The following is a 55,161-nucleotide window of genomic DNA, read 5'->3' as shown; positions in this document are numbered from 1 at the left end:
ACCTGTATTTAATGATTTTAAACCTATAAAGTACCCACACTGTGTAAATATCTGTGTTAAAATTTGATTTAACATTTAACCCATATATCCAAAGTGGGAGTGCTCCAATATAGATATATCGTATAACAGAAGAAAAAAAATCTGTACATTGGTTTTCTTCTCCCTAACTTACATTCCCCATCAAAAATGTTATCAAAATTAAGTACGCAGAACTTCCGAAGGAGAAGAGTCAACTGCATTTATATTATATGCCGGCGGAACAAAGCTATCCATACCCGTTATATGTTATGCACCTATCCGGATTGATTCGGGGGTCTGTTGATCGTATGTTGATTTGGTTCATAGGCATTTTCCGGTTTAAGGTTGGTTTTCCTGATTGAATTGTGTACACTAGTAATTTTGGTGCTTTATTGCTTGCTGTTCGGTCTGGGTTAAAGCCCTAAGTAAAAGACGGAACTATGAACTTATTTATCAGGTTGGGAACAACCCTTCCTCAGATAAGGCCCTATGTCATCTTACTTTTGTAGAAAAGAAAATTGAAAAAAAAAGGATTTGTAACGTGCTACTATACAAATCCTTGGAAAAGCATAGAATATTTTATTTTTTAAAAAGAGGAAAAAGACATCATATTCGAAACATTTTTTCTAAAAGAGGTACCACTTATTTTGAAAAATATCAAATTTGATATGTGTAATGGTTAAAATCGAGGAATATTACAATTTTTATGGACATGTTTTGACCATTTAATACAAGAAGGCAGATAGACATATTGTTCTTTGGGGAAATATGAGCCCTTTTGTACTTAAAATTGTTTTTACAAAAGAAAATATATTATACAAAATATTAATCCCTCATAAAAGGGATATTTTATAACATTGAGGGGGTTGTTCTTGATGATGACTTGTATGAAAAATCGTCTCATTGGCACACATACATAATATACCACATCTAATTATTCATTTATTTCTTGGTGAACAGGAAAACACTTTACATAAATTAAAGAAATGTCAGAATACAAGTAATAAAACAAATTCTAATATAGTTAAATCCTACTTTTCTGTGTTACCAAATAACATATAATTGATCGCCTTTACTTTTCAAGTTTCGCCTGAAATAAATTAAAAATTGAATATTTTTTTATGAAAATGTTCAAATCGCTCGCCCGACCCAATTTTTGAAGTCCAAAAATTCGTAGAACAAGAAATCAACTTGGTGTGACCTTACCTTTAGTTGTAACATTTGTACTTATTGTGTCTGTTTGATTCTTTTACGCATGATTATCAATATTAATATATTAAAACTGTCGTACAAGTGAGAGGTTAAGCGCTGTAAAACCAGGTTCAATCCACCATTTTCTACATTTGGAAAAGCTTGTGCCAAGTCAGGAATATGAGAGTTGTTAATTCGTTTGATGTGTTTATCATGTGATTTTGACATTTCATTACGGACTTTCCGATTGAAATTTACTCGGAGTTCAGTATTTTTGTGATTTTACTTTTTTTTTAGTAGAAACCTTACCTCTGTGCAGTCTTTTACTGTACTTACCAACAAGGTGAAAGTAAATAACGCAAAAGCTTGTAGCTTTATAATCTACATGCACATATATATTTTTTCTATTCAGTCATTGTCAGTTAATGTCAGGTTGACCAACATTTGCTGTCCTGTTAACTATTTTTGTACTGAAATTATTTCTTTTGATGTTTTAGAGTAAACTGTTGTAGATAAATTACGTTTTTTAGTGGTACTTCTTATTCGTTTTACAGTTTTTCCAGCATTTTGACTATGTCTCCGCACAATCTTATCAATCAAATAATTGCATATTTGTTAATATGATCGTTTGATGAATTCGATTAAAAATGTATTTGGTTACAACTTTACAATCTGAGTTGTGATGAGATGGGGAAAAGAGAGGAGAAAAGGTTCAAACAAAAAATTCAAACTCATAAACTGACATGGTTAAAGAAAAAAATCTAATACATGAATGATAGATGTTTAATCACGAGACAGTTCTTATAGTAATACAAAATTTCAATCCTGGTATCTATGATGATATAAAAAAGATGATGAGGTCTGATTGCCAATGATACAACTGTCCACAAGAGCAGGGATGGGGTAATTAAAAATGTAATGGTAATTAAGTGTAATGCATTACAATTTTCCATGTAATTGAATGTAATGTGTAATTGAGCATTTTTTTTAATTACATGTAATGGTAATTTAATTAATTACTTTGAAAAAAGCATGTAATGCTCAATTACTTTTGAATTACATTTGAATTACATGTACTTTTATGGTGTTACAGTTAAGGATTTGTGTTTAATAATATACAGATATAAATTGTAAAATTATATATATTTTTCAAATATTAATATCAATGCTTTTTTAATATATGAAGTCTGTAATTTATTCTAAAGTTTTTATATCATTTATTTGACCTACAGATTTTTTTTTAATAGTCTTATAATTTAAAAAATGTGATAATCATATATAAGGGTAATTCAGTTTTTAAGAAAGATCTTTAACTAAATAGATTAATAAGTAATAAACACCTTGTTTAAAATAAAATGTGTCACTGTGAAACATCTTTCTGAGACAGTTCATTTAGAATTAGAATTTTACAATCATTTTGTCGAATTAGTATACACAAAAGGATTATAGAAATAAAAATTAACAGCTGTAAAAAGAAACAGCAGTTAATCAGATTAAAATGTCCAGGGGCAATGTCACTATTGCAGATATTTTATCTAATTAGCAAAATATTGCTAATATTTAGTCATTATATACATTGTTTGTACTAAAAATTATTTTCAATATTGTAACAAGCACACTTTTTAATATTTTTAAAGTAAAATAAAAAATTTCTTTATTCATATTATGTTTAATTCAAATGAGTTCATTTCTGAGAAGTCAAAATACCCCTTGATGTATTGGCAAGTTAATAGGAACGAATTCCCTCTCCTATCAATATAATGATCTTCAAATCATAAAACTTCCATGTCCTGATCAAGCAATATCTTGCACAACATAAGCTCCTGTCGAAAGACTATTTACAATTGCTGTTTTCAGACAAGAAGGTTCAGACTAATTGACATAACATTAAAATAACTATATTAAATGATTATCAAATGCAACGCTTAAACTATGCTTACATGAATATTTTACACATGCATTATATAATGTAAAATATTGTTAAAAATATCATGATGAAATTTAATGTGTAATTTAATTAATTACTTTAGTAAAGTAATTGTAATTTAATTAATTACATTTCAAAAACTGTGTAATGTGTAATTAGTGTAATTGACCATTTTTGCAATGTTATGTGTAATTTAATTTATTACATTCCAATGTAATTGACCCCAAGTCTGCACAAGAGACCAAAATGACACAGACATTAACAACTATAGGTTACCATACGGCCTTGAACAATGCGCAAAGCCCAGACCGCATAGTCAGCTATAAAAGGCCCCGATAAAACAATGCAAACCAATATAAACGAGAAAACTAGCGGCCATACTTAAATAAAAAAAATGAAGGGAAAACAAATATGTAACACATAAACAAACGACAACCACTGAATTACAGGCTCCTGACTTGGGACAGGCATAAAATGAATAATGGGCGGGTAACACTCTGACACACAGTCATATTTGAATATGTCACGTGTGGAACTGAATGGTTTTTTTTGTTCTTTTGTTCTTAGGATCTCTACTTGCAAAAGTCACACCTACAGTCATCATAAACTAATGAGAACATTCGTCCGAAACAAATTTTATAGTTACATGTACATGTTAACACGAATTCTAAAATATGTATAACTTATGCTTCAGCATTTTCGTCGAATATATATTTTATTGTATAACTGTTTCTTAATGTTTTTCCACGCAAAATTCATAAAAAAATGTAGCTTTACAGCAGAGTTGTATTTTTATTTTTTGAATATTGGAACCCTTAGTTCAGTTTGAAAAAAAACAACAGAAAAGTATAATATGAATTATAATTCTCACCTTGAAAAACATACTGAGAAAAGTATTCACATGCAACACTGCATGTGTACATTCATATGTAGAATAAGTATGTGCATATATAAAGAAAAAAAGTATATGTATATGAAGTTAACTATGTGCAAATATATAAAAAAATGCGCATATATGTGCATATATAGAAACATATGTGCATATAAGGTAAGCGATGTGCATATGTAAAAAAAGTATGTGCATATATATATACATAAAGTCAGTTCATATAAAGTTAACTATGTTCATATACATGAAAAGTATGTGTATGTATATATAGAAAAAACATTTGCAGATATTGAAAAGTATGTGCATTCATGTATGTGCATTCATGTATATAAACATATGTTCGTAATCGGCAGCTACGGCGTTCTATTAAGTAGTTTCTTTAGCAAAACAGCGCATGTTTATAAGATCACGTTGTACAACTCGTGCGCACAAGTTAGTAACTCGTGTGCACAAATTGTGTAACTTGTGTGCACAAGTTGTGTAACTTGTGCGCGCAAGTTGGTAACTTGAGCGCACACGTTGTATTCTTTTTCGCATGGCACTCCAGGGCTTTCGCACAAACTAGAAGAATACTAGTTTTTAATGTTTGCTTATTTTTTAACGATACACTGTGTAAAGGTAGCATCAATCGATCAAATTTGATCGGGATATTCTATTATTTGTTATCAATATTTTGTAGTATGACAGATGTTTCCTGCAAGGTTCGTATAACCATTGTTAATACATACTTTCTCAAAATAGGGATATTTTCACTTTTGTCATTCACGAGTCATCATTCTTGATAAATTTCAAAATGATATTTAGAGTGGCTTTATGTAATGGGTTAACTTGAGAATGTTTGATTAAATTTTAAAAAATTCAAATGTAAACTAATTGTTTCTAAAAGTTTTTTTTTTTTATTTATAAGATACGAATAATGAAAACTTATACGTAGTTTTTTTTTTATCCTTATGTGAATGTATTTAATGTTCATACGTATTTACACATTCCTGGCTTTTCAAAAGAAAAAGATTTGAGCATTTTCTAATGAACATAGTTAGATAAGGGCATCATACGCAGAACGACGAGAAAGACAATTTCTAATAAACGCCGTACGAATACACTACTTTGTGAAAAATATACTTAATGACAAAATAGTCTTACTGTTTGTTTTGAGTATCATAAAAGAAACACCATTATCATATCTTATCAGATAAAGCCTTAAGGTGAAGTACATTCAAGAATGTGTTGTTCATCTGTGTTGATAGTTTAATTGAGATATATTGACACACAGATTAGTACGACTGGTGTCACGGTTTGTTTGCATTTAGCCATTATTAATCTAAAATTTCTGATATAACAACTAAGGAATCGAGCCTAAAAATGGACATTTTCACTCATATCATTCTTGAGTTATCGTCCGTGATAAATGGGAAAATGACAAGTTTTTTTCTTGGTTTAACTGAGAACGCATGATAACATCACTCAGTTAAAATGTTTCAATCGGTAAACTACAGTTATCTCATGTGTCTCTAATTCCAAAGGACATTTCGGTTATTAATGTGTTGATGTACGTTTTCGTTTTCGTTTCCGTTTTCATACATAATTTCATAAAAGAAATATTTTCACTTTTGTCATTCATGAGTTATCGTTCTCGATAAATTTAAAAATGGCATTTAGTGAGGAATGAGAAAGTTTGATCAAATTTTAAAAGTTTCTCAAAGCGTTCTTTTATTTATTTATATTATACGATAAATGAAAACTTAGACGTAGTTTGTTTATCCTTATTTATATGTTTTTTTATGTTCATACGTATTTATATATGCCGGGCTTTTAAAAAATAAGATTTGATCATTTCCTAATGAACATATTATGGTGAGGGCATCATACGCAGGAAATTGGTATGAGAAAGACGATTTTTAAAACACGCCGTACGAATACACTACTTTTTATTTTAGAGAATATACTTAATGACAAAACGGTCGAATTGTTTCCTTTTTAGAAATATAATGTACACACCATTGTCATATCTCATCAGATAAAGCCTTAAGTTGCAGTACATTTAATAATATGTTGTCCATCTTTGTTGATAGTTTTATTGAAATATATTGACACACAGATTAAGACACTCTACCACGTAAGGAGGACAATTCGTTAGTTTGTAAAGATCCAGTAATGGTCAATCATTTTGCCGTAAAAATATTTGTTTATATGTATTTAGTTTCAGGGTTAGCTATATTGGCAAAACTTAAACGTCACATTAGGGGAATGAATAGTATACACTGCAGATGTCGTTATTTGCTTGATTCCAATATTCGTGGAATTTATATACAACTTTGCGTAATCTGTTTGTCGATAATTTGTTCTGAAATTGTTTTTAAAGCTTTGCCAACTGTCTGTATTTGTTACATCTCACTAGTGACTATGACACTTTGGAATGTTGTTGTCAACATTAACTTTAATTTCTTGACGATTATTCATTATGGTTAATACGACTGGTCTTGGTTTGTTTCCATTCGGCCATTATTTGTCTAAAACTTCGGATATAACAATAATCAAGCTTTTAAATGGACATGTTTACTCGTATCATTCTGGAATTGTCCGTGATAAATGGGAAGAGTTTTTCCTTTGTATAACTGCGAACGCATGATCACTCAGCTAAAATATCTCTATCGTTAATGCAACAGACAATCTTTAGAAATTAAGCTATTAAAAAAATCATTTTGTTTACATATATAGCAGGGAACAATTGCCACGGGGAAGCAACTTCTTTTGACTCTAAGAAGTATTTTTCTATTTAATTTATATCGAGCAGCAATACAACTTTATATGAAATAAAAAAATGCTTACAGGTGGATAAGGCATACAAAATGTACCATTTTGAAGGCGTTGAAAAATATTTTTGTGTGAACTATAAAAACATTCTAACAGTGATGTCAAATTTTATCATTTCAAGTGTAAACTGTATAACACAATATAATACTAAACCTTAAACAAATTCAATTTTTGAATATTAGATGACAAATGCCAATGCTTAATCAGTACAAATTCTATATTTGTATAATGATACACGATAATAAAACTACATCACAGGATCAATATGAGCTATATTAGTTCAGCAGAAACGTGTATATTTGACTAGGAATTGTGTGTTTTGTGATAAAAGAATGAAACTTTGCTCCATTGTAGACTTATGTCTGAATATCAATTCACGATCTGGACACACTCTGAATCATTCAATATGTCGGTCATTTTCAAGGTGGCATCAAATTAGTCTAACTTACACAGCATTGCATAATAAAAAATAAGAACAAATATAATGAAATATAACGCCGAAGACCCATTGGTTGCCTTCGACTGTTGTCTGCTCTATGGTCGGGTTGCATCTCTTTGATACATTCCCCATTTCCATTCTCAAAATTCAAGATGTAATATTTGACTTAACAATATATTTTTTTTTAAATGGTGAACATTTTCAATTGGTCGCTAAAAAATGAAAAAAACTGAGGTTGATGTTAATAATTTATAGTGGGAGTTTTTTTTCTCATTTGCTTTTCCCCGACAAATGAGACTGTAAAAATTGGGGCCCCCTTAGTTGCTTCCCTGGGCAACTGAGGGTTGATGTAACAGGTGATTGTTAATAAAATATGTTTAATATTAAAAAAAAAAAAAAAAAAAAAAAAAAGTTTATAAAACATTTTGGAAGTTCAATTTAAAAGATATCTAAATATTTTAAAACCTTTATCTGTTTCATAAACTATCTACAAGTGTAATATATGGTTGTTAAAACTAAAAAAAAAAAGAAACTAAAAAAAAAAAAAAAAATGAGCTCGAAATACGGCTTTCCTGATACTTATTTTTTCTGTAGAATTGTACATTAAAGTAGAAACAATATTCTAATCATTGCATGTCTATGGTATACGGTTGCTGCTAACCAGAAGGCAATGGGGTTTTAAGTGAGGTGTTCATGTAAAAAATGTTGATTGCCATTTCCCAGTGCAAAAAAGGGGCGAACAATACCACAGGAAGAATATAACGCATCAATCGGAAATAAACTAACAACGACATGGCTACACAAGAAAAAAGACAAACGGACAAATAATAATATACAACATGTGCACACAACATTGTAAACTAAAGACGTAGGAACACGAACCCCATCAAACACTAGGGGTGATGTCAGGTGCTCCGGAAGGGTAAATAGATCATGCTATACAAATGAAACTCGCTGCTTATGTTATTACAAACCCGGTAAATATTCTAATTCGGTAGGTCATATTCGTGAAAGGGAAGTGGATTGTTGCTACGACACAAGGAACATATCCGATATCATCTGTTATTCAATAACGGTCAACCAATTCGTGAAGGCGACCGTAAAAGTTTAGAAGGGATGATTTCATTTTTACTATGTTGATCTCTTGATTAAGTAGCTTCAAAACAGTGTCAACTTAATTTATGTTTAAAAAAAAAAACATTTTATTTTATAAATAGATGTTTTTTATGAAAGGGAAAAACACGTAAAGAATTAAACATCCTGCTCAGACAAAAACAAATCACGGCTATTTTATGAATATAGTAAATTAAATAATAAATAGATTGGTTTACTTCATATGCTGTGAAATGAATTTACTAAGATGTAATTTAAAACAGATGCTAAATTCCTCTCTCAGATTCTACATTGTGTATTGTTTGAATAAATTATACAGACCGGTTGTATAAATGAGTTTCAGAAACAGAACATACACACTATATGTAGATCCATCAGCCTCCTTACTCTCAAAACCAGTGACAGTTGACCTTAAGATAAGTGCGTGCTATGATTCCATATCTTGTTAAATTTAAAATCGATTTATATTTTTTAGTAAATCCTTCACATTTCTTTCAATAATTGAGTCTTTATGTGACATTTAAGTTCATATGTGATCAGTCCTCTTTTGATTCAACATCTAGTCTTGCTAGTTTCAAGAGTATGTTCGATAATGTCATCAATGCTCTTCAACTTTGTATATGTTTGGCTTTCTTACTATTTTGATCTGAGCATCACTGAAGAGTCTTATGTAGATATGTAGACATAACGTGCGTCTGGCGTATCAAATTATAAGCCTGGTATCATTGATAAATATTTACACCACTGGGTCGATGCCAATTATGGTGGACGTTTCGTCCCCGAGGGTATCACTAACCAACTAGTCAGCATTTTGATGTTGACATGAATTTCAATTGTATGGTCATTTTTAAAAATTTTCTGTTCACAAAAGTGTTAATTTTTCGAAATTCTAAGGATTTTCTTATCCCAGGCATATATTACCTCAGCCGTAATTGGCACAACTTTTTGGAATTTTGAATCCTCAAAATTCTTTATCTTTGTACTTTTTGGTTTACTTACTATTTTGATCTGAGCGTCGTTGATGAGTCTTATGTAGACGAAACGCGCGTATGGTGTATCAAATTATAAGCATGTTAGCTTTGATGACTATTAAGGTAGGATCAATCCATCAAATTAAATCGGGATTTCCGACGATAATTCATTATTGATTGTTGGTAGTACGACTGGTGTTAAGGTCCGACTCAACCATTATGCATTTAAAATATATGTGATGACAAATGAGGAATCAAGCTTGAAAGAGAACATTTTCACTCTTATCATTCAGGAGATATCGTCCTTGATAAATGCGGAAATGACAATTGATCTTCCTCTAAGTTCAGTATTTTTGTGATTTTACTTTTTATGTTGGTTATTGGTACAGTTAAACAAGAACGTGTGAGTACATTACTGGTAAAAATGTCACAATCGGTAAAATTACAGACAAGTCCCTAGGCCTGTTGTTTGGTTGGTTTTTTTTTAATTCCGAAGGAAAAATCGGATATTAATTTTGTGATGTACGGCGGTCGTCTGTCAAACAGTGTCTGTCCAATACCTTTGCGATTTTTTTTACAAATTAAGCTGTGTTGTTTCCTGTGTTTACAAAACAGTCATGTTCGATTAAGTTTGTATCGTTATGTTGACATCCTTATAGAAGGAAACACATGATACTCAGATTAATTTAAGCATTACCATTTCTGAACTCTACAAACATTTATTTTGTTTTGTTTACTTGATCTTGTTTTGGGTACAGATTTGCAAATGTCATTTTACTGCAGATAAACACGGTTTGTTGTCAATCGGACAGCCTTCAGTCTATTATTTTGACATTATCTTTTTTTATAAACTTTTACAGATTTAATTTAAAGAGGATGTCCGATGTTTTTACGACAAAACAAGCCATTTTAAAGCATTAGAGAAAAATCACAGATCATATATCATAAGGAACAAATAAATCAGGTAGACATTAAAACTTAACGACATTGCATACTCCAAAAGGAGCGACATCGGGTGCGTTAGCATGTAAAGCTTTATTGTCACACAATTAAGTTCCTTAAAGGGGCACTATCTACGAGATATATCAAAAATCTAAAATAGGATTTGTATGGTTCAATCATTAATTAAAAAAGTAAAATAAAAAATAAATACTGACCTCCGAGGAAAATTCAATTGGAAAGTCCCTAATCTCATGGCAAAATCAAATGACTAAACACATCAAACGAACGGACAACAACTGTCATATTCCTGACTTGGTACAGGTATTTCCAAATATAGAAAATGGTGGATTGAACCTGGTTTTTGTTAGCGCCAAACCTCTCACTTTTACAACAGTCTCATTAAATTCCGTTATATTTACAACGATGCGTGAAAGAGATATAGTGAACTTATAACTTGCTTTAAGCATCAAGTATGGTTCAATTTTGACAAATAAGCTAAAAAACATTAAAATTAATTATTTACTTGCAACTGAATAATTCGACCTCATTAAATCCGTATGCATGTGAACTTCAATGTTACTCGTTAGCTATAGAAGGATAACGCAATAATCGTGCGTGATCAGTTTATTAAAAAGAAAAATAAAGTATGTCAACATTGAAAGTGAAACAAAGGTAAATCATTTGATTGACTGAATCGCTCGCCAAAAACTATTCTTTTAAAGGTAAAAACGATGGTTAACATCAATTTAAATCTATAATCTGATATAAAATAGACCCAGAAAAATACAATTGCGCAATTTCGCTGAATTTATTTATATCTATATTTATGTTTTATTTATATACCGTATATGGTCATTGAATGTTTTATGAGGTCATATCGATATTTAAGTAGTGTGAATTTGACTGTCCCTCTGGTATATTTCCTCCCTCTTCTAAGTAGATGGCGTCTTGACTAAAGTACACACGAAACGAAGCTATATATTTTCGAGCCAATGCTCTAAAAATTTATTATTTTAGACTTCTTATAATTTGGATAAATATTTTACATTTTTATAAATCAAATATGAGAATTTTAGTCAAATCGGTGAACATAGATTTGACAGCTAGTGCCCCTTTAAAGAGTGTGTGTCGAATTCAACGTTTTATATAGCAAAATCTATTCAAAATTAAACAAAAATAAATTGATATATTAATGATTAGATTCGTAGCTCCTAAAAGAGATTTTGTTGAATTCAAAATAACATAACTTTGCCATATACCTTCAAAAATCAGTTATGATTTTCTTTGCAATGTTTACAATTTACATGTACAATGTTACAAAGTAAATACATGTAAGTTAAGCTCTTTGAAGAGTGTTTGTCGAATTCAATTGTAATAACAATATACATAAAAAATAAAAAAAAAAATAAAAAAATATTTTACCTATGTTTAGGGGGTTAGCTAATGCCCGCCTCCGCATTCGGTATTTTCTTGACTCGTTGAAGTTAGTGGTCTGTGTGATTGTGTTGACCTTTGGTCGCGTTGTTGTTCTTATGATTCATTCCCAGACTCCATTCTCTATCAAGATCATTCTTTAACAATATAATTTTTTAACAAGATCTTTCTTTAATAAGATCGTTCTTAAATAAGGTCCTTATTTAACAAGATCATCCATTCTCTATTATATCAGCATTTATATTGAGCAGCAGTCTATTTCTTATTGAGAATGATCAAACATTTCTTCGTTTTTGGCTATATTCGCTTCTCCCATATCAAAAGGTTATATTAAAATTGCACCATGGTTTTTTTAATACATTTTGTTTTTTTTTCCCCACCTTTTATATATTGTATAATTGTTCAGTTTTCAACTTTTATATCATCATATTGCTCAGACATAGCAAGGAATGAAAACCAAATGAATGGAACTCTTACAATGATTCATCGGGAGGATTCGTTATGTGTTATACGCATCGGTCAGTTTTAGTGTTGTACGCATCGGACAGATTCGTTTATGTCGGGGTTTTATGTAAATATAATCTTGTAGCATTTGTTTAAAAGCAAAGACATTTTCCCCCCAAAACATCAATGTAACAAGCGTCTTGGGCAATCACTTAGACAATGTATCGAAAACAATATGAATGTAGATATAGGACGATGTGGTATGAGTGTCAATGAGACAAGTCTCCATCCAAATAACAATTTATAAAAGTAAACCATTATAGGTCAAAGTACCGCCTTCAACACGGCTCACATCGAACAACAAGCTATAAAGGGCCCAAAAATTACAAGTGTAATACCATTCAAACGGGAAAACCTACGGTCTAATTTATATAAAAAAAAGAGAAACGAGAAACACGTATAAATTACATAAACAAACGAAAACTAATGTACATCAGATGATGAATGTGCATGTATAATTAAAAAAAAAAAAGATAAACGGATAAACTGATTTTGTAAAAATCTTTAATTGTGGTTTTTCAGTAAAGTTACTGACGTAAACAGTCAAGTGATTGTTACCGCTTCACATACTACAAACACATGTATAATCAAACGTCTGAAGTCCGTATTATCTAAAGACTGTATCTTCCCTGAGATTAATTAACCGTTCATGTAAACAATGGTTGATGTTTGACTCGAACACCGTAATCTGTAGTGTACTTTTTACATTGAACATGATTTTTTCTTTCCCAACAGAATTTTCTATTTCTTAACTCAGTGGTGGTTATCCTTTTCTTATTTTCTTCTAAATGTCACGTTACAATCTTAAAATAGGAAAGACTGTGTACGTAAACATGAGAGTTCTTGCAGACAAAATAACTAAATTAAAAAAAATGTTATGTTGTTGATTATCATTAACTTTTTGTAATCAAAATATGCGGGGTAACATATTTTTTTATTATCCTAGATATATTGTATTACTGCATTTCGGTAAAACAAAGTGTTCAATTGTTTACCGTCATTGCAAGCTTATCTCGTGATTTGGGACCTTACTTTTATTTTTATTGATAACTTGTTATCTTCCTGAATATACAAAGACAGTTTGACACTGAACGGTCAGCAATTAGCAATCGATCAAATATAAATACCTAGAAAAAAACATTGAACGAGTAAAAAATCGTCACTTAATGACAATTACTCTTAATAGTACCAGCGTGATATTACACTTCGAATTATGAAAACTTTCTTGTTGTAGTGTATCAGGTTTATATTTCCCCGTTGGTTAAATAGCTCTTTACGTCTTAAAATCTTTATTCATTCCTTGTTTTAAATGTTATGGTTGAGCATAGCCCGAAGAAAAAAACGAAGTTAAGGACGTCAGGCGTACGAAATGTCATAAGTGCTCTTTCAATTCAATTATGTTTAAAAGTGATTGTTTTCTTAATTTCACAATTTGATTTGAGACTCTACGTCTTTAATTTTCCTCGGAGTTCAGTGTTTTTTTTTTTTATTTTACTTTTTCATCTAGAGCCATACAAATACACTTCTATATTAAAGACAAACTCAACGACAAGCATTACAACATATGTTTATCAAGTTTGGTGTTTAATATAACACTCTGCTGTCATATCGTACAAGATAAAACTCTAAAGTTAAGTACCATTTATATGGTGTTGTTAACCTGTATTGATATGTACATCAAAATATTGACATACGGATTAAGACACTTTAACAATCCAAATATATTACCTGCAGATAAAATTTGTTTTGCTTGTTGGTGTTATATTCGTCAAGGAAAAGTACAATTTTCTGATAAACATTCCCTACCTCATTTGCCACTCTGAAGTTGCTTAGAAGTGTAAAAGTCTTAGTTTAAAACCGATAAACGGTGCATGTGGTTTGGAAACTCTCCAAAAGATGTGTAACGTATTGCAAGCGTTGCAGAAATTGTCTAATAAAAGATCACAACCTTTAAACAGTGATTTTTTATGATTAAATATTTTAATGCTAAAAGATTAAGTCCGGAAAGCCCCTTTTTGGCCCCAACATATAGTATTTTTACAAATATGTGGAAATGTAAACTTTAAGTTTTTTATTGGAAAAAAAGAATACTTCTGTTCCATCATCAATGATCAATATGGGCTGTTTTTGACAATACGATGCACATGCACTAGATACTTATATCATAAATTCATGCAATATTACTAAAATCTTCACAATTAAAGCATGTGTGCTAATTTTAAGACGGTGTTTGTCTTGAATGGAAGTGGCTGCATTTGTGTTCAGTCTTAATATTTAAATATATGTTGTATTTGATTATAATACATAACATATATAAAGATTGAACACGAATGTTGATGTATTATGTTATTACTGATGCCCTTACACCCGATTCAGCTATTTTATCTACTGCTTGAAAATGTCTCCAACCAAGTACTTCCGAGAACATCAGATTTAACTTTTAACTATAATTTAGACGTTGTAAACTCTCCTTTAATATTGTCCGGAAATGCGACAAAATGTGTTTAATCTGTCGATTGCAATGTTGATGCAGAAACATTTAAAAGCAACCAACCTTCTTTTAAAGATAATTTGTCAAAAAAAATAAAATAACAAAAGATGAATTGCATAATTTAGAAGCGTTTTCCTGCCACGTTTTTTTTTTTAATATTTGGTTTTTTTTGTCTTACATTTTTATGTAGGCTAAACACCCGTCTGGCGTATTGACTTATAATCCTGATACCTTTGATAACTAATTGCACATATCTGAGTTATTTCGATGACAAAATAGTATTTTAGAAATAAGGGTTTGCACTCATACGTAATATTTTACGGAAAAGCAAGGATTTTTAACGTTAATGTGGCGATAGTAACTCTTGTTAGCCCACTATTCCACTAAAAATAATGCATGACTCACCTGCAAAATATAACGGAAATTGAAATGCGAAATAGTAGAGTCTTAGGGTTGTTACAGATCATGTAAAAGTGCACTATTATCAGGTTTCATATAAAATGTTAACACTATATTTATTATAACTCGATTGATTGGTGTATAACGTCACTTGTAGCATTAATGGCTATTTCTTTCGTATTGATGAAAGAAGATGAATAAAATCACCGACCTTCATCAAGAGCACTGCTAGTCAATTAGCTTTCAAAAAAAAGCATGCTGCTTTTTAAAAAATTGCCCTGTCTTCATAGTGATTGTCATAGTTAACATATTCTTATAATTTACAGGATCATAGTTGGAATGGTAAACCGTGTTCACATATGGTTATAAACTTGACATGTAAATATAACTGTTTGTGATGTTATATATGAATTATCTGAAGTGTTCAATTCAGAAGAATTGTGATTCTCTATGTTATACGTCAATATAAGCAGATTTAATTAGAAGTTATGAATAAATTTACCTGAATTCTTCTTATGTTTCAACCTATGTTTAAGATAATAGGGAAGGCGATAACTCAATCTAACTAATTTAAACACACACATTGTCAATATTATTCAAAAGCAAGCAGTTATTAAATCTTTGAAGACGATATGTAATCTTTTAATTTTGATGTTCGGTAAGAGTCTTATTGACAATGATCTCACTTGTATTATAGCATTAACGTTGAAGATAACAAAAAAATAGAAAAATAAAACAAGTAAGAGAAAAAAAATCTTCAGATATATACATGAATAGAAAATGAATTTGTCAAGTAAACGAAGAATTATAATTTAGCATAGTTCAACATTGGAGAAATGACTCAAATTGAACGTTAATACTGATAAGATATTCACAACATGTGTACATGTATATTGTGATTGGTGCAGTAGACTATCAATGGTATTAAACGCCCGTCGACAGGTTGAGTTACAAAAATGTGTCTAATTCTGAACCTGTTGGTTTTAATTTTCTGACTCAGGTATAGATTAAAGGAAAGTTTATAGTTTCAATATTTTTAGATTCTATATGTACTTATAGTCTCGCCACATACAAACATATAGTGAGATTAACAGAAATAAACATAAAACATTAAAACATTTGCATTGTATGCAACAATTTTAAAAAGATTTATAAGAAACTTTTAAGACACAATATATTTAGATAAACATATTTTTATTCATTTCCATTTAAAATTTACAGTGTCCATCTATACTTAATGAAAATAAGACATTTGTATTTTTTTAGCAAAGTGAAATAAAATCCTTTTTTTTCAATAAAATATCGTTAATGCTTTTGCAACTATAGCAGCAACATTATCGTTATTTAATAAAAATATAATATTTTCGCTATCTGATAATAGGTTCAAATGTTCATTAAAATGTTTAGCTTAATATATCATGATTTGTCTTAAATATGCAAATAATGGGCATTTAAAAAGGTTCATCTTCAACAGTAGAGCTACAATACATGTCATCTCGTGGACCTATTTTCCTTCATACCTTCCATTTCTTTTTTTAGTTGAGTTACCCCTAAATCTTGCAAAGCACTTCTGTTTCTTATTGTCGGAAATATTTTTAACAACAAACAGTTGTTCAACACAATATGTTTTGCCCATTTCGCAGAGTTGAATAGAAATTCCAATTGTATCTGTTCTGTCGTAGAAATGTCATCATGTTATTGTTTGTACGCAGAACATGTATCATTATATTGAATTGTGTCAGTCCAAGCCAAGAGTCACTGAACTATAAGTCACTATTATAGCAGATAAGATACAACCTTTGATGAGCTCTATAACTAACTATCATATAAAAACCACAATGAATGAACGATACACGATTAGAGATGAACGATTGACGAATGCACGTTACACGGTTATACACGATTGATGAACGCACGATACACGGTTAAGAATGATTGATTGATGAGCGCACGTTACACGGTTAATAGTGATTGATTGATGCACGCATGATACACGGTTTAGAATAAATGGACGATGCACAAAGTTACACGGAAATCACAAGGAACGATGAATGATGAGCGCACGATTGGTACACGCACGATACACCCACACAACACGCACGATACACGATGAACGCACGGAAAAATAGTCAGTTTAGAAGGTCTGTAGTAACCAGCTATTTTGTCACTGTGACCGTGATTAGAAGGATAAGACTCTTACTCCAAAACCAGTTAACAGGTGGGGTCGAAATATTGTAATAATAATTTCAAAAGAAATTTCAAATGGTCAATGAATACTTTTAATAAAACAGGAATATAATATATGTTACCTTGTTACTGCAAATTCCATTGAGAAATTGTTACGTGAAATATTATAACATTTTACAAGTAATGTGTAATTTTATCATGTCAAGTGTAAACTTCATACCATTATATAATACTAAACATCAAATAAACTTCAACTTAAGATGATTAGATTGAATATATGAATGCTTAATTTATACAAAATCTATATTTGCTTAATGATATGATAAAATGTATCAGGGGATCAATATGCGTTATACTAAATCAGCTGATACGTGCAACATCGTGGAATAGGTGATACTATATATAGAATGAAACTTTGCACAATTGTAAACATATGTCTGACAATCAATTGAAGCTATGACCTACTTGTAGACATCTAACATGGTGGTCGTCCAATAAGTCTAAATTATACAACCACGTTCAAAACAACCCACACAACATATTTTAAAAGTAAATGAAATGTATATATAGAATAAAGGACTTTTTGTTTTTGATACTGACTTTATCACAGTAAAATATCCGTTGAGCTCGAAGGGCAAGCCTGATATTTTCTGTGATATTTTCTGATATCCCAAAATCACGAGCTTAAAGACACCCGATCCCGGAGTCCCGATTAAGGTCCTATCCATCCTCGAGCATAGTAAGTCAGAACATTAGAATGATACGATATGAATCAGCAGATTTCTCATCGATCATCATTTTTAAGTTCAACGACGTCAAGTTATAATTATATTTTACTTATTAAAAGCTGACTGTAATTTGTAAATTATCTTAACAAGCTCATTTCTTGTCTACTTCATAATTATTTCAAACATTTTAATAGATGGTGCCCCGGTTACCGCCTTTTTTTATAATTATCCTACATCCGCATATGAATAACTTCACTTTTTTGTTCTTTGTTCTATGAATAATCTGTCTTTATATTGACAATGAAAACACGTCTTTTAAAATTATATATGATGATCCCACAAAAATGTCGAAAATGCCTAAATTTCATTTTTTCTAGCTTCTCTCATGCCATAGCGGTACCTTTTTGGTCACTATTTATGTGTTGCGTTTAAATATGAATTGTAACGCTTTATAGTGACTGAACAGGTAAAACAAATACTTCTCAAGAAACAGAAAAAGAAAACTACTTGAAACGGCACCAGGCTATGTTTTCAACTCGGATTGGAATACCATGGACGATGTGTTAGTTGTACTTCATATATCCGGCAATTATAGATAACGCATTTTTTTTTTAAGTCTGTCAGCTTTTTTCATGCATTTTCTGTTCCCATTTTCACATCAACAAAACTAAACTAACTTTGTGAAAGTTATAATCAATGTCAAGTGTTTCATTCGCCAAAAAATCTCGTGCGTTTCTGCGATAAAAATCACGCGCAATTTTGTGAAAGAAAGGGGAAAGTAGATCCTTACGCGTTGCATTCGCGCATGTCATTTGCGAACTAACCAAATAATTTTTATATCACGGCCAGTCCACTGATACTGATATTATCAGCGAGTACACATCAAAGGAAAAATGTACAAATTACCGATAAATAACGAATCTAGTAAGTCAAGCTGATGTATCATACTTTAGAAAATTTTTATAAATATCGAGAATTTTCAAAATGGCGGCAAAAAAGAGAAAACGAAACACGGCTTTTCTGATTTTTTTTTATATCGAATTATACTGTGAAGAAGAAGTTAATTTTAAGGATTTCGTTTCTATGATATAAAGTTGCTGCAATTAAATCAAGGGTTGCATGTTCGGATTTGGTGGGGGTTCCTGTGTATCGACTTCTACAATGTTGTGATGTGAATATTGTTGTTAAACTTTTGCTCATGTTTCAATTTTTAAATGACTTTATCAGTTTGTCGTCGACTTGTAAGTTTAAACAATTTTCAAAAATAACAAAGTCATCCATTAGAAAATTCTTGTCTATCAAATAGTCTCTTTATGATGTTAGTTGACGTTTGTTTTTGTTTCAATTCAGTATTTCTGTTGTTCCGTTATTTTCCTCGAATAGTTGATGTGTTTCCATCGGATTTAGTTTGTAACCTGGATTTGTTTTCCTCAAATGATTTGTGAATTCGGAACAACGGTATACTTTTGTTGCCTTTATTTATTCATTTTCCTAGAAAATCTTATTTCAACTCAAACGTGCTATTTTAGTAATCTTTAAGAGACTTTAAATACAGTTTTAAATTGTGTAATTCTAATGGTTTGAGAAAAGAGTTATCAACCTGCTATTTAATAGAAGATATATGCAAACATACTGGATATACTTATCAAATCTAATTATACAACAACACTACTGGTCTTTCTGGAGCAGTTAAGTTTAATCCTGGTTTTAAGTGTGGTTCGAATTCGTGTTATTATATTAATTTAGATAGATCTCTTTGTTATGTTGTATGTTTGTATTGACCTACTAAGTATCTTCTCCATCATTTTTTCATCGTATTTAAAAAAAAAACTTTTTTCTGCATCAAGAGTTTTCAAATGTATCTGATTGACAACCCATTTATATTTCGTCACACTCCACACCACATTTACAAAGCAGCGTAAAGAGAGCCGTGGTGAAGTGGTTAGTGGATCGGATTACTAACACAAAGGATCCTGATTCAATTCCCGTTCCAGGATGAACATTTCAGGGACTGAATTTTGAGCTCTCCCTTGATAACATTTGCGAGTATGGTCTTGAGAAAACGATGATAGTTCTTCGGAACGGGACGATACATGGCTGACCCATGTTAAAAGAGAGCCATATCTCTTGCACTTTAAAGACACCCTCGTAGATTTCTAAAAAGAGCAGGTCAATGCCGCTACAAGGCAGCAGTAGCACCCGTAAAGTGGAAAGGTATTAATGTTAGTTGCAAAACTTGTTTCCCAATGCACAAATACATATGTTTAAATATCACAGTAGCGGTAAACATAACAAGCCACATTATATTAGCTCATTTTAAATGTTGATATTGTTTTATGAATGTTTTAAAAACTGTAGTCTAATCAAAATTTATTCGAAGAAGCAGAGTTCGAAAAAGAAGATCCGTTCCTCATGTAGACATCATTTATGTTCTTTGATCTTGATTACAATAGTCTAGTTGTTTTAAATTCACGGTCAATCCGATTGTCCGACCTTCTCTTTTTACAAGTTTTTTTTCCTCATTGACTTGATTTAGACTTACATTTACTATTTCAAATTAAATTTACAACTGTTTAAGGTACCAGTCTTGTATTACAACTTCAGTTTCCGTAGGGAAACAAAATAGTGCTTTTTTCTTTTTCTTTCTGAACTCAATTTCTTCTGTTTGATTATAGTTTTTGCTGAATTGAAACATATATATAAACTATAAAACAATCTTACATCTTTTTGGGGATATCACTCCAGGAAAGTGGAAGGATATCATTTTTACTGGAAGTGGTGCGGCCTAGTAAAAACAGCAAAAAGAAAGTAGAAAAAAAATGTTTTGACTTCAGGAAAACGTAAATTTTTATTCTTCGTGGCATGACCCACTTTTTTTTCGATTAAATCACAATTTCTATGTAGCATTTTTTATTTTTCTTATTTTCAAAGATCAGCTGTAGGCATGTAAGCCTATGGAGCAGTCAATTACAAGACTGCAACCTGCATGGGGTAATTTTTTCATATGTTCACTACAAGGAAGTAGCTCATGTTGACTTTTGTGTACCCAGAATGATAAAACATCATGATTTAAGGACTTTCATAAAATCATGGGGTATCAAGTTACATCGAAAAAACTGAAATTATGTAATAATTATATTTTTTTTATATTAGACATCATTCAAAAGTATGTATAGATATGAAGCACAACAGTTTGAGGCAAACTGAGATTTTGATGGTATTACATACATATTTTTTTAATTAAAAAAGAACATAGAAAGATTCCCTTTTCAATGAAGTCTTCTTATTGTGACGAATATTCTAGTTGCACAGTTTTATTGACAATTAGTGCAAAGTTGAAGAGACAGCTACATACAAAAGTAATATTTTCCTTTGGGGTTATTTTTTTTACGGCTCAATTGTTGACATTTTGGTAGGATATGTATAAAATGAACTTTTGGTGAAAAGATTTTAAATTTTTTTTCATTTTTCATGAGTCTATACTTCTTTTCCTGTCTATGGCACTACATGGTTAATTGAAATTTCCATATTTGGGTAAAAATTTGTTTAAAAAGTAGAATTTGTCTAAAACTATCCTTCGTGACAAGGATTTATGTGATAAGGTGTCAAAAATAATCAATATTCTTACCAAAAACGCCAACTTCAGTATTCATTTTGTTTTTTCTTGAATTTTATTTCAAATTGTATATGCATTGGTGTGTCAAGTACAGTCTCAAAACCATGATATAGTAGGCATGTATAAAGACAAGTATAGTCAAAAAAGAGAAAGGCATGGTCTTTCTTGGGTGTAGATAGTTGTATTGTAGCAAACTCTTCAATATGAAGAAGTTCTGGGTAGTTTTTCAATTTTGACTTAAACAAGAAGCCCACTTGGGTAGATTTCATTGAAAAAAGAGGGAGGGGTAAACTACTGAATGTGCTTCAATCAAACAGAAGGAAACAAATAAAAATAATAAATAAGAATAGTCTTCTAGCTTCAGAGTATCCAAAGAATAAGACAACATTCATAAAGATGGACTAGAATGAGATTTACAGATCATTTGATAGACATGACTGATTTTCAAATTTTGCCTGTTTTCAATAGTGGAGTTATTTTTATTAATACAGCCAAACAGTTCTTTTAAAAGCATTTTTTATGTTCAAATATGGCTACTTAATGAAACTAAGTAAATGATTTATTTTTTAAGACATGTCATTATTGTTATAGATACCAGTCTTGTATTACAACTCCAGTTTCCGGTGCATGTCAAAACATGGTGGGAAACAAAATAGGTCATTTTTTTCTGATTTTTGTTTCATGACCAACTTTTTTCCGATTAAATCACAATTTCACATTAGTACATACATGATATGAACATAAAAAAATTCTATGTAGCCTTTTTTTCTGTTTTGCATGTAAGCCTATGGAGCAATTAGTTATAAGACTGCAATCTTAACTGTCTATCAAATGTCATCATATCGTGTATGGCTACTTTGAAGCCATGATTATTTGGATGGTATAATATAAGTTATCTACGTTCATATCCGTAGATATGGATATTTTAACACCCTGAAGTACCCCAGTACATCATGAGGTGAAGCCGAAGGGTGTACAGGGTACTGAAGGGTGTTAACATATCCATATCTACGGATATGAACGTAGATAACGAATTTATCCCCGGTCTTAGTCCGAATCGGGCGAGTTTTATGGAAATTCGGGTACAAAGTGTAACGTGAAAACAACGTTTTTTTCATTATCTAAAAAAGTTTTGTTGAAATATGGAAATTATACATATTTTTTACGTGGTGTAGGGTACTACCTATGGTAGAACCCTACAGGTAGTCAAATATAAGACGTTTTTTATAAGGAGACAGAGAAACTGGATTGAGTCAAATTTGGCGCTCAATGTTGTGAGAGTTACGTCATAGATGGTGTGACGCCAACGTGGGTCATTTGCATAGCTAGGTCAGTAGTCCCTTTCCTTGAAAATGTGGCAGTCAAGTGATGCATTTAAGCAAATGAGTGTAAATGATCGGCATGATAGGACAAAATCGTTAATGAATCAAATATTTACTTACAAACATCATAGATAATCTTCAGAATTCAATATTTCACAAGAAGCAATCATGGAACTAAGGAAAACTTGCGTGAAGTTCCCCAGGATAATGGTTAGCATGGGTTAGCAACACCCAGGGGCTATGGGTTTTGTAACGACGTGCGTTAACCAATCAAAATCCTAGATATATACTAAGCCGGGAATAATGTGAAGCATCAATGTACAGACATATGCATGTCCAGTTCAATTGTTGATGGTACATATTAAAAGAGGGACATTTGTCACATTTTCTATTTGATTACTCAATTCTTGAATGTAATATAAATTTCACCAAAGGATTGTTCTTTAGTTTAGAGATTATCAAAATATTTGGACTAGTAAACCCTATTTTAGACCATGAACTGTTAGTATATTTGGTGGTTCCTTAGTATAGAACACAGATAAGTGAGATGACTTTATTGTTATTGTAAAGGTTTGAGACTTGGGGTTAGTTGAAGCTGCTCCAATTTTCAAAATCGTTTGCCATATTGAACATTCTACTGATACAAAACAAAAATTGTTAGCGGAAATCCTACAAAATCCTACATCATATCATGCCAAAACGTCAAGGTTTTAAAAAGGGATGTGTCAACTAGAAAATAAGATAAAATAGAGGATGTCTACTGGTCCTAACCAAACTTATTGTGTGTTTTGAATACTTTTCTTGTATAACAACAATTGAATGTGCAAAACATAAGTTTCATCTATATTTTTACTAAATTCTTCACGTTTTATTCAAGCATTTATGCATTTATATGACGCTAAACTTTCTATTTGTCTTGTCCCTTTACATGGCTTTTGAAGTCAAATTTCGTCTGTAAACTTTGATCCGAACTTTAGTACAATCATCTTTCAGTTTCTAGTTTCAATATTATGTCGCATTTGTGACGCAAGTGTTTAAACTATAACATACGGGTAAATAGAAGTCTTGTCTTTTATCGTATAAATCTTTGAAGAGAACGACATAAGAAACACATGTTTATATCGACCTGCTGTCGCGTTTTTTTAAGATCATTTCTGCAATTCATATCTCTCAATCAGGATTATCTTTCATGAATAGCTAATTGACATTCATCGATATCGTATTTACTTATTATATTATTGTTTAAGCGTTCAGTCTATTTATCATCAATCTTAATAAAAAAAAACACAGCAAAAGACTGAGTAAAACTTATAAAAAATATCAATAAAGGGCAATGACTCCTATTAGAACCATACATTATCAAACTGATTTGAAAGTACGATTAACTAAAATGTTAAGCTTTTGGATCCTTTTATTTCAATTTGTGGTTAAACAGCTCATTATCATGATTATGTTTCTACGTATTTATACATTGGTGACATATCTTATTTTTGAAGACTATTTTTTTTTTAAATTTTTATTAGGAATATAAATAACGATACTTATTTTACACCATACACATGATACAAATTCGTTATTTTTTAGAAAACACATTTAACGACAAAACAGTCGATTGTGTTTTGTTTTGTACAGTAATGTTTGAAAATACAATCAAATGTTATGTTTGATAAGATAGGTAAATCCCTAATGATAAATACAAATTAGAATGTGTTGGTCACATGTGTTGATAGGTTGATTGAGGTATAATTGACATTTAAATTAAGACACTTTATCAATAAAAGTATGGTACATTGAGTTGGTTTGTTGGTGTTAAAAAATATGTTGTATTGCTGTATATCTTTAAAGAGGTTTTACATGTATCATATTTTTCGAAGTCCAACACTCGAAAACAGGTCTAAAAAAGTCTTAAATGTATAAGCGGGAAAACCAATAGCTACTATAAGTGGAGTGACATATCGGAAAACGTCGAGTATTTAAATAGTTTAATGGACCGAAATACCTCACAGCTGAAAATTTCTTTTTCTTTTTCAAACACAGTAACGTTAATAATAAATTCCCGAATGAAGATATAATCAAAACATTGGTATCAGATAAAAGAGTGACGTATCAGCTTTGTTTTGACATCAAACTTAAATATCATATGAACATATAAATTGAGTGAATTCGACGATTTTCAAATGAATGTAACATTTTTGTTCAATCTTACCATCTGTCAAAGTATATTACATTTCTTTTATATATCACCAATAGTTTATTTGCACACAAACAAAGTGGAACAACCAATACTTAAGAAGTTTTAAAGTTTGATAGAACATACAAATCAACTTTTACAAGCATCTCATCACATTGCAGTATTACACCCCAATAGGTCATGTAACGTTCCCACTTTCATATTTCCCCTTGTCATAGGAAATGCAATGAATTTAATATGCATTTTCTTAAGTTTTATAAAAAAAAAAGAATATATACGTGTATCAATAGTTGTGTCTATGTGCTTGAATAAGTACATATGTTGAGGCTAATAATTTTTGAGGTGCCTTTATTCTTGTTTTTCGAAAAGACTAATTTTAAACCACATTGGAACAACTCCGAAAAAAATCCGGAAAAGTATTATCAGTGCTAATTCCATTTAATAAGAATGAGTAAAGTAGCTTAGATCGTGTTATTAAGCCTTTACATGTCAAAGAAGAAAACATTTTTATACATTTGAATTAGTGGAAAAAAAACTTGCGTGTAACGTTGAATCAACTTTCGTTAAAACACGCTTCATGACATTACCATGATTACCATGACTAGTAAAAGAGGTCTTTTTTGGAGGCAAAAGCCATACAAATTAAGCAATTACGGCATGTCGAGTTATTTGAGCGTGCCGATATTGTTTGAAAATCTGCGCCACTTTGAATTTCTGCGACATATTCTAGGATATTATAGTTATCTACAAAATAAGACCAACCTTAGCCATGAGGTATTTTGGTTCATTAAATTTTCAAATTTACCTGATTTGTCACCGAACTATATGGATTCAATGATTTCGTGGAATTTATTTACATCTCGATCAATTTCTGCTTTCCATATTTGTTTTGCTTTCCGTCGCACCGCTACATTTTGTAGCCTTGACAGCCATGTTGTTGTAAATATAAATGAATAGCAGCATTGTTATCACTTCAAACAAAGAGTCTTTTTAAAAACAATCAGAATAGACCATTTGTAACTTTCTCGTTATTATAAATATCGTTATTTTCTCACATATATACCCATTATTTCATTGTACTGGCAATTGGATTGCTTCTATGTGGCAGAGATATGCATGGTGCGAGTGTAAATAAATGATTAATTTTTGCGAAAAAAATGTAGTTCAGTCAAAATGTCAAGGAAGGATTTACACGGTCCTTTTTTTTTTAATCATGACAGGACCATCACAGCAAATTCTCTCCCAAAGAAACTTCAGACATTTTCAGTATCATCTCTGCTTTGAAATTGCAATGTCTTTGGTAAATTTTGAAAAGCCATTTTAACGTGAATTTTTTTTAACAGCGATGTCAACTTAAAAATCATCAAATATTATTGTGAACATAAAACGAATTTCATTTTTGGGTGATTAGATTACATATATAAAATTTAAAATCTATACAGATACTATATTTGTTTTAATGATATGATAATAAAACTGCATCACGAGACCAATACTTGTTAATACAAGGGATACACCTGAAGAGTAAGTCATAATATTAGTTTTTCATGTTGGCTTAAAATCAATTAATGACTTTGACATGTGTTAAGGTATCATGAATCCATCGACTTCAATCGGTGTTTTCAACGATAATTTGTTATTGATTTTTAATAGAATGGTGACCGTTCAAACAATGTTTATACAAAATTTCGTATGACACATAGGGATCAGGCTTGATATTGGACCTTTTTACTTCTGCTGTTGAGGAGTGTTTGTGCTTGATAAATTGGAAATGCTTGATAACATCCTTTTCAAATATGAATTTATTGTCTCTCTCGACAAAAGGACAAATAGAAAGCGGTTGATCATTAAAACCGTTCAGGTGTTTAAGGTGTCAGTTGTCACTTGACCAATTGAACTAAGTAATGTAAAAGAAATAAGGCGACATAGTTTACTAATCAGTTAATACAGACAAGACTTCGTATTGAATCAGATTTCCAAAGGAAAGTCCCGGGTTTTTTAGTTTGACGATGTGAGGCGGTCGGATTGGCGGCTGCCATACCGTGTCTATACAATAACTTTAAAAACGCTTTAAAATAATCTTTCAAAATGAAGATATGTTGTTTTCTTAGCTTTGAATAAATGATGCTCAAATTCGACTTTTACGATTATTGCGATAATCGTTGATGAGCATTTTAACCTTGATTAGTAATGCCACCAAATTATAGTACGTCACATCCGGTTGCATTCGGAAAGGGTAGAAAAGAAATATTTCCTTAAATTTTACAGTTAAAACAGATGAAGGAAATTAATATAGTAACTATATTTCATTGCAATCAAACAGCCGTTCTTTTTTATTTTGTGCTTTTATAGAATAATTTTGAAACTTGAGATTACATGGTTACTGAAGCTTGTTAACATGAAAAAAAAGAGGTGAACATCTGATTGGTTAACTTTCAGTGATGGTTATCATAAAAAATGTAATGAAATTTTATGTGAAATTTGGTAGTACTTAACAGTATAAAACTTTACTTATGCCAAGTATATCTTTATTTTAACAAAGATAAATTCTGCACATTTTTTTAAAAAGTGCAAATTAAACGAAGATTATTTGGGAAAAAGCAGTAGTGGTATTGCACCTAATATGGGAAGCTGCACATGCACAATTGAACTAGTTTGTACTCTTATTTGTAACAATGTCATGTGAAATATTGGAAAAAAGAAATATTAAAAACTGTCATGGAGTAAGTACATATTTGTATGAATACCTGATTCAGCTAGAATACTTTAATAACTCATTTATTATCACATTTCTTGCATACATGTGTGAAAGGTACCCTCATATTCTGAATTATTGGCCCAAAAATTTGAAATTTAAAGGAAATGAGAAATATAAATGGACCAAAAGAGACCTTATATTTAAAAAAATAGGTCAATTTGGTTGTACTTATCGTCGTAGAGTCATCTTTTGTATCATATTCAGCTGTTTGAAGGCAGATGAGATAAATATTTGATTATGTATTGGTCCAATCTGTATTCCATCACGGTGTGGATTGATTTGGATTATTCTACGAACTACTGCTCGAGTCGCTGTAGATATTGTCCTACATTATTTTAGATTGTTCGCAAACTTTAACACTGATTATGACAAAAGTTGACTATAAAAATCACATTCAGTTTATTTAACAAAACAGTCTCCTTTAAGTGTAATAACACAAAATTATAGTACGTCGTATTCGGTTGCATACACATAGGGTCGGATACAATATTTCCTTAAATTTGACAGTTACAAAAAAATATTACTACATCAAACATCATTCTGAATAATAAACATATGTCTTTATACCATTATGTTTTTATTTGGTGTTTTTATGGAATGCTTTGGAAATTTGAGGTTACAAGTAAAACATGGTGAAAATCTTATTTGCAAACTTCCAGTGATGGTTTTTATCTTATATCATATCCAATAAAACGTCGTGTGCAATATTGTCTGTTGTACTTGACAAGATGAAACTGTACTCAAGCCAAGTGTTTCTTATTTGCAATATGATAGCCTCTTTTCTCTTTTGTTTATTTTAGCGTTCAGAATTTAATTTAATAGTTTCATTTAAATAATATTTTGATATGAGCGTCACTGATGAGTCGTATATAGACGAAACGCGCGTCTGGCATATTAAAATATAATCCGTGTACCTTTGATAACTATTAACGAAAGTAACCGATGTCATTTCACCATTTGAAAATGCTATAGCAGCAACGAAATATTTAAAACAACTGAAATAAATCAATGTTCAAATCTTTTGAATTTATTTGGAATAAGGGGGACGACAGATACCAGAGGGACATTCAAGCTCCTAGATTGAATATAAACTGACTACGCCATTGCTAAAAATAAAAAAAGAACAAACAGACAAATAATAGTACAGAAGACAAAACATAGAAAACCAAAGACTAAGCAATGGAATATGCATATCAAGTAGAAATTAAAACCAAACGATATTCCATTAACTCCAGATTGAGTTATACTAAGTTTCTTAAAGAGTTTTCTTAAAGAGATATTTATCATGCTTTGTTGGTGCTCTTTGGTCCGGTTGTTGTCCTTTGTATATGTTTTCCGTTTCCATTCTCTATTCTATAGGAATTGATATTGATCAACAATATAAAGTTTGATGATTAAAAAAATACCATGTTGAAGTAAACAAAATTGATATGCAGATAAAAATAGCTAATAAGCATTTCAATTTTATTTTTTTTTGCAATATTTGCCACTTCCATATCAAAAGTTTATATCTATATTGCAGTTCATTTATTTCATTACGTTTTGTTTATTTTTTTTCGTATATTTTGTGACTTGTATAACTGTTCAGTTTCCATCAATTTTTATTTCCCAACATTACTCAAGCTTAGTAGGGAAAGAAAACCAAACAAACAAAACTTCCACCGTTTTTTAAAATGACTCAATGGACGGATTCGGTTTTTTTTGTTTTTTTTTGTGCATCGGGCTGATTCGGTCTTGTCGGGGGTGTATGTTTAATTAATATTGTATCAATTGTTTAAAATCAAAGATAAACTTTCAAAACATCAGTGAAAACAAGCTTCTTGAACAATCACGTAGACAATTTTTGGAAAACAGTATGTATAGACATATACGTTTATTTCCGAGTTAAACAGATAAACTGATTTTATGAAAAACTGTCATTGTGGTTTATCAGTATAGTTACTGACGTAAACTATCTAGTATTTGTTACCTAATTCACGTACTACAAACACGTGTATTATCTAACGTCTGAAGTCCGTATTATCTCTAGCCTGTATCTTCCCTGTGATTAAATAACAGTTTATGTACACAATATGTTATGTCTGTCTCAAACAGCGTAATCTGTAGTGTACTATTAACTTTGAACATGATTATTTCTTTCCTAACAACAGTTCTATTTTTTAACCCAGTTGCGTTTATCATTTTCTTATATACCTTTAAATGTCCCGTTACAATCTTTAAAAAGGAAATACTGTGTACACAAACATGAAAGTTCTTACAGACAAATACCTAAATTAAAAAAAAATGTTATGTTGCTGTTTATTATTAAGTTTTTGTAATCAACCCATGCGGGGTAAAATATTTTTTTACTATTCTTAGGTATATTGTATTACTGCAATTCGGTTTTCAATTTTTTTTTTTCTCTCACTGCAAGCTCATCTCGTGATTTAGTTTTGATTGCATATCAATTTTGCTGCCAGTTTCTTTCAATCATTATGATATGCATGACACCTTATTTCAGTTATTTTTAAACACCTATATCAATGTCAAATTTCAGAGTTGGTCATTGCATTTATTGTGATTATTTTGCATGTAAGATTATTATCTAGTATGCATATATTACTACCTTTTAAAACTGTTCATATTTGTTATTAACAGTCTATAAACTATCTTTTTTGACATTTTTCTCCCAAAGGAGACTTGGCTATTGAAATACAGCCCTTCCGATCTGCTGTGAAACCTTTGCCAAAGCAACAGAAATATAATAGCACCCTGCAATATCCGTGTATCAAAAAGACAACCCTAATAGCATGTTTAGAACACGTGCAAAAATACTTCTTTGGGTCCGTGGGTGGATTGTCGCAAGCCCAAATTTCTGTCCCTATTTAATAGACCTTATTTTCCATTGGCAGTCAAAACTATGCGATCTTCATCCTCAAGAACCTCTGCTACCTAACCCTTATTTTGATTGATATTTTGTTCTCTTCCCTAAATATACATAGACAGTTTGACTCTTCTAATTATGAAATTTTTCTTGTTATGGGGTATCAGGTTCTTATTTGTCCCCGTTGTACAAGTTGAGATATATAAACACCGTAAGATGGTGACAATGGAACGTCACCATCTAAAAGCGGATAATTAACGATAGGAAATGAAAAATCATCCCTTTTATCATAAATTTTAGTATTCAGCTTTCCGTTAGTGATATAGATATCAAGATCGACGAAAGGGCAGTGGTCATTGTTAGTATTAGCTTTATTTAAAGTAAGTTCACCAGGATAAATTTCATTAATATACATACTGAAGTCGTCATTATTGAGAGCCAAAATATCATCCAAATATCTAAAAGTATTAAAACGCATTCTATTTGAAAAAGAGAATTTCTATTTTATTCTCTTTTTTTGGTGGTTTCAAATTCGGTTGACGATGTGAATTGAAATAAACACTTTTTGTAAACAAATCTATAAGTTAATGGAAATGCGCTTACATGATTTTATCAAATTTGAGGAAATCTCCCCACTCAATGAAGAAAACTAGTATTCTTGAATTGAAAAACGTACCAGTGGGGAAAATCCCCACATACACTACACATATAAAACCAATAACATTAGAATGGGGAAATATCCCCACATTCACATCTACAACCAAAAACATCAGAATGCCGAAATTCCCACGATAAGATTATTAATTGGAAAATACAAGCTTTAATATTGCTGACCATCAAATGGGGAAATTTCCCCATAATCTCATTATGTTCAAATCATAGAAAATATTGTTGACTATCAATTGGGGAAATTTCCCCATAATCTCATCATGTTCATATTAGATATCGTTGACTACAAATTGGGGTAATTTCCCCATAATCTCATCATGTTCATATTAGATATTCTTGACTTCAAATTGGGGAAATGTCCCCATAATCTCATACGATTCAAATTTACGGCAAATCAAATAATTGTATGTACTAAAACTGTCATCCAAAGTCGTGAAATTTAGATAGTGTTTAGACAGTTGACTACTTATGAAACAAATGTGTACCAATGAGACAACTCTCCATCCAGGTCCCAATTTGTAAAAAAAAACCAACTTTATAGGTATAAAAAGGTCATCAACACGGAGCCTTGGCTCCTACCGAACAGCAAGCTATAAAAGGCCCAAAATGACTAGCGTAAAACCATTAAAACGGGAAAACATAAGGTCTAATCTATATCAAAAACGAGAAACGAGAAACACTTATGAACCACATCAACAAACGACATCTACTGAACATCAGATTCCTGACAAAATGTTTGAATATTTTGTGGTTATCCGTATGAAGAAGGCAGAATGTTTTGAATACAGATTGCTTTTAAACACGAGGAGCTTACTTTAAATCGTCATCATTAGGAACAGACCTCCTTAAAAGAGAGGCAAATGATACCAGAAAAAAATTCAAACTCATAAGTCGAAAATAATCGGACAACGCCATGGTTTAAAAAGAAGACCAACAGACAAACAATAGTAAAAACACAACATAGAAAACCAAAGACAAAGCAGCAAGAACCCACAAAAACACAAGGGATTGTTATATTCTTACGAAATCACAAAAACCACAAAACGCACACAAACAAGGAACTTAAATCTATGGTTGTTTAAAATGTAATAAGCAGACACTACCGACCGCACTACTAAAAAGCAATTCCAATCAATTTGTTATACCAAATATCGATATTTTCAAATTTCAAATAGTTTTCCTGAAGCTGTTGATGTTCAGAAAATATCTATCCTGTATGTAAACGGTGGTTATGTTTTAGTGAATTTATAAAAGTAATTCTGTTAATGATGAAACTCAATAACTTGCACAAGTACATCATCATAAATTTTAATATGCTAGGATTGTGTTTACTAATTACTATAAAAAGTGCTCTATAACACATTGTTACATATTTTAATATTGCAACTATATTGAACAGCTTTATGTGCATAATGTTGTAACACACTTGGCGATTCTACGCACATCTATCTGTTGTTGATGATTTTTGCATACTTTTTCATCTATTTATTTTCGTCGTTGATGTTGTCTCATTGATGGTGTGATAATTACTTCTTATTCTACATACAGTTTGTCATATTAAATTACAAGCACATTCAGACCAAACAAGCTAATTATGTGAATGTTTGTTTTTTTGTCATTAAGATACCATGATAATGTCCCAATATAGATTAAATAACATATATAACCTTGTTCATTCTTGTATACATGTATAAATATATAGGATCATTTGACTGATGTTAAATGTCTTTTGTTCAAGGACAAGGAAATACAGCTTCCTTTTGTTGTTGATATTGTTTATTATATCCTGTTTTGAGAACATTATCAGATGACTTGTGAGTTTCTTGTAAGTTCATATATATATGAAAGTGTTTTGTTAAACAAAACACCTTCAGCTGAATTCATTTCGATGTCTTTTGTCGTAGATTCTGTAGACCTAACACTCTTACTAAGTTGTCGTCTGCAAATACGACTTTGTAACCTGTAAAATAGAGACTATTCAATCAAAGGGACAGAAAACCAAACACAAATTATGCATATACAATTAGATCAAACATATATACATCTTTCCTTTCATATGATGTTTCCCTAGACTTTATCGAAATGTTGACTCCTTAGTGAGTCTTTTACTTCGAATGATATGTGCATTGTTTCTGTTGATTGGACATGTGATGCTCTGTGTTCTCTCCAGATACGCCAATTTTCTCAGCCAATAAATGCAAACGGTCATTTTTATATAAATTAGACCGCTCTTCGTTTTCCTGTTTGAATTGTTTTACACTAGTAATTTTTTTGGGCCCGTTATAAAAGGTGTCAGACCACCAATTAAAAGTCCCTATCTGTTCAACCAAATTTTGCAATTTTCATAGATTTCTAAATTTTTTATCTTAAGTTTAACCTCTTACAAACCAGGTATGTCCTGAATCGTACAGGTATCACCTTTCTTCATTCCAATTTTCGACATACCTTTAAAGCCATATAAGAAAGAAGAGACCTTCCGAATGGATGTACCACTAAAAATAACCCCTGGTTTTCTTGAAATCTTAAATTAGTATACTATGGAGCGCATTAATCCTCAATTTTTAATTTCAACTCATAGACAAGTAAATTTGGGCTCAAAATGGTCTTAATATATTTCTCTTTCACCAAAAGTTTCATTTCTGCAAATTTGTTGTGTATTTTAAGTAAACAATGACATCAAATGCACTATTTTTTGTTCCGAGTAGGCCTACTTTTACGTTCTAAATTTGAGGGAGTAATTGGTGGTCTGACACCTTATAGCTTGCTGCTTGGTATGAGCCAAAGCTCCGTGTTGAAGGCCATACCTTGACTTATAATTGTTTACTTTTATAAACAAAATTCATGGATGGAGACTTGTCTCATTGGCACACATACAACATCTTCCTGTATCTATGATATAGCCTAGAGTGCACAATGTGGCCTTAAACAACAACAAAAAACTACCTGACAATCAATCAACTCATTACTCATCGTTCTTTTGTAATCTCTCTTTAATGTATATCATGGTTTACCTGATTTAGTTTTTTCTAGGACTGTTGCATTATACCATTTCTTCTCCAGTTTCCAGAAGCCCATTACTTTTTCGTTCATTGCGAAATCCTGAGAAAAAAATTAAACAATGTAATCTTCTTTAGAATTTCACCTCTGTTTGAATGCTGCTTTTAATTTTATTAAAATGATATGTTTTAAACTAAATAGGAATACAAAGATGTGGTATGATTTCTAGTGACAATATCACATAGACGTAAATTGATTTGGATGTAAGCAGCTATATTTTACTGTACAATATTCAACAATAAGCAATCATATGCCGTAGTGTAAGCTTAAAAAATACGATTGAACATAATGTCAAACAAGAATGTGTCCATAGTACACGGATGCCCCACTCGCACTATCATTTTCTATGTTCAGTGGATCGTGAAATTGTGGTCAAAACTTAAAATGAAGCGAACGGACGTACGGACGAACGGAGGCACAGACCAGAAAACATAATGCCCTCTACTATTGTAGGTGGGGCATACAAATTTAAACGTGAATATCAACGGCCGATAAATAGAAATGCTTCATAGATCACAAACAGCAACCAAAACGACCACTAAATTACTGATTTGGGACAGACATTTAACATGTACAAATGTGGCCCAATTTAACGTCATGTAAAAAACAAACAAATATTTCAATTAAGTGTGAAATCATTCCAGCAATGACACATTACTGGAAATAATTATTAGATTATTTTTGACATGTTTGAAGTTCACAAAAAATGCAAATGTATCATGATGTTCCAGGTTTACACCCCCTCCCCCCCTTTTCCGCGAACTGGATCCCAACCGGTTTTCCAAAGAAAGCTGAATTATAACACAACGTGCAAATCTGAACTTAAAAATAATATAAATATATGTTTTTGTTTTAGGTGCTCGTTGATATTTTGCGGAAAAGACAGAAATATAACGGTTGATAGCTTAAAACTACATTGCATACACATGTTATATATTTCACTGATTCACTTTGCCCAATTCATTACAATTTTGTAATCTAAGTTTCAGTAAATTATTTCATAATCCACGACATGGGACTAGCAGAAACAAATAAAACATACTCATACTTCATACTCACATTTGTTACTTCCAATGATCTGATGTTTATCTGATTCTCAGGTATCTTCATTTCCTTTGAAAATAATTGAGTTTGTAAATCAAAGTAATCAGTGTTTTGTTTAATTGACTAACCACACATACTGAAAAGTCTCGTCCGATTCACTAATCACTGATTTCATGTGGAAAATATTAAAGAATAAGCTCTAACTACAAGTATCGCATAAACTTGACATTTTAAAATATGATGACAATGAGCATGATGAGGTGAAGGTCAGATAAATCCTGTCAGACAGATATATACACAGAGTTCGAGTCAGCCTTATCCGGCCATCTTTTAAAAATCAAATATCTCGAAATGAGCTCCATGACATTTCAATGTATTTAGCTTATTTTGAGGCTTATCTAATGCTCTTCCGGGTAATAGTAACAATCTTAAATTCTTGCTTGATTTAATTTCACCTAAGTTCATCCTCAACTTACCTCGTTTGCATGTAAAGTTCTTGACTCGAGCTCAATTGTCATCTCTGTTTCCTATCAAAATAATATTTTGTTTTGATAAAAACTGTCACATTTTTACAAATAAAATAATATTTTGAGGTTCAATTTATCATATTAAAAAGGTTAACCGCACAATCAGCAGTAAGCATACACTGCAAACTGCTCAGAGTCTGAATTGACCAGTTTTTGTGCTCGACCAGTAAAATCGAACACACATTTTACTCGACTAGTCTCGACATTGTCTCGACTGTACTTAACTGTACTTTAGTGTACTCGACTATGTCTGGACTTTACTTAATTAGTCTGATTCAGTACTTGATGATCTTTGTGTAGTCTGAAATGGTCTTGACCAATGCTCGACCTGTCTCGACCTGTCTTGACTAGTCTCGACCTGTCTCGACTAGTCTTGACCTTCAAATTTAGTTTTGACTGGTGTAAATTAGCCCATCTAACTAAATTAAATATTGATCTTACAAAATTCAAGCTTATTAGGTAGTTTATTTTATTGCTGTGAAATGAAAGAATTTTAATTTTACAATAGGTAAAAATTAAAATTATTATATAAATTCAGATAGGCATCTTTAATTTTTTTTATAACTTTTTCAAATCAACTTGGATTTTCATCAAACTATGTAGCTATCTTAGATATATATTAAGCTTACTAAATCCCAGGTCATTTTATTTTTTCTTGTATTGCTGTCAAATTCAAGAATTAAATTAATCTATTTATTTTTTATCTATTTGTGTTATTAAGGAAGCTTCCATTTAATTTCTACATGTTCAATGACTAACAACATGAACAAAAGTCTTACCACGGATATGATTCCACGCCTTTAAGAAGGTTGATCTTGAAAATAAAGTCCCTTTGAACTGGTCTTTAAATAAGGATTTCTGTGTATCGAAATCTTTAAGCTGAACACTCTCCATCCACTCCTAAAACCTGAAATATTCAAATAAGTCAACGAAATGTATTGCTTGACCCTTATAGGTGTAATTTTGCAATACAGATTAGTATTAACAAAAACCATAAAGCCTTGAACCTGATCGCGTTCAGTTATATTTAGAAAAAAATATATGCTTTGCGAATTGATGTATATCATGTATTTAAGACGCCAAAATCTAGGACGCAATTACATCGGACATTTTAAGGGCAAACGTATTTACCCATTTCAAGGCAAATATTTGTAGTCAAATATAGTTAAAAGTACAATTGCATCAATGCCAATTTTACAACAACATAAATGAATTAATATCTTCCTTTTCTTAAAAATTGTATCACCTTTTAAATTTTTCTAGCTATTGTAGTTTTCAAGATTATAGGAAAAGTTAGCTTACTACCAGTTTAATGCTTTGAACTCTGGTGGATAGCTTTCGCATTCGCATTTCCTTAAAAACGTAAAATATTGGTAAAACTCATCCTGTTACTGATAATTTGAGTATTTGTAACTTATGTGCAAATTGCGTATTGTTGATCATTTCTTGCTACATCTATTTTAGATGTTAACATAATTGGCTATAACGCAAAAGTCATTATTATAGATCATGTATATAGTGCTATAACTAAACTTCTAGATTTGATCTTTTCGGTAATGCATATATTGTCTTCATTATTATTTTTAATGTATCTTTTATAGTTACTGTAGACTATTTTGAAACAAAATGAAACTAGAGGCTCTAAAGAGCCTGTGTCGCTCACCTTGGTCTATGTGAATATTAAACAAAGGAAGCAGATGGATTCATGACAAAAATGTGTTTTGGTGATGGAAATGTGATTGTACATCTTACTTTACTGAACATTCTTGCTGCTTACAATTATCTCTATCTATAATGAACTTGGTCTAGTAGTTTCAGTGGAAAATGTTAGTAAAAATTTTCAAATGACTACTAAGGACAATAACTCCTTAGGGGGTCGATTGACCATTTCGTTCATGTTGACTTATTTGTAAATCTTACTATGCTGAACATTATTGCTGTTTACAGTTTATCTTTATCTATAATAATATTCAAGATAATAACCAAAAACAGCAAAATTTCCTTAAAATTACCAATTCAGGGGCAGCAACCCAACAAAGGATTGTCCGATTCATCTGAAAATTTCAGGGCAGATAGATCTTGTCCTGATAAACAGATTAATTTTGCTCTAAATGCTTTGGTTTTTTGAGTTATAAGCCAAAAACTGCATTTTACCCCTATGTTCTATTTTTAGTCATGGTGGCCATCTCGGTTGGTTGGCCGGGTCACCGGACACGTTTTAAAACTAGATACCCCAATGATGATTGTCGCCAAGTTTGGTTTAATTTGGCCCAGAAGTTTCAGAGGAGAAGATTTTTGTAAAAGTTAACGACGACGGACGACGGACGCAAAGTGATGGGTAAAGCTCACTTGGCCCTTTGGGCCAGGTGATCTAAAAAAGAAAACCTGTTAAATTCGTCAATTAAGAAAAATAAAATTTCTCGTTAACACATGACCAGTACTGAACCATTTCCGGTCATTATCGCACCCTGGTGGATAATGACGTTTAAAGTCTTTAACATTTCTAAAACAATAACTGAAACCAAGCAAAATGTACTTTCTTGAAAGTGAATTTTAATGAACTGTTGAAATTATAAGATTTATTGATTACTTGTTGGTGTTTAATGCAACTTTCATCACTTTTGGCTATAATATTATAGTGGATGTCAGCTTTTGATTGCCCAAACGCTAAAAATAATTGTCAATCAAAACTACAAAATGTATTGAAAAATGTAATTTTAAATTAGAAAAATGTGAAATTATAAAAAAAAATCGTTCTCATTTTTTTCTGCATTGGCATAAGCCAAGACTAAGTTAACTTAAGCTACAGTACCTTTTAAAAAAAATCCTAATCCTCCAGGTATGATATATTTTATTTTTCCCCATTTGAAACGTCCAAGCACAAGATAAAAATCACCACTGTTTAATACAATGTCCCAACTTGCCATAATGAATATCCTACCAATGAGTGTTTAATTAATAATATGTTCCCACTAATTTATACTTCTCACCCTAGCCTGCATGTCAATCACAGTAAAAATTTGACCCTTCTCTTGAAAACAGCCGGTATTTGACACGCCCACATCGGTCTAGATGTGTACTTTGAAATAATCGTCGATTTTATAATTCCACCATGGTTTTCCTAATTTAAAATGTGTTCTTTTTATTTCTTTCAATGCTTATGATATCCGATGCCGTATTTAGCGACAGCGAAGATGAGACAGAAAAGGGACAGGTATGTATAATTTTATTTCAACTTATTTTCAAATTAAAATCGTTATCATGGCGAATGTACGCATAATATGATATACACTTTATGAAAAAAAGCAATAAAGGTTACGTTCAAGTGCGTAAAACAAGTATTACCATTCCTTAAAACCACAAAGGAATTTCCAATATTGCAAACGTGTATTTTCAGCACATTTTTCATTCCACGCATGTATCTATTTTCTCCCCGAGTGTGATAGATATATGATATATGTACATTGTCGGAAAATATACAACTTATGTGTATGAGCATTCGAAACATGACGAAAAACTAACTTCGCCGAGCTTTTCTCAGACTCGTAGCAAGTACTTATATTTGTTTTCTCCGAAAATAAACGTATATTATTTTTATCCTGAAATTTACACCATTCACTTGAAATTTTAGTTGTATAAAATCTAAAAAATTTGTCCCTTATTTTTCAAAGAATTTGACATGTAGCTTAACGCGGACCCCAAAAATTAACTGTTACGTAAAAAAAGGAATATCCGCATTACCGCTCGTTCAATATGGAAGTCGGACAACAGAACATTAATTTGAACAAGTAGAAATAAAGCAACAACAAAAATATTAGTGTACCTGTTGTTTGTACAATAGTTGGCTGATTGCAGGATAAAGGAAATATAATATAAGCGAATATACAAACACCATTTAACTTTATTTAAACGTTGATCGATTAACTGATAATTGCATGCTTAACGTTTAGTTGCATGTTTTTGAAATACAAAAAAGTAGCAGTTTATACTGTATAGCTGTCCATTATTAAGTATCCTTCAAGGCAACGTATTTATTCGTATACTAGATAACATTTTACAAATAGAACTAGACAGATGCATCTTATACTAGATAAGGGATCCTCCATTTGATTTTTATGGGGGGAGGGGGGGGGGGGGGTGCTAGGATGAAATTTGAAAAAAATAGGCAAGACAGGAGTTTTGAGTTAAAAAAAAAAAGGCAGGATGAGACACTTGCAAAAAAGTCAGGATGACAATTTATGTAAAAAAAGTCAGGATAAACTAAGAAAAAAAAAAGCAGGACCGGATAAAGTGAAAAATAAAAAGGCAGGAGAGATTAAAACTAAAAAAAAATGCAGGACAAGATTTTTCATCCTAGCCCCCTCCCCCCCCCCCCCCCCCCCCCCCCCCCATAAAAATCAAATGGTAGCTCCCTAACATTGTACAAATATAACTAGACAGATGCATACTGATACCTCTGCACGCAGAATACATATGTATAGTATGTGATTCTAGTACTGTCAACGGTACAGAACATTTTCTTTTTTCCCATTGCAATGAATAAAGACGATAGAATGTCTATGTTGTCTAAAATTGCTAAATTGCAAAAGTTACTGACAGGGCTTTCAATAATGGCTAAAGTCATCACAAAATAATTTTGCTATCTAAGAGCATAAAACGTGTGTACATTTAGAATATATCATCTTTTAAATGCGTATATCTTAAAAAGTCAAATATAGCACATGAAGTTGACTAAAGTCCTTAAGCGTGATAAAGATATTTATTATGCTAATGTTTTTAAATTGGAAAGGTAGCAATGTTGATACGAAACTCTACTAGTACTGCCAAGCTTATGTTTGTAATGTTCATGTAACCCCGATTTAAACTTCTCATGGGCGGATCCAGCCATTTTAAATAGGGGGGTTCATGACCCACGACAAAAAAAAAGGGGGGGGGGGGGTCCAACGTCATGTCCCAATTCAAATGCATTGATCGTCCAAAAAAAGGGGGTTCAAACCTTGGATCCACCACTGCTTCTCTTCTCTTCTATTCTATTCTATTTATTCGATAGGACACATTTCCACACATTTAAAACTTGACGGTGACACCGTCAAGTTTTAAATGTGTCTAATGTAATTTAATTTTGTTTTAATCTTTAATGAGGTCTTAAATTATTGATGTTATTGCATTTGTCTATCGGTTGTCCTTAATTTGCACACAGCAACAGTTAAAATAAAAATAAGAATGGTTATGAATAAAGGAGGAATAAAGGTAAAACAATTAGACTGCCAAAATCATCCGTGAGCTAATATAAAAAAAAAGGGCATTGACAATTTGGCGGGAAATCATTCTCTCTATATTTTTCATACATTTAACATTTGCACCTTTTTTCTTACAAAAACTTTTAAAAAAATAACAAGGATTTTATTAGATTTTTAAATAGAACTTTGTGTAATAACATTATGAAAATATATAAAAGTAGGGGTTAGCGGGCAAAATATTTTGGGAAAGTACATAAAAAAAACCCAGAGGATTCCGAATATCTTGCAAAAATCCTAAAAACAACATGAATAAACATCCTAAGACGCTTAAAAAACGTTTTACTCACTTACAATGTACAAACGATTTTTATGAATTAATGTATAAATACGAATAAGCATAGAGTATTACATGGTATTCATTTGTTCCGCTCTTTAACGAATGGCCAGTTTAGGTGCATGTATAATGAACCTATCTGGTTTTCCAGATTTTTGTATACTACATGTAGTATACATAATTGTTTATTTATGATTACGATAAAATAGCTTGTGTTGTATCATAATATGTTTACTGTCTCAGACGCGAGATGTGGTAATGTTGTTATAATTTTTACTACAAACTTGAGTTTTCATCGCAGATAAAGATCAGTAATTTTACATAAAATTTTACAATGATTCGTTCGTTCATTAGAAACTATATTATCTCTGACATATATCAATACAATAACTAGTAATCGACTTGTCAATTGGTTTTACATTTTACATCATCTGAAAGGTGTATGCACTAAACCACTTCTTTATTCAGCTACACAAGAAAGATCCCATGTGGTTTGATTCTTCAACTGCCCGGAAACGTTTAATATTAAATGATATCCGTGTTATAAAATGAATGAAAGCTAGTGTATATATGAGTGGTTTACTATTTTCGACTTTAAAACTATTTCCATTAAACAACCATCTATGATGCATAATACATGTAATACTGTACTAGCTATCAAACACATACAAAACAAAAGCGTAAGAAAACTAACTATTATTTACGGTATTAAACTTTTTTCAGAGAAATTTTATCTATATAATATCATGTTAAACAGCATAATTACTTTTTGGGATGTTTTATAGTAATTAGTCTAGATCTGATGTGTGACATGGCACAGTATTTAAAAAAAAAATGAACAGAACGACTGATGAAGATATTACATGTAAAGAATACTTATATGACGACATGTTTTTTTTTCATAACTATTACTTTTATGTATGCACGTTTTTTAAAATTAGTGTTATAAAATAGTTATTCTAAGTTAAATGTTGTTTGGTTTGTTTTTTTTTTTGCGTAGATTTAACATAACAAATCACTGCATTGTGTGCAAAGTGGCGCAACAGCATTACAATAAAGCGGTCGTAAGGATTTACAGGCTACCCGTAAGTCTTTAACAATGAGAAAAAAATATCACATACTATACTCATGGTCGATTCAACAAAACTTAATCTTCTTTTCTGTATTTTGAAAATATATATATTGAATAAAATTAAGGGATATCGAGATGAAAAATATGATCGAATGGAGCTATAGATTGTTTAAAAATAATTTAGATTTAAAAACTCGTTGGAAACGCTTTATAATTACTTCATTCAAAAAACAAATGCATACATTTTACGAACTGGACTCGACGATCTTTCAAATCGTTCCCTCAAGATACTATGTTGTTCCCACAAGATAAATATCTCGTTTCCTAAAGATGATATGTCGTTCCCTCAAGATGTTATGTTGTTCCCCCAAGATAGTCATCTTGTTCCCTCAAGATGATATGTCGTTCCCTCAAGAGATCATGTCGTTCCCTCAAGATATTATGTCTTTCCCTCAAGAAACGATGTTTTCCCCTCAAGATGATATGTCGTTCCCTCAAGATGCTATGTTGTTCCCTCAAGATAGTTATCTCGTTCCTTCAACATAGCAATATCAATACAATGTTAAAACTATGTTGAGGGAACAACATAGTATTTTGAGGAAACGACATAATAACATGAGGAAACGACATAACATCTTGAGGGAACAACATAGTATCTTGAGGGAACGACATAGCATCTTGAGGGAACAACATAACATCTTGAAGGAACAACATAGTATCTTGAGGGAACGACATAACATCTTGAGGTAACAACATAGTATCTTGAGGGAACGACATAGCATCTTGAGGGAACAACATACCATCTTGAAGGAACGACATAGTATCTTGAGGGAACGACATAATATCTTGAGGAAACGACATATTATCTTGAGGGAACGAGATAACTATCTTGTGGGAACGACATAGTATCTTAAGTGAACGACATAGCATCTTGAGGGAACGAGATAGCTACATTGTATCTTGTGGGAAGGACATATCATCTTGAAGGAACGACATAGTATCATGAGGGAACAACATATTTTTTTTTCTTTCATGTTCGCATTCTGCCACCGTAGTTTCATGACCAAACTTCAATCTGAATGTTTTTTTTAATTGATATACATATTTAGACTAACTTAAAGACCTTATTGCTAAACAATTGATAATTCAATAAAAGGCTATTGTTACAGTTTTCAGTCATGATTTACCTCAAAATTTAGTGAGTCAGGGGCCTGGTTTTCGAAAGTATCTTATGACTAAGACATGTCTTATGATGGTCTTATGACATGTCATAGTCGTAAGATATGTTTTCGAAAGTGTCCTAAGTTACGAATTGTCATAACTTTTGTGGTAAACTTAAGACCCCTCGCGACATGACTTATGATGGTCTTATGATTGTAAACTAAAATTTTAATTACTTTTCATGTTTAATTTCATGTTAATTGCAATACAAATATTTGTTGTGTATCTCAGTTAGCTTAATAGTAAGGATTTTATTTTTCTCAACTACGTGAACTAAAATTTGAATCTCCTGCGACATATAATTTTGAATTCTTTTCTAATAGTCATGGTTTTGTATAATACATATACATATTACTTAGTTCCTAGTATAGTTAATAGAACCATATCAACGTATGTGCACGGGCATTTCGATAAGCGGGTACTCGATGTACCGAATCTAAAAAGTATTCACATTTAAAAAAAAGTATGATTATACACGAAAACGAAGTTCAAGTTTATTATTTATCACAAACTAATTTTTAACAAATTTTCAAGTCAAATATCAATTCCTTTTTATATAAAATTTCTTGTCCATTATATGAAAGAAATAAACTATTCGTAAATATTAATATGTTCATACTTTTCATTTTAATTTTTATATTTATCACTTTTTAATCATTACTTAAAATATTAGAAAATATTGTTCACTTATGACAGTCATAAGAGCACCAAAGCTACGACTCTCTTAAGACAGCTTTGATTTACATCCTATGACATATCATACGATAGTCATACGATGATCATAAAATATGTCCTAAGATATATCTTATGACATATCTTATGATACTTTCGAAAACCAGGCCCCAGGACTCTAAATTTTTGTTGAATAATAAATGTTTGAATACAATATATATATTTCTATCTTTATAAGCATCTTTTCGTGCTTTTAGTTTGTTAAAGGAGAAATAGTGAACAAAATTAATAAGAACAAATAACACATTATACGTTTTTAGTAAGTTTAGGTAATTTTTTTTAACATTATACTTTTGTAAACTCCATGGTATATAATGCTACTTTGATAAAATATAATCTCCAAAGTCATGAAATAGTAAATACAGAAATGGTTTGATCCTTTTTGTAATTCGGTATTTTACAGATAAATGCATGGATTCAATTTTACAGTCATCATTACGCTTTCAAAATGCTAGCAGAAATTACTATTCCGTTGAAGCCTTTGCGATTTTCTTTTATTTTCAAGCGTCATAAGTTTATTTGTCTCTATAGATTTGACCACAATGTTTATCTAGAAACAATATTTAACTTATTAAAACTGCAAGTATTCTGCATGTATGATTTATTTCTCATGCCATAGTTTATTAATTTAGAAATATTTACATAGCCATGCAGTAGTGAACAGACAATTTGTGTAGTAATCAATCCTCCTGAGAAAATAAAATGACCAACGATTGCATGATAGTTATAAAGTAATGTACGAGATAACTAATGACCGCAAAATCTGAAGTTTATCCCAACAAATTCCCATCTGCTAATTCCTCAATGTCTTGTTTCATGATTTACATGAACGATCAGATTCAGTATAATTATTTCCGGAGTTACTAACATGACTGACATGTTTAACCCCGCCACATTATTTATGTGTGTGCCTGTCCCAAGTCAGGAGCCTGTAATTCAGTGGTTGTCGCTTGTTTATGTGTTACATATTTGTTTTCATTAATTTTTTGACATAAATAAGGCCGTTAGTTTTCTCGTTTGAATTGTTTTACATTGTCTTATCGGGGCCTTTTATAGCTGACTATACGGTATGGGCTTTGTTCATTGTTGAAGGCCGTACGGTGACCTATAGTTGTTAATGTTTGTGTCATTTTGGTATTTTGTGGATAGTTGTGTCATTGGTAATCATACCACATCTTCTTTTTTATATTCTCACTAAACATGCTCAGTATACAATATATGTTATTTCAATTGAACACAACACTACTGCACAAAAACAAATGCAAAATAAAACCGCGAAGAGCCTTAGGCCGCCATCATCGTCATTGTGTTTAACTAAAATATTTAAGTTATAATATGAAATCTACTTCAACATAATATGCTACGAAATGAGGCCTGTATGGTTTATTGCATAGGGCTACGTAACGTTTTCCCTTGACCTAAAATTATCCAGTTATGCAGGGTTCTGTTCGAAGAATGAAACCAAAGTACTGAAATACTGAAAATCGGATGACCGCAAGTTCTTGTGAATGGTCCGAGAAGCACTTGTCTCAGAAAAAAACCCATATCTACATTGTATACCTGAAAATGAGGTTTTATGTGCAGAAATAATTTTTTTCTTGGACAAGTTCGTGCGTAGATAAATTAATGTCAGGGAATTCATCCTCACCGTAATGACTATTATATTGAAGTACGTGATACAAATCCGTATAATTACTCAGGTATATTATTGTTATATAGTATATTAATACTTGTATATTACAGTTACGTGTATTTTCATTGTATATCATTCTATTCTTCTATATTAATAATAGTGCAGTGCTAGTGCATGGTTGAGTTATCGTTGCTTAAGATTGCAAACGTTCTTGAGATATTCTACCGCATGTGTGTGCATATTTATTTTGAATGATTTTTCACTAAATGTTTATACGTATAACAAAACATTTTAATATTATTAATTTATCTTTTTAAAAAAAGTATGTGATGAGTATTCATTGAAGAAATGGATTTTTAACAAGCGATAAGGAATATAAGTTTGCACTTGATGATGTCTTCATCATGTTTATAGATCGGTTCAAAAAACCAAAACGAATATTACGTAATGGAAATCTAGGCGATAGCAATACACCGGAATGCCCTCATCCGCTGTAAAAATTGATAATTTACAACACCTGGCATTCTTGACCTTGAAATACATTTTAAAGAAACTATATCTATACACACAGAAATACAAAAGTAGCTGTCAATCACAGCATGTATTCCGAGGATTTATTATAGGTGAAGCAATACGGCAAATAAGAAATATAAGTGGCCATAACAAATCAATAAACGATGTAACTAATGTCAAAGTGAAATTATTAGATAGGGGTTATTATAACGTCTAAATATGTGAAATAAAATTGAGAATGGAAATGGGGAATGTGTCAAAGAGACAACAACCCGACCAAATAAAAAAACAACAGCAGTAGGTCACCAACAGGTCTTCAATGTAGCGAGAAATTACCGCACCCGGAGGCGTCCTTCAGCTGGCCCCTAAACAAATATATGCTAGTTCAGTGATAATGAACGCCATACTAATTTCCAAATTGTACACAAGAAACTAAAATTAAAATAATACAAGACTAACAAAGGCCAGAGGCTCCTGACTTGGGACAGGCGCAAAAATGCGGCGGGGTTAAACATGTTTGTATTTATATTGATGCTTTTTATCAATTGACGTAGTGAATTATTACAACAAAACAAATCGAAACAAAAAAAAAATATTCGGTTTTAATGATCTTTAAAAACTAAATATAACCCATATACATGTATACGTAAGATTAAGAAAAGTAAGTACTAAGTAAGTAAATTTTGTTTAGGGTCGGCTTATATATACACAATAACAAAACATGAGCTCTGACTACTGATGCTAAATTTGGTTGATTATGATATAGGGAATTACTGAAGCAGGACCGGAGCGGGCCCCCTCTTAGGCAGTCAGTGGGCCCCGGCTTGTGAAAAATTCCGAATCTGCCACTGATCAATGGTATAGTGTTTCATGTATACAAACCTTTGGATATGGTAATTAGGTGCAAATGTCAAAATAATCGGATTTATATCATCTATGACTAGCATCAGTGGAAATACTACATTAGAATAATAGAGATTAATTAGTTTGACAAATAGCTAATGCATTTACAAGTCGACTGTGGTTTAACCGCATGAAAAATAAATACTGGCATCTGATTTGTTTCAGATACTTCTGATATTATCAAGCAGGTGATAATATGAACCCATAATTGATATTTGAATTTATCAACTATTATATATCATGTAGCAAGAAATTTTAACCTATTCCAGCGGCCCATTCCTGCCCCCTCTCCACCCCCGAGTAAACTTAAAGCATATCTTACGATATCATTTTATTAATGATTTTATATTAGACATTGAACATTCATTTTTTGTGGAGGTGGAGGCGGCAAGAACTTTTTAAATAATTATTGTGGGTTCCCATTGAAAATAACAGGATTTAAAAACAAAATTGTTCATATTGAGATAAAAATCGAATGTCGAAAAAAATGATAGTCCGAGAATCAAAAATTCCTTAACACGCATGATAGTAACTACTTTCACAACGAGAGGATTTCCCTCAATAATCGTGGTTAATCCTTTAATAACAGATAGAAACTATTCCAATCAAAATGTACAAATGCATTAATTATTTTGTTTATATAAAAGCTTTAAGAAGTAGGCACTTCACATCGGTGTTAATATTTACGCACCCAGTGGCAAGTTGTCATAAATCACGCACTATGAAGCTGGGGTTATAAAACGATTTTTTTTTGGCACAGACATTTTATGAAGATAATATGGTATTCAAAATTAAAACTATGATTAATTTAATTGATCGATGTGTGCAGCCGATATGTTTTATTACTAGATGCTTCGTTGCATTGTCATAAAAGGAAAATTAACATAGTTTACTCAGACCTAATAGGCCTCAAAAGAATTTTCTACTTTTTGCGTGATACTTTTTTTATTGCATAATTGATAGGCATGGGATATACTTTTATTAAGTACAAATTGCGTTAAAAAAAGCAACAGCAACCTATATTTTTTTTTTTACTAAAACATACTACAATTTTCTTTAATACGGTTTCGTTCTTAAAATCAACATTCAAAGGCTGCCTAAGACATGTACTAAAAAAAAATGGCGATGGTCAGTTTATTTTGCTGTTGAGCATAGTTTACAAAGTCATTGCATATCGGTTTTCTTTAATAAAATAAAATAAATATATTTAGGCTAGTGAACAGGATAAAGAAGAAAAAACGGATTACTTTTGAAAAGTCACAAAATACATTCTCATGTTGTACCGTTGTACCACTGTCCCAGGTTAAAGGAGGATTATGATCCCGCGAACATGATTACCCCCCCCCCCCCCCGCCCCCCATTATGTATGTATGTGCCTGTTCCATGTCAGGAGCCTGTAATTCAGTGGTTGTCGTCTTTTTATGGGTTACATATTTGTTTTTATGAATTATGACATGTGAGAAGCAAAATGTATGTTTAACACGCATATTCATTAGAATATTTTTTGTATGGAGCGCGAGAGGGTCAAAAAGCGGAATTGAGTATTGTGTTATTCAAAATCAATTTCTCGACCATGCTTTCATGGCATCACTTAAGTATTGGCAGGCACACCAGCAGCTGCCCTTAGTCAATGCACTACTGTTGTGGCCACAAAAAACTTGTCCCGTGTTGACGTAAAGCGAATGTAGCGCTCCTCCCTTGACGATGGTTGTTTTTGGTCTACGACATATTGACCTATCCAGTGCTGTTTGTTGATAACTGTTTTTAGTCTATAAACTGTTGACTTATGCACATTAAATCGATCCACTACGTCAGTAACACTCATGCAAGCATCAACCATTCCAAGAGCCATCTGACGGTCATTTTCGGAGAGGCCTGGTTGACGCCCCATGCAATTTTTTCAAACGTTTGTGTGTTTTTCTTACCAATGGTGTGTTTCTGAACGTTAGTGCAAAAACAAATTAAATTTCGTCTTAAAAGTACAGGTACAGAAGGTAAAACATCAATTACACGCGTAAAGTTAAAATGGCGCAAAATCAATCACCTGGAAAAAAGTACGACTGCTTAAAAATACAGGTAATACTAAGGATTATATCAATGATGTTTATTAAAAAAAAATCCAGAAACAACCAAAAAAAAATTTAAAAAAAAGTGTTGCTAAACTTTAATGGCTCAGTATAGGTTAATTTAATTATTAAGGAATTGTTTAATCTTGTCATTGTTTTAATGTCATTTACAATGATTATTTTATTTGACGACACATTTGTTCTGCTATTTTACACACGATTATCTCTGCCTTTGCCTTTACTTGTATTGAGTTATTTGAAATAGAAAAGCATGTATTTCATAATCATAAATGATAAATTTATAGAAACCACCATTGCAGAGTGCTGGAATGTGACAAGAGTTCAATGCCACCAAATATTACAATTATAGATCACCACACAGCCTTCAACAATGAGTAAAATCAATGTCCATAATCAGCTATAAATATTACAAAACAACAATGCAAATATAGAAAAATTCAAACTAGAAAATTTCAAATAGCCCTCAGTAGAAATGATCCGAAATAGTGCGATACACAGATTATCAGTTTTGTGCATACATAATTATATTGACTGAAAAGATTCACATTATGACTGACTAAATTATGCTATTACTAGATAGTAATATCTATTAAACCGATTATCTTTACTTTTCCACTTTAAGGATGAACTACATATTTAAAAGTTCATGGTTAATCATGAAGAGACATAAAAAAAGAAATATCATTTTTGTTTGTTATCTGTTAGAAGTCAAGCCTACTAAAATGGTACAGCCTCGGTGGTTTAGTATTCTTATAGAATATTTTGCATTATAATTGAATATAAAATCTATGAAAAATTTATATGTGTTTACATGCATACGTATGTGTTTAAGTCGACTTCTGCGGGTGTCTGGGACATTCTTAATACAATGTATCTTGATATACAAAAAGCAACATGGATTTCAACCAATATTTTGTCTTTTCATAATTAATATCGAAGTTTAATTCGGTTATGTTACAAATATAGCATATACCATACCACATCAAGAAGGGGGAAAACATTACAACTACGATGACAAAACAACTAAAAGCAACACGGTAGGGAGGAATAACACATATTGGTGTGTATGTTTATTGGACATACTGTACTTGCTAAGGCAGTATTATATACTTGCAATTATTTTAGTCAGCTACAGCTATTTAGTGGACAACAAACTCCTGTTTTGACACATCAAGTAATGAATGAGCAAGATAAATAAAATAACATGTTTAAGGTTTGAATTATAATTTTTGCAGGGTGGAACGTTGCCTCCAGTATTGTATATTCAAGCGGACAACTGCTGGCGGGAAAACAAAAATAAATATGTTTTATCGTTTTGCGAGTTACTGGTGCACATGAAAGTATTTCAAGAGGTAGACATTTGATATCTTATAGCCCACAGTAATCATACTACTGTTAGATAATAGAATTCCTATCTAAAAAAATTCAGGGAATACAATCATGACAATGGACACACGTATTTTTATGCCCCACCTACGATAGTAGAAGGGCATTATGTTTTCTGGTCTGTGCGTCCGTTCGTCCGTTCGTCTGTTCGTCCGTCCGTTCGTCCGTCTGTCCCGCTTCAGGTTAAAGTTTTTGGTCAAGGTAGTTTTTGATGAAGTTGAAGTCCAATCAACTTCAAACTTAGTACACATGTTCCCTATGATATAATCTTTCTAATTTTAATGCCAAATTAGAGTTTTTATCCCAATGTCACGGTCCACTGAACATAGAAAATGAAAGTGCGAGTGGGGCATTCGTGTACTGAGGACACATTCTTGTTCCTACTGAATTGATCGGTGATTCCTCCTACCATTGTTATAAGGGTCGTATCATTATGTATTAACATGAATAACTGTATCCAAATGAACATGATGAATAAGATATAATAAAGAGAGAAAATATACCGACGGAGAATCATAATGAAAAGTCGATTAAAATAAATCATCTCAATATTCAACAGTAAAACAACTAAGACAAACCATTACATAAAAATATAAAGTAACTCCAATACCACCGGAAAACTCGGTTAACAGCTCCTCGAGGGACACCCGTCGTAATTTTAGACTAACTGAATTCATGATATGGAACACCGTCCCTGAAATAATGTATCAAGTGTAATATATAAATACTCCACATACATCCACTATCATGACTGTCGCAATATTGCTTCAGAGAAATGTCAAAACAATTAGCAAACGAATGCACATACAAGAATCGTAATGCGGACAGTTTTAAAATATAAATCAATATAAAATTTGATAGAATTTTTTATGAAAATATTTTTTTTTGCAGGTTCACCTTTCTTTTCTGTATGTTGGACACACACATGAGGATATTGACGCCGGTTTTCAGCAAAATAGTAGATTCCCTCCGTCGAAATGACGCAGAAAAAATCCCTGAGCTTTTGGATCTCTTACCAAATCCAAGCAACTTAATTTGGCAATACGATATTAGGAACTGGCTTCAACCATTTATTGCTGATGTACGGAAACATATCAAGCCATTACATTATAGATTTACAATGGATGAAGTATCTAATAAGATTAAACTGTGTTACAAATCCAATCATGCGGGGCCTTGGAAGATTTCAACAAGTGGAATGTTCATGTTTAACGATAAAGGTGAAGTAGAATTGCCAAAGGGTGTACCAAAAGTATCCACGCCAGTTTTTGACAAAATATTTATCGAAAAAATTGAAAGTGGAATTAATGACTGGAAATGTCTCTTCACGGATCAAATGTCAAACGCGTTGTCTTTGCTTGCTAATATCACTGAGAAAACTAAATATTTATCTTCTTTTCAAATTAAATATTTTTCATTTGAGCAAAACATCTGGACGTTTTATTAGCAAACTCAACTCGAAATCGGTAATTGACTACTTTATAATATTTATTTGTTTTTCTTTAATCATCAACTAACAACATTTAAGGTCGAAATCAATAGTTGTTGTTTCATGTATTTTCAGGAAATACGAAGAACATGACAACTAGACGCACCATATATAGCTCATATGTATATGGCTATATATGTCAAAAGAAACAGATATTTTATTCTATAATACAGGAACTAATAGAACTCATTTTCTTTTTTGATTTGATTTGTTATATACATGAGGTATCATATTTGTTGTGGCTATTTTACCTAGCAGTTGAACAACATATGGTTTCAACAGCAACAGAACAATTATGTTTTATTCAAAATAATGTGCATGCTTTAATATGTAATTTTCAAGAGTTTAAATTTTCTACTTGTGCTGTACTGACATTACACAGTTTGTAATTATGTTTTCTCTTGAAAAAACATTGATTTCTATCTCGTTTACTTTCCTTTAATTTGATGGATACACGAATACGTGGTAGCGTGATCACCCCGAGTGCGAGAGGTCGTAGTTTGGAACCAAGCTGGATGAAAACGGAGACTTTAGAATTTGTATTCGTTGCTTCTCCGCTTAGCACGCAGCATGAAGGAGTTTGATCAAAGGATTGATTGGCTCGAAGTGATAATGCTATGTCCGTTTCGGTGAACTGTTATCTTATGAACAACGTGACGGTTGTCACATGTGAAGCAGTATTTTCTTCCCTTTCGGAGTTGCCGAGATCACCCCAAGCTTTTGGTGGGATGCGTGTTGCTTGTAGGTTTTAATTTCTTTGACGTTTCTTCCTCACTATTGTTTGTCTTTTCTTTTGTAGCCATGGCGTTAGTTTACTTTCGATTTATGAGTTTGAATGTCCCTCTGGTATCTTTTACTCCTCCTTTATGAATTAGCTTGTTGAAAATCCGACTCTGCGTGTGGTTCAATTGAAAAGTAAAGTTATTTTTCATGTTACATTAACTTGTTCTTGTCCTGAATATGCATATTTATTTCCCACTGGACAGTGCGAATCACCAAGATTCATCTTTTATTTCGTATTTGAATGTTTCAAAGTCATTTAAAGTCTTGCACATGTACATTAGTTAGTGTTAATTATGACCTTCAAATCTAAGGCCCGCTATCTAACTTTGCAAAAAAAATTTAAAGCAGTATTTTCATTAGCTTGACTTGTTTGCAATATAAAAAAAAATCAGTCGAAAAGTGCATTGAGAATCACACTGCTTTTCCAAGCTTCACCTGATAAATGTTCGTCATTTTTATATTCAAGATTGACATATTTAGACGGAAAGTAAATCTTTGCAAAATGCTGTAGAAATGGATAAATACACATAATGGGGACATTTCCCCATTCCATGTATATTTTTTATTTCTTCGACATAGAAAATGACCAATTACACAGCTTGTTTTAAAGATTATTTTCATGTGGGGAAATTTCCCCAATATTGTTAAGTGTTCACGTATGTGTTGTCTTCCTGTATGGATGTTTTCCCACTACTTGTAATTTAATGGGGAAATTTCCCCATTTCGTATTCTTTTATCACCATATTGAAAGTCATATTTAATTTGGGGATATTTCCCCACTTTATTCATGATGTTAATTACAGTTACTTACACATACTTCTCAAACTTATAATTATATTTGAAGAAAAGTGTGGATATTTCCCCATTCTGAAGGTCTTTTTTCTGGGGATATTTCCCCAGTCTAAAGGTCATTTTATTCCGGGGATATTTCCCCATTTTCATTTATTTTTAAATTCATTATGATAATAGATGAGGAAAAATTTCAATGAGTTTCATCATTCTTTGTTGCTGCATGAATATAAAGTTAACATCAGGTGTAAATCTGGATAAATTTTCACTAATTTTTAGCAACTGAATCGCCTCGCTTCTTCAAATAAAGAAGTTTTTTACAATAAACGTTGACAATCTTTTTGTTTACCGAATTTGAAACCACACTAAAAAGAGAATAAAATAGATTTTCCCTTTTTCAAATAGAACGCGTTATTATTAAATGTGTTTATCAGATGTTGTTTTGATGGGTCTTTGCTTGTTTTTGTCATAAATTGTAACTCGTAACAATACAAAAAGAGGTCCGCAATAAGTGGTGCACAGTTAGTCCTCATTGGAATTCCGATAATCTGACGATATACGGAATCCCCAAAGCGAACAAAAATGTTATCTAGTAAAAATTCAAGGGCATATATAGTATCAAAGCATGTCCAATTAACATAGTTTGTTTGTTTATTGCTACTAAAAAATGACCTAAAAGAGTTTGAACATATATATTCACAATCTGATTTTTTGAATGGCCATTTAATTAGGTGTGTGAATTTTTTCTTAATGAGAATGTGAGGCAATGTGGTATACAGGGTAGAACAATCAAAACTTTGAACAGATTCAAAATCACCAATATAAGCATGCAATTTATCAAGTACTTCCAACGAGTTCTTGACACTCCAAAAGTAATTTATTCCA

General features: G+C 31.5%; 1 long non-coding RNA gene across 1 annotated transcript; it reads left to right on the top strand.

The window, feature by feature from the left end:
- Positions 1 to 39,170: 39,170 nt before the first annotated feature.
- Positions 39,171 to 53,008, top strand: LOC139496115 (uncharacterized). Its single transcript, XR_011657545.1, has 4 exons — positions 39,171 to 39,308; positions 51,065 to 51,181; positions 52,107 to 52,435; positions 52,780 to 53,008. It is a non-coding gene; the product is annotated as an uncharacterized lncRNA (long non-coding RNA).
- The last annotated feature ends 2,153 nt before the right edge of the window (positions 53,009 to 55,161 follow it).

The sequence above is a fragment of the Mytilus edulis genome, chromosome 11, assembly GCF_963676685.1.
Source record: "Mytilus edulis chromosome 11, xbMytEdul2.2, whole genome shotgun sequence".
Taxonomy (NCBI): Eukaryota; Metazoa; Mollusca; class Bivalvia; order Mytilida; family Mytilidae; genus Mytilus; species Mytilus edulis.
The sequence above is the reverse complement of the archived record's forward strand: the minus strand, read 5'-3'. Positions and strand labels throughout refer to the sequence as shown.